The sequence below is a fragment of the Eschrichtius robustus genome, chromosome 3 (assembly GCF_028021215.1).
Source record: "Eschrichtius robustus isolate mEscRob2 chromosome 3, mEscRob2.pri, whole genome shotgun sequence".
NCBI lineage: Eukaryota > Metazoa > Chordata > Mammalia > Artiodactyla > Eschrichtiidae > Eschrichtius > Eschrichtius robustus.
The window spans coordinates 39,195,960-39,250,886 of NC_090826.1; the positions used below are offsets into that span (position 1 = coordinate 39,195,960).

General features: G+C 53.4%; 2 protein-coding genes across 3 annotated transcripts; both read right to left on the reverse strand.

Moving 5' to 3' along the window:
• Positions 1-683: 683 nt before the first annotated feature.
• On the reverse strand, positions 684-7,033 carry PDZK1IP1 (PDZK1 interacting protein 1). Of its 2 annotated transcripts, none has more exons than XM_068539836.1 (5): positions 6,951-7,033; positions 6,517-6,580; positions 6,137-6,326; positions 1,692-1,787; positions 684-1,064 (listed from the first exon to the last, which is right to left on the reverse strand). In XM_068539836.1, exons 2-5 carry the CDS (start codon positions 6,546-6,548, stop codon positions 1,056-1,058), a joined length of 327 nt encoding a protein of 108 aa, XP_068395937.1. In that variant the 5' UTR covers positions 6,549-6,580; positions 6,951-7,033; the 3' UTR covers positions 684-1,055. The 2 variants fall into 2 exon arrangements, with proteins under 2 accessions (XP_068395937.1, XP_068395935.1); XM_068539834.1 differs by lacking the exon at positions 6,951-7,033 and adding an exon at positions 3,535-3,643 and having other exon boundaries at positions 6,137-6,312.
• Positions 7,034-26,335: 19,302 nt separating this feature from the next.
• TAL1 (TAL bHLH transcription factor 1, erythroid differentiation factor) lies at positions 26,336-38,206 on the reverse strand. Its single transcript, XM_068537951.1, has 5 exons — positions 38,072-38,206; positions 37,627-37,789; positions 33,757-34,194; positions 32,353-32,447; positions 26,336-28,654 (listed from the first exon to the last, which is right to left on the reverse strand). The coding sequence occupies exons 3-5, from the start codon at positions 34,191-34,193 to the stop codon at positions 28,200-28,202; spliced, it is 987 nt and encodes a 328-aa protein (XP_068394052.1). The 5' UTR covers position 34,194; positions 37,627-37,789; positions 38,072-38,206; the 3' UTR covers positions 26,336-28,199.
• Positions 38,207-54,927: the final 16,721 nt, after the last annotated feature.

Here is a 54,927-nt window from a genome sequence, read left to right on the forward strand (position 1 = left end):
CAGTCACAGAGGTGAGGGGCCTCCAGGGTCAGCCAGCCCGGCTGAGTCAAGCCTCCTGTGTCCTCTCCCTCCTGCTTCATTCCCCTGGGGGCCCAGTTCCTTGGCCCCGGCCCCCCCAGGACTGGGAGTCAGTGGCATTAGGGAGGATGATTCTACCCGAGCTGTGTGGTGGGACTGGCCAAATCCTCCACAGAGGGTTAGCAGAGCTCAGAGACGACAGTGACTCTCCAGAGTCACACAGCATGTCAGCAGAGGACCGCAGGCTCCAATCTGGCCTTCCTGAGTCCTAGCCCAAGACTCTTTCCTGGGGCTTCCTATGCCCAAAGCCCAGCCCAGAAGGGCTACGGGCAGGAGGACAGAGCTGGATGGACGAGAGATGAGTGAGCCCACTTCAGTGCCCGGCAGCATGGAGACAGGGGGTCAGGATGTTGGTGCTGCGTGAATCGCCCAGAATCGCCCAGAATTGTAGTTGTGAAAGGCAGGTCAAGAGAGGGGGCCGTGTAGGAGGGTCTCTGCCTGGAGTAAGGGGTGTGCTCCCCGGCCCCAGGGGTTCTCCCAGAGAGGGCTTCCTGGGAAATCCTCCAGAATCACCATGACAGAGGCTTTGGAAGATGATTTCGGAAAGCAAGATCAGGCCTTGCTGGTAGCCTGAGGAGCTATTTCTGAGCCCTGGGAGCCTCAGACCCAGCAGTACAAAACGTTTGTATTTCACAGAAATTAGAGCCATTTCCAGAGTTGGAGGGAGGGAGATGTGAGGCAGGATGGGAGGTGCTGAGCTGATTGTCCTTTTCAGAAGGGTCTTCTGAACTGAATTGGGTGGGAGACCCCCTAGGACCCCAGAGGCACGGCTGAGCCCCAACGTGGACATAGTCTGAGCTCCGAGCTTGGCTGGAGGGTGGGGCAGGTGTGAGGGCTGGAGGAGGCAGCCCCTTACTGCAGATTCCTGTATAGAGAAGGAGGGGCCTGGACATCGGGCACAAGGAAGCAGGGGTCACATTGGGGTGCTGCGGACCTTGCCCTCCTCCTCCGGGTTGTTCTCATAGGCATTCTCATGCTCACTGGACCTGAAAGAGGATGACAGGGGTCATTGCTCCTTCTGTCCCATCGCCTTCTCCCTGCCCCATCCTGCATTTGTGAGGGCAGTGTCTTCCAGAATAAATGTCTGAGCCCCAGAAGGGGGTTCCCCTGACCACATCTGGTCTTCGGCACCTGACACCCGAGGCCTCTCACCACCACCCCTGAACCCCATCTCTCTCTTCCACCTAGCCCCTCCCCCACTGGGCCCCCATTGAACCCACCTCCCCACTGAGCTCCCTCCCCTACAGATCCTCCCCACACACACTGAGTCCCCCAACTCATCCCTTCAGAGTCCCCTCCCCGCACTGAGCCTCTTTTCCCCACTGCACCCCTACGAGTCCCAATCCACCCCCTGAGCCCCTCCCCCGACCAAGTCCCCATCCCTTTACTGAACCCTCTCCCCAAACTGAGGCTGCATGTCCCCATGGAGCCCTGCAGTGCTCTCAAAGCCCCCATCGCTCACCATCTCCCCACACGGAACCCCCTCTCTTCACTGAGCCCTTCCCCATATGAGCCCCCATCCTCTGAGCCCTCTCCCCTTCAGAAGCACCTGGTCCTGAGGTCCCCAGGGCACCCTGGAGCACAGGGTGGTCAGCCCTATACTAGCACCTCACCTGAAACTGGCCTCCATCGAGGAGTACTTGCCATCCGTTCCTACCAGGATCCCATCTGCTTTGTTTCCAACGGTCAGGACCATGTTCACAGGCTCCCTGGGGACAGAGCTCATCATTAGGGCTCTCTGGGTCCCCTCTCCCTCTGTTCCCCCTCCTCCCTCTAGTTTTATATGCTCTAGGGCAGAAGCTCCTCTCTCCAGCAGGGCCCTGTCAGCAGCCTGATTCTGGCCATGGGGCCGCACACCTTTCTCCCTGCTCCACCGTGGGGCCCTCAGGTCCCAGCCTGAGATCTACTAAAGATGTCCCCCAGGCCTTGCACCGGCCACCTCCTAGCCTCCCTCTGCTGTTTTCCTCTGGCCTCAGCTCTGTTCCAGGGCAGACCCAGCAGGACTCAGTGTCTGCCCTAGATTTCCACAAGGTTCTCCTAGGCGGTAGGGGCAGTCACTGAAGGCAGAGCTGGGGCCAGTGGAGAAAAGAAATATTTCCGACAAAAATCTCCTCGCCTCTTACTCAAGTGTGGCCTCTGTCCCCAGCTCCCCAAACACCACTCTTATGAGGGTTACAGGGACCCTAACCACTGCTCATCTTTCCTCGGACATCCCATGGGCACCTCAGACGTAATATGTCCCAAACTGCCCCAGATCTGCCTCCTGTGGTCTGTGTCTCAGTGGGTGGTCCCATCAGAAGCCTGGATGTTATCCCTGTCCTTCCTCCCTCCTGTCCTCAGTGTCCCCCCCCCCCTCCTAGAAAGCTCTTAGACCTGTCCTCTTTCTCCATCCCCTCTGCCACCTCCACAGCTCAGACCCTCTCCTGACCTCATCCTCATGGCTCACCTCACCTGCAGACTGGCCCTACCCATAGCATCCGCCACAGGGCAGCCAGTGATTCTGCTCCGGCCGCATCTCATCCCAAGACTGGCTTACAAACTCGCACTGGATTCCTATTGCACTAAGGATGAAGCCCAAAGTTCGGGGCTTTGGTGCCCAAGGGTCTGCTTGGCCTGGGCCCTGCCCACCTCACCAACCTATCTCGAGCCTCTCCATCCATGAGCTGCTTCTCTTCCCTCAGTGGGTCCTGCAGGGCTGCTGCTGGTACCCAGGCACCAGGTCGCCTGTGTGAGAGCTGGGGGCAGATGCAGCCTTGCCCCAGAGTCAGCAGGTGCGGAGTGAGCTGGATTTCAGCCCAACCCCTTCTACCTTTGTGCTCTGCTCCGAACTCAGGACCCCCGGTGACTCTTCCCTCAACGGCAGGGCTCTCCCACCCCACTCTGTGCTGTGACTGGCTCCTGCCTGGGCTTCAGGATAAACATGCAGTAGGAAGACTTCTCTGACCACACCCTCGCCCCCCCGCTCAGGCCCACACTGCATTCTGCCTGCTCCTTTAGCCTCAGCGCTCACACTGAGATCACCCCTTCCATGTTTGCCTTCCCTTCTGGTCTGGGAGTCTGTGAGCACAAGAGTAGTGTCTGTCCCATTGCCCCTCTGCAGCCCCTGCATGTGACACAGCAGCAGACCCTGAAGAAGGGCAGAACATTCCTGTCCAGGGGTTTTCACAGCGTCCCTCACAGAAGGGCCACTGTCCCAACTATACAGATAGAAACACTGAGACTCCAAGAAGAGAAGACGGCTCCCCAAAGCGCAGCAAGTGCGCTCGCAGGGCTGGGCTCCAGCAAGCCTCAGCTCTGGTCCCTGAGACCTCGGGCCTCAGTGCCCCTTCCACACAGTGAGAAGAATGGGCTCAGGGTTTCTGCGGCCCTTCTCACTGCTACCAGAGCAGTGGCCGTGGTCCTGGGACCTCCCGGCTTGCGCCGGTCCAGCTCCCAGGGCCCCCGCACGGCACTCACTGTTCTTCCTGGCACCAGAAGTGGTTGACAGCAAAGGCGATTGCGACGAGGACCAGGAACACAGCCACAGCAATAAGGCCCTGCATCCAGGGCTGCAGTTTCCCCAGGCCTGGAAAGGGAGGAGTGGGGGGCGGGTGCTGCGGCGGGCTGGGCACAGTGGGGCTGCCAGTGCAGGTGGGGTCTCACGCCCCCCGGGGCTGGGGCCTGTTAGAGGCTACCAGCCTGCTGCCTGGACCAGTGGAGACCTTCCGGGGAACGAGGACCCATCTGACCACTGGGCTTATAAAAGGGACCGTGGTTTGGAGGACGACAGGATTGGGAAGCAGGAACGGAGCTGAGGAGGGAACAAGCCTGAGAGAGCAGCATCTGAGGTCCAGGCAGCCCAGAGCGTCCCCTCACCCCATCCCCCACCCCTCCCTCCGCCCCTTCCCCCTTCCCCACCCCCCCACCCCTCCCCCGCTGCAGTGGGTCACGAGTGCAGGGCCCCCAGGGAGTGCCTAGGCCCCAGGGACCAAAGGGCAGCCCCCTGAACAGAAGGCCTAGGCCTTTCCAGTGAGGGTGGCTCCCCTCCTCCCCACTCCCAGGCTGAGGCAGCCCAGAACTAATAGGACTAGGCTGGCATCTGGAAGATCCTGTTTTGTAACAGAGGTTTCTGTGGGGTTGGGTAGGCGTGGGAGTGCGAGGCGGACGGGGCTGCTTGGCTCAGGGTGCCAGGACTGCCCAGAGAAAGGGGTGGGACAGAACGTCTTTGGAAAGTCAAGACAGAGGGGCAAGCTCTCCTCTGGGTCTTGGGGGCCGGGAGGGGAGCTTCAGACCTGAGCCCCTTTTGCCTTCTCTGGCTCAGTGCCCCAGGGACTGGGCCAGAGACCAGTTTGAGGTCCCTTCCAGGCACCTTCTCTGCCTTTTGCCCCTTGACCCTTGACACCACCTCTAACCCTCAGGTTTCCCAGAAGTCTCTGCCCTCAGCCACTGGCAGCCCCAAAGGGCTCTCCTCTCCCCAGATATCACTGTGCTCTATGAGCCCGACGGGGCCCGGCCCCGCAGAGGACAGACACACAGTAGCAGTTAGAGGTGTCAGGAGGGGACAGAGGCCAACAGGAGACTTTGGAAGAGTCCTGCCTCCAGGCCAGAACACCTGTATCCCTAGTGCCATCCTGTATCTTGAGGGGCCCAGGCTGAACATCAAAAATCTCATTCTGCCTCACTCCCGCTCAGAAGTCCTTCCTTGAGTCTACCCGAAAGCTCTCCTGCTCAGGGAGGCCCTGCCTCTTCTCCAAGCGCTCTCTGAGACTGGCAGGTGTTGGGAAGGAGGGAGGGCTCTGGGAACTCTGTCCTGCGGCCAGGTCAGCCCTTGCTTATCTCCTTGGGTAACAGAAGATACGCAGTATGGTTACTGTAAGTTCCATACTTGCCAAAAAGCTGTATTTTGGACTCATTGTTTCCCCAAAAAACAATGGTTCAGACCCATTGTCTCCTCAGGTCAGTGGTTACTCAAGGACTGGGAGTTAGGGCTCAAGCCCTGGGAGGCTTGTCCTTGCTTCTTCCAGACCCTGCAGCCAATTCCTTCCAGACACACCAGGGACACTGCTTCTCCTTCCAGGTGGCTCTGGGATGAACATATAGCATAAGGGGCAGAGCCTGGGGCAGGAGAGAGGTTATCTGAGCCCTGTCCCTTCTTGCTCTGCTATGTGACCCACACAAGTTACTCCACCCCTCTGATCTTCGGTTCCCAAAGAGGGCTTCTAAGACCTGAGAGACAGAGTTGAAGCAGACATGCATGAGAACTCAGGGCATCTGCAAAGGAGGGGTGCATTGGGAGCATCTCTGCCAACCCGCTCTGGACCCAAATCCCACCTGCAGAGTCCCCAGACTTTGGCTGCAAATGCAGCCTCACAGCGCAGGGCTGACACCGGATGGTGGGTGTGGTGCTTTACCAATGTGAAGCCCTTTCCCACCCCTGAGTGGTAGCTGCCCAGGGAGGTGGGTGGGACAGGTTTATTGTCCTCATTTTATGGATGAGAAAACTGAGTCTCAGAGAGGGACAGTGATTTGCTCAAGGCCACACAGCAAGACAGAGGCGGAGCTGGACAAAGAGCTCAGGCACATGGTGGGGGCCACACTGGGACACTGTCTTCTGGGTAGGAAGCTGAAACAACTTAGGCCAAAGCCATGGGCAAACGCCTGACAGCACTGCCCGCCCCTGAAACAATCCTGCCTTTGAGGGGTGGCTCACACACTACTCCCACCCTCCTTATAGCCCCTGACGCTCTGTCCTCAGCAACCAGCCACCTCTAGGGCAATTCCTGCTCCTGGAACGTGGGTCTCAACTCCCCTCCCCGACCCTAGATCCTAGATCCAATATTTCCCCTGCTACCCCCATTTCTCAGTCGTGGGAAACAAGTCACAGACAGAAGCCTGTGTCTGCCTTTGGAGGTTCCTCTGGCTAAGCCTGTCCCTGCTCCCCCTTCAAAGTATAGGTGCCAAGGGTGATGAGAGGGGCCAGAAGGCCACCCCTTCCACCCCGGGGCTCCCAGCACCCAGGCCGGCCCTCTCCGTACTGCAGCCCCTCTCCCCACCCCAGTCTGGCCCAGGCCTGCGCTACCTTGTTGACCGCTGGCGGGTGGCACTGCCGTGAGCAGGCCCAGGATGACCAGGCCGAGGGCAGACATGGCTGCAGGCGGCTCCTGGGCCTTCTCTCCGGCCGCTGGAATCTGGGCTCCTGGAGCTGCCGTGGGGCCTGTCGGTGTCTGCTGAGATCAGCCTTGTCTCCGTCTGACCCTGGAGGACAGGTGCTAATAAGGAAGGAGGAGAGGGAGGACGGAGGAGGGAAGGTGGAGGGAACCTGCCCTCCCTCCCATGGTAATGTGCCAGGCCTGGCCTCCCCTGGCTGGATCCCAGCCCACTCAGGCTGGCTCTTGAGGTCATCTTCCAGAGACCATGGGTCTGAGGTCCTGGGAGATGTGGGGAGAATCGGGGCCTCACCTCCAAGCCTCAGGCCTCCTGGAGTCTTGCATCAGCTCCCCCTTCCTGGCAGTGGGGCTGGGCTCTGGGGAAAGGATTGACACATTCTTGCTCCTGCCTTGAATGAGCCCAGTGGGCGGGGCCTCTGGGAAGGCTGAAGGTGGGATTAATAAATTTGCTGGCTGGCTCAGGGACACGGGGAAAATCCCGGAGGCTAGGGAAAGGTCAAAGCTGCCCCCTCCCCGAGAGCCTCGCCTATTTCCTGTCCTTCCCCTCACCTGCCCCCACTCAGCCAAGCCAGACCCTGGAGCCCCAGTCCTGGGGCACAGCCCTGGCTTCTGTCCCTGCACTCCCTGCCCAGCTCAGTAACTCTCTAAATACATCCTCTCCCATGGGGATCACAACAGAGGGCCTGAGGGTCCCAGTCCCAGGCTTCCCCACCCAGCCCAGCTGACCTGACCCAGTTCAGCTCCTCCTCTTGGCCCCAGAGGTGGTCCCTGGAAGCTGGGACAGGATCTGGGCTTGGTCAGAGGCCTCTGCACACACCTTCTGATCCCTCTCCACCCATCGCAGGGAAAGAAGTAAGTGAATACAGCACTGCTCTAGAGGACAAAAGAACAACACCCCAGGTGGAAGGTCCAAGTCTGGGGCCCTGAACCCCTGGGCCCTCAACTCCCAAGATCCCATGGAGCCCATGAGACCCTCCAGCTCAGGAACTGAGAATGACCCAAGTACCTGTTGAGACCCCGGGGCCAAGGGCCATACTGGGTTTCCTTTCTCCCCACCCCCTACTCTCCCCCAGGAGTACAGGAAGCCAGGGATGCTGGAGTTTGGCTCCACAGATGTCAAGAAAGAAGGAGCCAGAAGACTGGGGCAAAGTCTCAGAGGTGGAGGGTCCCCAGAAGCCAGGGCGTGAGCTGGAAGCCCCTCCACAGCGTCCCCGCCCAGAAGCCACCAGACGGCTGCTCACAAGACCTCCTGGGAGGCCCTTTCGATTGCCAGTGGTAGCACCCAGACATCACGCCTCGTCCCTGCTTCCTGTGTGTGTATGTGTGTGCCCACTACCATGGGTGGCACACACAGCCGTGCAACGATGGGGTCTCAAGATGATGTAGGGGAACGTGGCTTGGAGGTGAGTGATGCCTCCTATACCTAGACAGTTGTTGTCTGTCCTACCCCAACTTGGTGTCTTCAGAGTGTGCTGGCACAAAGTTTGGCTAGAGTAGGCACCCTGTGTGTTAATGAACAGCCAGGGAATCACTGATTAGAATGCAGGGAACTGGGCTGAATGTAACAAACAACCACTGACGCCTTCTTCTAAGCAGGGGAGTCACAGGGTCAGATTTGCATTCAAGAAAACACCTCTGGACAGCGTGGAGAATGAAAGGGGAGCACAAAGACCGGAGAAAGGGAGGTCACGGGGAAGCTGCTGTAACAGCTGGGGACGCGGGATGCAGCAGGGCAGGGCACAGGGAATGGGCTTGAGCCATATTTAGGAGGATTAAATGGACGGGACATGGTCACTAGAACACTGACTGGCTGGGCGTGGGGAGTGAGGGACAGGGAGGAGCTGAGGGTCACTCCCAGTTGCAGGCTTGGTGGTGCCTCCGGAGGGGCCAGACCAAGTTTCAGGAGGTAGGGCGGGATGATGAGCTACAGGTTTCGATGTACTGTGCTTGTGGACGCCCCAGAGGGAAACATCCAGAAGGCAGTGGGATCCCTGGGTCTGGAGTAGAGAGGCGCATTTTGGGAGACGCCTGCATGGGGTTGGTAGCTGAGGCAGGGCGCACATGGTCTCCCCAGGGGGTGTCTGTGTGGGTGTGTGCACGTGCACGTGGCAAGGAGAGAGCCAGGGCAAGGAGGGAAGCAGTGAGGGACCGGGACACAGCCGAACGCATAGGGTCTTTCAAAGGAAGAGGAGTCAGTGTGGAGCGGGAGGGGAAACTCCAAGAGAGTGGGTGTCCCACAAAGTGTGGAAGGTGAGATCCAAGAAGAGACGACAGGCAGGGACCCCCCTCCAGCCAGTGCCCCCCAGAGCAGCCCAGCGTCTCCCATCAGTCCCCAAGTCCCAGCGCCTGCCTCTCTCATCCAAGCACCACCCCCTTCCCTATAGAACCTGGGGAAGGACAGGAACTCCCTGGGCCATGCTTTGGGGACCCTGCGTGAGGGGGGTGAGCAGGAAGGACATCAGGTGACCAAGAGGAGGAAAACACACCTCCCAGGTCAAAGTCCCAAGCTTTAGAGCAAAACAAGTTGTTCCGGAAAAGGGGGGGTGTGGGTGGACACTTGGCTTTGAGGCTGGTCCCTTCTCTCTAGGTGTCCTCATCCAGCTGAGGGGGGCGGTCATCTCCCCAGCTATATGGACACAGCCCTGGGTCCCCATGGTAACAAGTTGGAGCCCCTGCTGGTCTGGCTTGGGTCCAAGATCTGGACTCAGGCCTCAGCAGCCCCACAGGGCTGGACCCTGTGTCCTCATCTCTGAACCACTGTTCCATCAACGCTCAGTTCCTCCCTCCTGTTCCCAGCCCAGCTCTGCCACCCCGTGTCATCAGGCCCCCTTAGGCCCTCCACACAGCTAGGTCTTGTGTGATTACCCTTCAGAAAAGCCAAAGCGGCCCTCACTGCTTCTAGGAGTCCCCTTTCTCCGCGCCCCATCCAGCCTGCCATTCCACTCGCTGCCAGCAGGTGGCAGAGTCTAGCCCCGATCCCCGACTAGTTGGGGGAGGGCATAGAGGGGAGCCAGTTTGCAGCTGAAGGTTCTGCAACTTCCTCTCTCCAGCCCCCCACTTCCGACCCCTTCCAGGGGTAGTTTGAAGGAAGGGAGGGTGGACGCTGACAAATAAACAGTCAGTGATGCTGTGAACAGCGCACCTGGCATGCTCAGGGCTATGCTCTAGGGAAGCACTAACAGCTAACTCGTTAGGGATGGCGTCCTGGCAGGGCTGATGCTAGGAAAAGTTTAGCTGAATTGTTGGACCTAGCAGAGAGACAGCTTGGGGGAAGGCATCCAGGCAGAGAGCTCAGCCTGAGGAAAAGCACAGAGGCACATTCTCGTTGGGGCTCAGAGCACAGAAGTAAAATGTTTGTTAACTCATTCTTATATTTCATCTTGCTAATGTCTTTGCTGCAAGCCTGAGAGCTCCTGGAGACTTCGTTTTATTCATTCAAACAGATCCTACTTACATCCCTTCAGGGCTGCCAGTTACTCTTCAGATAATACGCAGACTTCTTAGCATCGGCTTGAAGACCCCACCACCCGCCCTTACCCTCCTCTCCAGCTTCATCTGGCCCCAGGGCCTTTGTCACTTCCTAACAGCAGCCAAGCTCTCTCCTGCATCAGGGCCTCCACCACGCTTGCTCTTCCCCTCTGTTTGCCTGGCGGATTCTAACCAATCCTCCAAGTCTTGCATCAGGTGTCACTTTCTCCAAAGGGCTTTCTTTGATCTCCCTTCTCCCCCATCTGAAGTCACTCCTTCCGTGAGTCCCCTGCTCATCTCTTCACAGCCGTTATCACAAATTGCAATGACATGTTGATATGTGTGTTTACTCATTAGTGTCTGTCTCCCTGGAGAGAAGGCATCGTGTCCATCTCAGCCCCAGCACACTAGTACTGAGCACACGTGCAACAAATGTAAGTCTCAGCGTATCCAGCGCCTGCCTCTGGCCTGGCAGAGAGCAGCTCAGAGAATGATTGTTGAATGAGTAAGGTATTTTAGCTCTAGTCAGGGCCTTATCTTTCTTTGTCCTCTAGCTGTGGGCGCAGAGCGTGGATCTGCTTCATCTCTGGGTGAGAGGAGACAGGGTCACGGCTGTTCAGAGAAGCTGGACCTGGCCAGCTCGGGATGAGCATGAGTTCCCATCCCTAGAGGTGCACAAGCCAAGGCTGGGAACCAGGTCCCTCAGTGAGGGCAACTACAGAAGGGGTTCTGGCCCTTCCATCTCTGGAAGCCTGTCATTCTGTGACTCCGTTAAAAGACTATGGTAGATTTTTGTATTTTAATCAGGTTCTGAGGAAGTGGGCTGGTTAGGGGTGAGTCTCTCTCCTCTCAGACTCAGCATTTGGTTCACCCAGCTCACTTCACTTAGCAATCCCTCCACAAGAGCCCATGGGCAGTACTTGGGTTCATGAACTTGCATGGGAAAAACATTACATCTGTATCTCACTAACCTCTAACTGAAATTCACCATATTCTGCCATTAGGAATGAAGGCATCAAACCACAGTCCCTCTGTGACCTTTACCTGTCACCATACAATTGTTGCAGATATCTGGATGGATTATTTCTGCTCATCACTATGGAAATATAACAGTCATTGGGACTAGATTTCCACTAGATCTTATCATAAAGTACATATAGTTACTATATTGCAAACTTGTATTTTTAATATTTTAATAACTGTATTTCAATGTAATTGGTTTCCTTGCAATGCCACGCATTTTATTTTATGCATTTAAAAACATTACTGGGCTCCCCTGGTTGCTCAGTGGTTAAGAATCCACCTGCCAGGGACTTCCCTGGTGGCGCAGTGGTTAAGAATCCGCCTGCCAATGCAAGGGACACAGGTTCAAGCCCTGGTCCGGGAAGATCCCATATGCCTCGGAGCAACTAAGCCCGTGTGCCACAGCTACTGAAGCCCTCATGCCTAGAGCCCGTGCTCCGCAACAAGAGAAGCCACGGAAATGAGAAGCCCGTGCACCGCAACGAAGTGTAGCCCCTGCTCTCCGCAACAAGAGAAAAGCCTGCGCGCAGCAACAAAGACCCAACGCAGCCAAAAATAAATAAATAAATAAATAAATTAATTAATTAAAAAAAAAAAAAGAGTCCGCCTGCCAATGCAGGGGACACAGGTTCGAGCCCTGGTCCGGGAGGATCCCACATGCCACGGAGCAACTAGGCCCATGCACCACAACTACTGAGCCTGAGTGCCACAACTACTGAGCCCACACGCCTGGAGCCTGTGCTGCACAAGAGAGGCCACCGTAGTGAGAGGCCCACGCACCGCAACGAGGAGTGGACCCTGCTCGCCACAGCTAGAGAAAGCCCGCATGCAGCAACAAAGACCCAACGCAACCAAAAATTAATTAATTAATTAAAAAAAAAAAAAAAAGAATCCGCCTGCCAATGCAGGGGACACGGGTTCGAGCCCTGGGAAGATTCCACATGCCGCAGAGCAACTAAGCCCGTGCGCCACAACTACTGAAGCCCGCTCACCGAGAGCCTGTGCTCCACAACAAGAGAAGCCATTGCAAAGAGAAGCCCGTGCACCACAACGAAGTGTAGCCCACGCTCACCGCAACTAGAGAAAGCCCGTGCACAGCAACGAAGACCCAACGCAGGCAAAAATAAATAAATAAGTAAAATCTATTCAAAACTAAATAAATGAATAAATAAAAGCATTACTCTGAGAAGGGGTCCATAGACTGCCCAAGGTTTCCATGGCACAAAGAGTTAGGAAGCCCTGACACAGGGAGCCTGGGGCAGGTCTGCTCAAAGCAAAGCCACGTGATCTCAAGGTCAGACCTGGAGAAAGATTGGCACTCTCTGGACAGAGGCTTTCTGGGGCTCAGAGCAGGGGGCTACGGTCAGATTGCCCATTGAGGGCCCCAGTGCCCGGGGGGCTGCAAGGAGCAGAAAGCAGAAAGGAATGTACTGGCTGGACTCCTGGGTCCTAGGGGACCCCACTGGGCTGGTGAGATTTATGGCCAGGACTCCCCAGTGGGGGAAGATCAATCACCTCCTGCTGCCCACTCACTCTGCCAAGAAACTAAAGGGCTGGCCCTGGGCCAAGAACCCAGCCTGCCAGCAGAGGTCCCAAGACCTAATTTTTGCCCAGTGGTTCCAGCACAGCCCTGCTCCCCTGCCCCAGGCTGTAGGTCAGCAGTGGAATCCCATGGTGGGTGCTGGTTTCTAGAATCACGGTCTCTCCTGGCCTAAAGGCTCATCCTGAGTAGTGTGATCTTGTGCCTCATTTTTCAGCTGGGGAAATTGTGACCCAGAAAGAGACAGTCACTAACTGGAGGTCACACTGTAAGTTATCAATAGTAGGCAAGATAGGGCTAAACCCCAAGCATTCCTATGTCTAGCCCAGTCCCGCTGTGAAGCACCTACCTGTTGGTCAGTTTCCCAAACAGCAATCGGCTTGCTTTCATTCATTCACTCAGCACACATGTACTGTCTCCCATGGGACTGGAGACACAGGAGTGAACAAGGTAGAGCTTACGTTATACTATTATCTAATTACCATTGCACCAAATATTTCAAAGGAGATGGACGGTCACGAAGAGTATATACATGGGTATACCCTCTAGTTTACGAAATCAAGAAAAGGTAGTATTAAGTCTAAAATTCACTTCTTCATTCATTCTGCAAATGTTTATTGAATGCCTTCTGTGGACCAGGCACTCTTCGAGATGCCAGGGATACAGCAGTGAACAAAACAAAGTTCCTGCCCTCACAGAGCTTATATTCTAGAAAGGTTAGCCAGGAAGCAAACAAATAAACAGATAAAATAGGTCACATGGCAGTAGGGGAAAGACCAGATAGGATCAGGAAGATCAGGAAGATGCGGTCCTGGCAGGGAGGGCTGTGCTGTTTTACACAGACACTTCAGGGAAGGCTCCTCTAGAGGTGACATTTGAGGAGAGCTGAAAGTGGGGAAACAAGATATTCAGCTGTCAGAGGGGAGAGGATTGCAGGCAAGGAAAGCAAATAGCACATACAAAGGCCCTGGGAAGGAGCACGGAGGGAGGTGTCACTGTGGCTGAGGGAAGTGAGTGCAGGGAGAGGGCAGGAGAGGAGGTTTGAAAGGCTGCAAGGGGCCACTCCTCTGGGGCCTGTGGGCGCCATAAGGACTTCGGCTTTTAGTCAGACTGAGACAAGAAGCTCTTCGAGGACTCTGAGGACAGAAGGCGTGATCTGGCTGCTGTGTTGAGAAAAGGCCACAGGGAGCAAGAGGACCAGAAGCAGGGAGGCCAGTTAGGAGGCTACTGAACACTCCAGGCAAGAGATGTCAGTGGGGCTTCCCTGGTGGCGCAGTGGTTGAGAGTCTGCCTGCCAATGCAGGGGACACGGGTTCGAGCCCTGGTCTGGGAAGATCCCACATGCCGCGGAGCAACTAGGCCCGTGAGCCACAACTACTGAGCCTGCGCGTCTGGAGCCTGTGCTCCACAACAAGAGAGGCCACGACAGTGAGAGGCCCACGCACCGCGATGAAGAGTGGCCCCCACTCGCCGCAACTAGAGAAAGCCCTCGCACAGAAACGAAGACCCAACACAGCCAAAAATGAATAAAATAAAAATTAAAAAAAAAAAAAAAAGAGATGTCAGTGGCTTAGGTCAAGGTAGCAGCCATGAACTGGGGATACTCGATCTGAATCTAGGTGTCTTTTGAGGGTAAAGTGACACGACTTGGAATGTGAGGGAAAAGGATGGCATCAAGGTTTTGAGTCTGCTCAGCGCACTAGGCTGAGGGAAGGTTCAGGAGCACCGGGCCATTCTTGCTCAGAAGGGGCAGGATTTGTGAGTTTGGTTTGGAGACGGGTACGTGAATCTGGAGTTAAGAGGCAAGGTCCAGGCTGGAGATGTACATTTGGGAGATGTGGGGCAGCGATGCAAGGCTCCCCTGGGTCCCAGGGAGAGAAGATCAGAAGTGCTGGGCTTGGGCAGTGGTAGGGAGGAGCCCTTCCAGGCTGGGTAAAAGCCTATGGGAAGGAGCCCCAGCAGGAGGAACTGATCGGAGATGGGCTTGGCCGGAGAGCAGAGGGTAGTTGGGAAAGGGGTCTTGAGGGCCTTGCAGGACCTGTTAAGAGGTTTGGTCTTTACCTTACAGAGGATACTGAGCCATTATGGGGTTTTAGGCGAGGAAGTGCCATAGGCGGTCTTGCATTTCAGCAAGATCTCTCCAACCACAGCTTGAAGAATGGGTTAGATAAGGCAGGAAGCTGTAAGCAGGCTGTGTATGGGGGTAGGGGAGTAGGGGGGTGGGAATCCAGGAGAGAGATGGTGTGGCAAGGCTTAGAGCAGTGCATGGAGAAAAGTGGGAGGATCAAAGATCAATTTAAGGGGTACAATTGGCAGGCTGCGGTGACCACATGGATGCAGGGAGGAAGGGCCTCCAAAGAGAAGAGTCAAGGCGGCACCCGTGTCCCCACCTTGGACAATGCTTGGATGTTGGTGCTGTTTTCTAAACCAGAGATTACTAGAAGAGCAGCAGTTTAGGAGTGAGGAGAGAGCATGTATTCCTTCATTTAACAAAACGTTCAAAGTGTCTGTTCTGTGCCAAACGCTGTTCTAGGCACTACAGCTACGCAGCCCTGCCCTGGGGGAACTCACATGTTAGTGGGTAAGACAAGCAATGAGCAATGAAACATATCTGGGCTTCTAGTGCAGACAGGCTGAGTTCGCAGGGCCTGGGGGACGTCTCAGGATGCAGCTAGGGGTGTCGGTCTGGCGTTCCTGAGAGAGATCTGAGCTGGACTTAGAGGCTTAGAATTTAGCAGCTCATGGGTGGTGGCTGAGGCCTTAGGCAGAGATGATACGGCCATGATAGGGAAGGATGAGACATCGGGCTGGGACCCAGCCTTAAGAAATGCCCTAATTAATATGGGGTCATGTGTATGCATATGGCTGATTCGCTTTGTTGTGCAACAGAAACTAACACGGTATTGTGAAGCAATTATACTCCAATAAAGATCTATTAAACGAACAAATTAATTAATTAATTATTTTTAAAAAAGAAATGCCCTAATTACATGGATGGAGAGTGGGTCCCCATCTGAACTGAAGGGACGATAAAGAAGCAGCACATACGGCCTTTATAACCTTACGATCTACAAGCATCAGGCATGCCTCACATTTCAGGGCCTTTGGAGTCATGTAACTGATTTTATTTCATCCTAACTGAAGCTGTTTTCTTCCCTTGTTACTAATTTTGCCATTGGTCTATTAAATATTTGGAGAAGCTGAGCTTTCAGCCTGAAAAGGAGCAGCCTCAGAGGGCTCTGTCTCCAGATCAGAGAGCGAAACTGTGCTCTGTGCCCTCTGAGCGCCGAGCTGGGGATGATGAGAGGAGACACACAGAGGCTGGGTTTGGTTCAGTGAGAGAAAGGCTTGTCTAAAAGAGCAGTCTAGTGATAGCAGAGATGACTCTGAAAGGTGCTCAGCTCCCCGTCACTAGAGGTGTGCAAGCAGGAGGTAGAGCACAGCAAGGGGCAGGGGAGGGATGAAGAGACTCAATGCCTAGTCCCTGGGGACCAGGAAGTGTGAGCTGAGGGTCAAGATGATCACCCACCAGTAGTTTTGTGATTTGAACAAGTCTCTTCATTTCTCTGAGCCTTCGTCTCCCAGTAATGCTGCACCAGATTGGTTGGAGCATAAAGCATCTGAATACCTTGTAGCTTTAGATACTTGGTAAGTGTTAGGAGCTCCCAGATCTGAACAAGGTGTCAAGTGTTTGAGCTGTACTGCCCTGTCCCAAACCGCTCCTTTTTCAGAACGGAAGCACCAGCAGGGTGGAGAGGGGTATGTTCTGCTGGCCACATGTTCACCACCTCTAACTCGGTCTAGAAGGAGCCACACCCAAACCATCGGGCCATTTCAGGCTTGGAGCTTTTATCTGAAAGGTCAGCCTTTGACCTTCAATATGAAAATAACTTTCAAAGGCTGCACGCAAAAGTTAAACAAAATGCAATTGCAATTTCACAGTTGGGAAAAGAAAAACATGGGTTTTTTTTTGCGGGGGGTGGTTTAAGGGAGGAAATACATCAAAGCATTCATTGGTGACCTGGGCTGAGTTTGTGATTTTTTTTTTTTTTTTTCTTCTCTTTCTGTTCTTTCCAGATTTTCTATAACAAGGAATGTTTGTTTGGGGTGGAGGGTAGGGGGCAGTGGGGAGAGACCTTGCAGTTTAAAAATAAAATAAAATGGGGCTTCCCTGGTGGCGCAGTGGTTGAGAATCTGCCTGCCAATGCATGGGACACGGGTTCGAGCCCTGGTCTGGGAAGATCCCACATGCCGCGGAGCAACTAAGCCCGTGAGCCACAACTACTGAGCCTGCGCGTCTGGAGCCTGTGCTCCACAACAAGAGAGGCCGCGACAGAGAGAGGCCCGCGCACCACGATGAAGAGTGGCCCCCACTTGCTGCAACTGGAGAAAGCCCTCGCACAGAAACGAAGACCCAACACAGCCAAAAATAATAAATATAAATAAATAAATAAATTAAAGAAACGTTTAAAAAAAAAAAAAATACTTTTAAAAAAAATAAAATAAAATGTGCATTAAAAAGGCAAAATCAAGTTACTTTTCCAAATTTTTACTGATGCCCTTAAATAGCCCAAAAGTTAACCCAGAGCCTTTCTTTGCCAAAGAATCCATCCCTGGCCAGGCAGCCCAGTCTGTCTATTATCTGGCTAACGGGGGGCTTCCCCCACCATAATCTTCTACAGAGGCCTCTCAGGTGCCAGGACACGCACAGCAAGCACCTGGGTCCTGCCCTCCAGCTCAGTCCATGGTGACAGAGAGGCATGTCCCAGCAGTGATGCTGCCACTTCTGGAAGGAATGCTTACTGTGGGCCAGGCACTGTACCAGGCGCCTCAGATCCATTGCTCATCTAATCCTCACGACAGTATGAGGTGAGTGCTATGTCCCTACTTTACTGACAAGAACGCTGAGGTTCAGAGAAGTTAAACTCGTTAAGTAAATGGATCCAGAACTTGAATCCACATCTATTTGATTCTAAAGCTCTTAAGTATACGTTACAATGCCTCCTCACATAAACAAAACAAAACCAAACAATACTAAAAAGCAATGAGCTCTGTGAAGGAGGTATACAGTTAGAACCCCACAGAAGGAGCCATTAAACACCCCTGGGGAAAGGAAGAATCAGGGAAGACTTCCAAGAAGAGGTGACATTTGAGTTGGGCTTTGAAAGATGAATAGGAATTTACCAGAATGACGTAGCACACAACCAGACAGAATGGATGTTCAGTAGATATTAATTTAATCAGCTAACAGAGATTTTAACTGAATTTACAGATGAAATAACATGATGTCTGGGATTTGCTTCATAATAAGCCTTTTCAAGGACAGGGAGTGTGGGGAGGGATGAAGGTATAAATGAGACAAGATTACCCATGTGGGGGCTTCCCTGGTGGCGCAGTGGTTGAGAATCTGCCTGCCAATGCAGGGGACACGGGTTCGAGCCCTGGTCTGGGAAGATCCCACATGCCACGGAGCAACTAGGCTTGTGAGCCACGACTACTGAGCCTGCGCGTCTGGAGCCTGTGCTCCGCAACGGGAGAGGCCGCGACAGTGAGAGGCCCGCGCACCGCGATGAAGAGTGGCCCCCACTTGCCGCAACTAGAGAAAGCCCTCGCACAGAAACGAAGACCCAACACAGCCAAAAATAAATAAATAAATAATAAATAAATAAATTAAAAAAAAAAAAAAGATTACCCATGTCAACAACTGTTGAAGTTGGTGATGGATTCCTGTCATTTATTATATGATCCTCTCTATTTTCATGTATATTTGAAAATGCCCACAATAAAATGACGGTAATGATCCATTTGTGCCCACTCTCCCCAAGGATCTTATGAAATAACTCAGTAAACATTTACTGAGCACCTGTGTACCCCCCCCACACACGGGGCCTGACGGAGGCACCAGTGACACACTGTCCCAGCAATGACCGGCTCACAGACAAATAGGGAGATGAGGCCAGGATTCAAACATGGGCAGATGGCAGGCAGCACCCAGATATGGTTCAAGGGGCTCTGTGAGTTCAGAAATAGGAGAGACCCCAGTCCGGGGCGGGCCGGGCGGTGGACCAGCAGATGCAGCCTCAGATAAAGTTTAACACACAGAAGTGTTACTGGTGGTGGGAGTCTACAGGGAGGGCATCTCGGGTTTATACAAAGGCTTAGGGGAGGGAAAGTAAGGATGGATGTGGAACACTTGGGGAGCTCAACAGGCCCTTAAGAGAGGTTGGAGGAGAGAGAATGGGGCCACATTTTTCGCTCGGATCTTAAACTAGCCTATTTTTTAGGATACTCCCTGGAAAACACGGGGGGGTGGGGGTGGGCACAGGACCATACTTGCTCCCTCTTCCCTCCCCGAAACTCTGTCCACACCCCCAGAGCACGGGGAGCCATCAAAGTGAGTGACGGCAGGCTAATCACGGCCACTTGGGTGTGAGGAGGGTCCCTTGTCTCTCTCTGAGGACCCCAGCATGGACAAGTGCAAGACAAAAGCGGTGCCTCCCCCTCCTCGCCTGCCACCGCCTTCATTAGCATCAGACAGAAAGCCTGCCAGCCATGATCCCCGCTCAGCCGCAGCAGCCGCAGCCGGGCAACTGGACCGGCAGCCCAGCTTTGGCGGAGCCCCAACCGAGCAGATGTGAACCCTGAAGGGGCCTGTGGCCAACCCTGGCCCCCCTCCTCAAAAAATAACCAAGCCAGGCAATCCCCACCCGGCTCTGCCCACCCCATAAGCCTCTCCTTGCATTGCCCCACGGAACCTGCTGCAGCCGCCAAAAAGCCAAAGGGAGTCCAGTAAGCGTATGATCCCTGAATGACAACTCCTAGGGCGATGGAACCTGAGGATCGTAGAGACATCAACTGCTACCCGTCATTAGACTCACGGAGTCGAATCTTAGCTCAGTTCAGGGCCATCACATCATGTCGCCCCTTGTTTGGACCGCTGCTCTAGAATGCGTCATTGCTCAACAACAGAATTGCAGCCTCAGGACCTAGAGTCTTGAGCGTGGAAGGCAGGTAGCAGGCATCATAGCTGTGAGGTCCCAGGAGGTCCTGGGAGAGATTGCCTGGGGGCTTGGGGCTGGGAGTGCCAGTGTCTGTCTGGATCCCACCTATTCAGGGGCAGTGGGGAGGGGGCGTGAGAGTGATGAGGAAGCCTGATAGCCCATTGAAGGCAGCAGCTCGCGGGGGAATGATGGAGAAGGGGCGGAGCGCCGAGAGAAGGAACTGGGGGCTGCCGGTGTGGGAACGGCCAGAGGGCAGAAGGCCTGGCCCCCGCCCCCCTCCCCCCGCCGAGATCCTGCAGAGCCTGGGACCCGGGAGCACCACAGGTCCCAGGCTGCTGGGGGTGAGCTGGGGAGGGCTGAGGACCCTGGGCTCCCGGGTCTCAGCTGGCTGGGCTGTCACCAGGCATGGGGTGGGAAAGGGTTTTCTACCCTGGTCCCGTAGCTCCACTGGGTCTCAGAAACGCAAGGGTCTTGCAGGGGGCAGGGGGTGGTGGCAGTTATGGGATAAGAAGGGGGTGGGGGCCAATTGGGGGAGGGGGTGTTATCTTCAGATCACCATCTGCAGAACTGAGACTGAGTCAGGAGAGATTGTGTCTCCCCCATAAGAGGGACTCACAAAATAACATATAATAAAACCTCCCCCCAACAATGTATGGGGGGGCAGCCCTCCTCTGATTGCTCCTCTGAGTGGTCTTACACTAACAGCCAGGGACTGGGGGGTGCCCCTCTCAGTAATCCCGGCAGTATTCAGGGGCTCATCTGTACTGGGGTGAGGGAACGGGTTCCCCAAACAGCCCGGGTCAGAATCCCAGCTGGGCTTCTCTCTCAGCCACTCGACCTTGGCCAAATCGCTTAACCTCTCTGACCTCGGAATTTCCTCATCTGGGAAATGGGAGTGACTGTCCTCTCACACCGGGTTCTTGGGAGGAGTCAGTGAGACGGCAGAGCTGAAAGCACAGCCCTTCGGTATAAACTGCAGACACTGAGCACAGGTGAGGCTAACCTTGGCGACCAACATCTTCTTCCCAAGCTCCCCAGGACTGGGGCCAGGGGACCCTTGGCCTCGCTCTACCAAAACCGGCTCTTCCCTGAGGAGATGGCAATTTAACAGGTCTACATTAAGGTTAATTCAAATTAAACAAAATTAAAAATTCAGTTATGCAGTTGCACTAGCCACATTTCAAGTGCCGGAGAGCTGCACGCTCTGATCGAGTGGCTTCCGTACTGGACAGGGCAGATAGAACATGCCCACCACCACGGAGTTCTGCTGGACCGCACTGGCCTAAGGGGGTGAGACAGCTCCAGGTTGGGGGTCAGGACAGCTGGGTTCTAGCTCCAGCTTAGCTCCTAGTTCATGCTGAGTTTAGACATTCCCTTTGCCTCTCGGAGCCTCAGTTTCCCCATATGGCAGCCTATCCCACACTCTGTGCAAGGCAGAGCAGAGTCAGTGCTTGATGAGGATCTCTTGGTTGATCCTATCGCCCTGCTGCCTTGGATCAGGCCCACGTGGAAACAGGCGGTGGGTGAAGCCCTGCTCATGTGGATGCTGAGGGAACCACCTGCCCACCCACAGGCTCTGGTGACTCCAGAAAACATCATCCTGGAGTCCCGAGCTTGTCAGGCCAGTCTCCCTGAGTCTCAGCGTCTCAGACAGTTGTCTCCCGGCCAGCAAAGCCAGAGCCAGGAGGCAGGCCATGCAGAGGGCCAGTGTGTATGTGTAAGCTCTCCGTGGGCTTACACAGGCCTGAGTCAAGCCTGAAGACCCCAAACTCATCCCTCCCAATGCAGAGAGAGGCCCAGGCAGGCAGGGCCTTGGACAGGAGGCGGCCTCAGGGGCTGGTCCAAAGGGGAGGGGAGGGGAGGCACGGAGAGCGGAGAGTCAGAACCTCGCTATCAGCACTGCCCGTCCTCCCCACTTCCTCTCTTCGAACGGATCACATCCTGTTATTGTGTGGACAGAGAAGGCCAGGAGCTGGGGAGGGAGGCAGGGCTTGGACCAAGCGAATGGGGAGAGAAAGGAGGAGCCAGAGGGAATATCCTGGTGGGCATGGGTAGCTCCAGCAGCCCAGCCCTGCCCCAGGTGGCCTGGACAAGAGCAGGGCCTCCAGGACGGAGGACCAGCATCCCTGGAGCAGCTTGCAACTGCCATTGAGAGAAGATGCTGGGGCTCGGGACAGGCTGTGCAAACCTGCAAAGGCACCTAGAAGGATGGAAATGACACCGTCTCTAGGAAGCCTTCCCCAGCCTCCTCCCAGGCTCCTTCAATTCAGCAAACATTTACTCTGGGCCTCCACTGCCAGAGCCAGGTCTCCCACACCCACTGGGCCTCTCTCTCACAGCACTTGCCTCCAGGGTTGTCATGCTCTGGATCTCTTCCCCTACATCCCACTTCCACCCAGCCTGCAAGGCCCCTGAGGACAGGGACAAGGAAGATCCCTTGCTGGCTCCCCAGCATTGCCCAGCATGGGGCAGGTCCAGAGGAATTCCTGCTGCTGTGAATGATTAATGTTCCCACTTCCCCTCTGCCCTCTTTCTCTCTTCTGCCATTCCAAATACAGCCCTATCCCAAACCCATTTCCAGCAATAGTAATAGTTCTTTCTACAAAACACAAGCACTTACATATATTATTGAAGTCCCATGACAGTCCTGTAAGATACGTGTTAATAACTTCATCTAACAGATGAGGAAACTGAGACTAAGAGAGATTAAGTGATTTACCCTAAGTCACACAGCAGGCACAAGAAGCGGCAGCCCTGGAACTTAACCCCAAAGGCCAGGCTCTTTCTGTGGCCCTGCTGCCTTTCCTGCTCAGTCCCATTCATGTCCTGGCCTCTCCCTCCCTGAGCTGACACCACATCAACTGTCCTCACTGCCCGCGAGCCTGTCCTCAAGCCGAGCGTGTAGCTATCGGCAAGCTCTCCAGCACCCACACTGATTGCTCATGGTCCTGGGCAGATTGCTGGACAAACCGAGCTGCTATCTGCCCCGAGCCTGGCACAGGCCCACCTGCTCTAAGAGCACCAACTACCTATTGGCTATTTCTTCTTCCTCTCCTGAGGGGCCCTGAGCACTGGCTCTGGATCAGACCTGAATTCAAATCCTGTGTAACCTTGGTGAAGCCCATACCCTCTCTGGGCCTCACTTCCTCCTCTGGACGATAGAGAGGGTGCCTGGGTGATCTTGACTGACTCCTGTCCTTACAGTCATGATGGCTGCGCCTCTACTGCTGGACACTGTGCCCAGCACCATGGCCCGTCCCCAGCAGTCTGGTCACACAGCCAGAGGGGGAGAGCTGGTCGCTGGGGAACAGTTAGTTGTTTTGCAAGCTGGGGAAAGGGGAGTGGGCAGCATGGGGAGGTAAGGCTGCTATGAGCGGACCAGATCATCAGCCTCCTGATCTTCATTATTCCTACCGTCACCCCAACCCGGATCCAGTACGAGAACCAGGCTAGGGGGGCCCAACCCAAGAAAACACATACCCCACCTCCCTATCCAACAACCAAAGCAGCCCAAGGTCCTCTGCCAGCCCAAGGGGGCAGAGCTGTCCGTCTGCCCCTGATCAGCCCATGACCATGGTTTTAGGCAGAGGGCATCTTTGCAGGAATGACCCAGTCTCCCACCCATCCATCCCTCTACCCTTTCATTCCACACTGGCCTCAACACCGAGCTGAGAGATTCCATGCAGGGGAACCTCTTCATTCAGCAAATGTTGAAAGGGCCCCATACCGGGTCTGACGCAGGGCGCTGGAGGCGAGGAGACAAATCAGGCACGGCCTCACCTTCAAGGAGCTCGTGTTTTAGTGGGAAAGCAGATAAGTGGACAAGCAGACAGAGAGTGAAGGAAGGCCTGTGGGGACACAAAGGAGGCAGCTGACCCCAGTGAGTCAGGACAGTCTCCTGATGCTGAAAACAACTTAACTAGATGAAAGGAGGGTGTGAACAGAGGATGGATAGAAACCAAAAGTGCAAAAACTGGACAGTTAAAAAAAATTGTAGCAGGAGCAGAAAGGCTAGTGCAATAGGAGCAGAGAGAACGAAGGGTGGGGTGGTGAGAAATGAGGCCGGAGAGACCATTTGGGAGAGGCCCTGTGGCCGCCCTTCCCCCTCACAGGCACAGCCTGTCCTGGGGGGGCAGGAGGCCCGGCCCTGCCCTGCCTGCCACTGTCCATGGGATGTGTGGCCCTGGGAAGATCCCTCTCCTCTCTGGCCTCAGTCTCCCCATCTGGAGATGGGGCACCAGCCAGCCTGGGCAGTTGATAGCCTCGTAGTCTCTGCCTGGTGGCCACAGAGCTGACGGGCTCTTCCTGAGCTCTCTGGACATGGACTGCCTCGTTCTCTCCTGAGAAAGGTCCTTCTGGAAATGGGTGCTCCTTCCTTCCGATTCTGTGTCCACGACAGTCAGACTGTTGCCTCCGCCCCTCCCCTGCTGCTGTTCTCACCAATGCCACCAGCGACTTCCACGTTGCCAAATCCAGTCAGCACTCTCAGACCTTTTCTTGCTTGCCCTCTCGGCTGCCTTGGGCTTGGCTAACCACTTCCCCAAACACCCTTTGGCCTTAGCCTCTGACACACCACACTCACACTCCCAGGAGTTCTCCTACTCCTCTGACTGCCCTGCCCTGTCTCTCATGTCCCTTCACCATGCTGCTCCCACCACCAGCGCCAAGACCTGCAGCCCACTCCCACTGGTCTCCCCATCCCATGACTGAGTTTCACCATCTCTCTGCCCAGGGACCTCCTTGCTCTGGGCTGGCGAGAGGCACACTTGGCGTCTTTCAAAAGCCGAGGAGCTTCCCTACAGGCCAGAGCAGTATCCCCATGCCCTGTTGTGCCTTTGCCCTCCTAGCAACGGTTGGAAGCACCCCCGGAACAGGGGTGGCCAAGATCAGAGCCTGGCAGGATGAGCAAGGCTCACCCCAAAAGAGCCAAAGTTATCTGTGGGCCCCTTGAGCTCCCCCCTTGGCACATCTTTTTCCCTTAATACTAACCACCTTCTAACCTACTATACAATCAACATATTCATATGGCCGTGTGTGTCTGTGGGTTACCGTCTCCCTCCTAGAATTTGAGCGACACAAAAACAGGGATCTTGGTTTTCTTCACTGCTAGATCCTAGTACCTAGAACAATACCTGGCCCAATAGGGGCTCAATAAATATTTGCTAAATGAACGAAAGAAAGAAGGATTGGTACTTCGTTGGAAGCGCCTACCTGACCTACTGAGGTTCCCGAAGATCCAACAGTCTGCATGCAGAGGCCTCACCGGCATCCAGAGTCCCTGCCTCTGAACGGCGGCTCTCTGCCTGAGCCTCCACTCACTGCTCCCAAAGCCTCAGCCTCTGTCGCTGAGCCCCACGTAAGACCCGCACCCCCAATCCTCAAGAGCAGCCTCCACTGAGTCACTGGGGAGCCTGGGACCATCCTCTGGTGAGAACTTAATCTGTCCTGAACCTATAATAAAAGCCACTGCCCCAGCCACGGAGCTGAACCCGACACGCAGAGAAGACTCTCTGGCCTGAGGCCCCGTGCCCAAAGTGTGCGTGCACAGCACTGAGAAGAGGCCCCCTTCCGTGAGGCCTGGCAGAGGGAAAAGAACGGAAACCCTAAGCGGGGAGCCTCAGGGTAGAAGGTGGGAGCCCACCCCGGGAGAACCCATTATCACGGGAGACAGGTTCGTGCCATGCCTTTCCTTTAAAGTCCCAACTCTCAGTCCTAGGGGTGCAACATGCAAGCACAGAGTCTAGGCCCCTTTGTAAAATTTTTATTTAGAAATCTTCCCAATATATCCTTATATATATACACACATCATCACCACATTGGTTTTGTCGTTAAAGAGTCACACGCCCACAGTGTTGGCCTCTGGGCTGTACAAAGGTCAAGGTACCTGGAGCGGTTACTCCTCTTCTGCAGAAAAATGCAGAGACCAACGCAATGCATCACGTACAGTACAACATTGACGGAAAGTGCTGGGCCCGCCCGCAGGAACGATGCGCTATGTACATGGGCTGGGGGGCAAGCCTTCGGCGGGGGCCACGTACCATTGACATCACAAGTACGACACGACCACCCCCAAAGGCCAAGACAGGTGTCGGCTGACTACCGATGCTGTGCCCTTTGTTTTGCTTTCGGAAAAGGATAAAGGTTGTACCATCTTGTCGTTTGCCACTACAAATAAAAGAATACGAATTTGTCTTAAAAGACGTGATTCCCTCCAGTCATTAACAATCATCTTTGTCCTCCTCCTGTTTTTTTACCTTTACATTTTTTCCTTTTTGTACAGATATTATTCTTGGATGGAGAATGTTCATGGGTGAAGAGGAGGCAGAGGAAGGAGAACAGTATGGTGGGGGGAGGTGCTGGAAAGGAAAGTGAAAATTATGGATCTTTTCTAGTTCTTAACAAAGACACGAAGCTTTGCCCACCCCTACCCAAGCCTGTCTTGGGTAGCTGTTGTAGTTTTTACATATTCTGCCTCTGTTCCCATCTCTTTTCTAGTCTCCCTCCTGTGCCTTGCTTTGGAATGAGACTGAAATGAGGTCAATCTGGAGAGATAAGGATAACCTAGATAACTCAGGCTAAAGTGGTTTAGAACCTAAATTACCCAAATGCTATGGAGACAGGCAGATTGGCCCACTGCCTAGGTCCCAGACTCAGGGTGGGAAACCCCACTGCAGGAATGATAGTGAGGGGGACAGAGTTCCGTACAGCCTCAAAATGCTTCTACTTTCATGATTCCATTCAGTCCACACCACTGCCCTAGGACACAGGCCAAGCCAGGGTATTTACGAGAAATTGACCTTCAGAGAGAGAACTTTTCCAGGTCACACTGCAAGTCTGAGAGAAGAGGAAGCCAGAAGCTGGAGTTCCTCATAGAATGTGTGATCCATCTCCTAAAACCCATCCACCTATGCTCACTGTCGCCACTTTTCACTCCCAGGTCAAATTAATCCACCGGAAGCAAACACAGCCTTAGGACCTAGAATAGGTGCTCCATCTTTAGACAGATGGGATTTTTCACAGGAGCTTCCAAGTATCAGAAAGGAATGAATCCTAATGTTCATCAAAATATGACTGGGGGGGGGGCGGCGCTGAAATGGGACAGAGAGAGTGCTACAAGGGTTAACCATGTTGCTCCCACCCCCACAAACTGGACCTCTCACAACTTAAAAGGAAGGGGAGGAGAGCAGGGATCATTCCCCATGGGCATGTGGCTGTCCCCAAGGTCCTGCCATGGTGAGGGTGAGCCCCCAGGCTGGAGCCCATAATGTGTGAGGGTCTTTCCCGACAGCGGCAGCGCTGGTTCTTCCACATTGCTATGGACAGGGCAAAGTCAGAGCATTGTTTTCCCTCTGACCTCAAAGGCAGAGCCTGGTCAGAGCCGGCTGGGGTGACGTGAGGGCACAATGACAGGTATGTAGGACTTGTGTGCAGTTTGTTCCAGGGGCTTGGGATGTGGGTCACAGGCAGGCCTCGCCTTAAGAAAACCATGTCCCACCATCTGGATTGACACGGGAGGTCAATGAGGGGGCAGCAGTCCACTCTACAAAAGGATTCTCCACTTTACCAAGGGACTTGTGGCAGTATTTCTTTAAAAGGTGAAGATAAGGATTTGATTTACAAAAACGTCATGTACAACTTTTGGCGGGGAGCACTCCTACTGCGTCACGCCAGCCTCCCATACACACCCTTAAGGACCAAAATTTGTGCACTCAGGGATGCCGAAGGTTCTGCTAAGTGAACGTCAATGTGTTTGGGTCTCTGCCAGGGCCTGGTCTCTCACTGGGCTCCCCGGGCCCTAGAAGTGGGGCTAGATCCTGGGTCATATCAAGACCTAGAGATCCCACAAATACCTGAAGTCAAGCAAAATCCCACATGCCAGGAATTCATAGGACAGAGTTTGTTGTCGATTCAGTTTCAGGACACAGACCAGACCGTCAGCAAACAGACATCCTGCAGCAGGGAGGCCCCTCTGAGGAGCTAGGAGAACGCAAGACGGGGCCGCACGTCTACTCTCAGCACCCACACACACCGATCAGCACACTGGCATCTGCTCCCTGCATGAACCGCGACGTGTCGCTGAGGACGCAGGCAGGTAGCTCTGAGACACCACCACGATTTGAAGCCCACGTGCCCCAAATAGCTCTTGCTCAATTTCACTCTCATCATTTCTCCTTTGTCTGCCTTCGAACAAAGCTCACAGGGCACGCCCACAGCCGCAGACTCAGTCCCCACAGCCACAAGGATGAGGAAGGCAAGTCTCAGTGGGGAGAAAGCAGAGCTTCGATCCCCAGGGCAAGAAGTAAGGGCTTCTGGGTTTCTGACCCTCTGGCCCAGCTAGTCGAGAGCAGGCTGTCCACTGGCTGTCTTCTTCAACCAGGCCCTGAAGAAGGCACCTCGAGGCTTGTGACTCTCTGCAGCACTGGCAAGCTGGATGGACCAACAGGGGCCTGGGTGAAGATGGGGCTCAAGAAATGGGCAGCTATTGGGTACCTATATATTTGGACAGTGTGGCCACAAAAGCCACCCCAGCCAGCTTGGGAGGGGCTAAAGGCAAGGCAGAGGCTGCCGGACGCCTCAGGAGAGAGCTGACGACCCCAGGTCTCAGCCAAGACAGGGCTCCCATGCGCCAGGCCAAAAGCAATGCCACTCCAGCCTCTTACTTGAGAAGTCTTAGGGATTTGGAAACGGGGGAAGACCGTGCCATCTTCATAAAAAGTACCTACCACTTTGCTCCATTTTTCTGTTCTCCTACTGAGGCAGGAAACAGGAAAGCCAGCCCCAGAGGCAGCTGGGACTTCCCACAGTTCAGACATCAAGGAAAGCTCATCAAAAGTCTATGCCCTGCTTCAGAGCTGCCCAGTCCTCACCCCACCTGCCCTAAAGCCCATGGTGCCCGTGGCCTGAGGGCACACTCCTGGCTGGTCCTGGGTGGCCCCAGACCCATCACCGAGGGCCGGCTCCATCCGCGGCGGGCAGCACGGCAGGATGGAGGCTGCGGGCCGTGTGCTTGGGTGCCGGCTCTTCCGTGTAGCTGTCCGGGCTGGCTGCCCCGTCCAGGGAGCTGCCACAGCTGGAGTTCGGGGACAGCACGTCCTGCAGGAGGTCATCTGGAGGTGCAGCGCCCCCTCCGCCACCACCCCCTCCACCAGCCCCCATCGCAGGGTCCTTGCCAGGTTTGGCCCGCTGGCTGCCCTCCTCCTCCTGGTCACTGAGCAGCTTGGCCAGGAAGTTGATGTACTTCATGGCCAGGCGGAGGATCTCATTCTTGCTGAGCTTCTTGTCTGGGGGATGCGTGGGGATCAGCTTGCGGAGCTCAGCGAAGGCCCCGTTCACATTCTGCTGCCGCCATCGCTCCCGGCTGTTGGTGAAGATGCGCCGCACGACTTTGGTGTGGGGACCTGGAGGTAGGAGGACAAGGGTTAGGACAGTGGGTCGGGGATCCCCTAGGGCGTCTTCTCCTGTGGGGAAGCAGAGAAGCCATCCACCTGGAAATTTGGAAAACCCAGAATGCCCTCTTTCCTTTTACTCGGAAAACTCTTTACTTGTCCTTCAAAACCCTGTTTATCTGTTTCCTCCTCTCTGAGAACTTCCCTCAACCCCTCCAGACAGATCTAACCAACCACCATGGCCCTATAATCCTGTAATCTCCATCACTCTTGATCATCACTGTATGTTTCCATGTTTGTCCCCCTCTCTGAGCTGTGAGACATTTGAGGACAGGAACCATATATTATTCATTCATTCATTCATTCACTTGTGCTAAGAGGCCATATGGCACTAGTTAGAAAGATTAAACTCTGGAGCCAGACTTTCTGGGTTCAATTCCTGACTATTACTCCCTAGATAGTAACTCTGGGCAAATTACCTGAACTCTCTGTGCCTTAGCTTCATCACCTGTAAAATGGAGATAATACTAGTAACTCAAGTCATAAGATTGTCTTGTGGATCTAACAACTAATACAGTTAAAGTACTTAAGATAATACCTGGCTCTGATGAAACATTCAATAAATGTTAGCTATTATTATCCATTCATCAATTATTTACTGACAACCGGCACTGTGCTAGGCATTAAGGAATAAGGGTACACAGAGTCCCTGCCCTCGTGGAGCTTACATGTTAATGGGGATGACAGATGATGAACAATCAGCAAACAAATAACAAACAAACAGGAAGCTGAATGTAAATGAAAGATGGAAAGGAGCTGCCATGTTTACCTGAGGTGGTTGGGGACAGCCTTTCGGAGGAGGTGACATCTATAAGGGAAGAACTTAAGGCTAAAGAAGAGCCAGCCAGACACAGGAAGGGAAGTTGGAAGGGCATGTGCACATGCCCTGAGCTGGAAAATGGCTGAAGCCAGCCCGGCTAGATTAGTGTGGGTAAGATCAGAGTAGGCTGAGTCCAGATCCCATAGGGCCCTGCGGTAAGATGTGGGGATTTTATTCTAAGGGTGATGGAAGCACAGAGTAGGTAGGAGCTTAATAAATATTTGCTGACTAACTGATCATGCTGGCAGGTACGGAATGGAGGAGAGAGCAGAGAGTGGTGGGGAAATGACCTACCCTGCGGGCTCTCTCCCCCAGGAGAGGAGTGGAGAGACAGCCACGCACAGGCATGGCCTGAGGCTCTAGGCAGGCGTCTGAGGGCTGCCTCCGTCTCCCCGTGTCTACAGTGCACTGATCACAGACTAGAACAGTATTCACTAGCGCTCGTGTACTAAGACTTGCAGAGCAGGGGCAGAAACCAGCGTGCATGTATCGAGCACCTACAGTATACAAAGCACTGCACTAAATGTCCAAGCGTGACCTGGGATTCCCAAAGCCAGGAAAGGCAGAGGAGCGCCTCGCTAGCGCTCCCAGGCTCCTGGGCTGAGGCGGCCGCTTCCTTCCGCAACCCTGAGGCACAGAGCCAGCTCCTGGCAGTCCTCAGGAAGCTCTGAGCACTGAAGGAACTGCCAGTACTGGGATGGTTGCTTGCCCTCTTCTGATGACCCTGGAACTGGATCTCAGAACGTGGAAAGCTGGGTAGGAGAGAAGACATCACCTAAGACCCATTGCTCATTTCACAGCTAGGGAGACCGCGGCCAGGACGGAGGCAGACCTTGCCTCTGCAACCCAGCTCATCTATGCCGACACTTCCCACTTGATCATCTCTGTCTTACACATACACACACCAGTCTTACACACACATACACACACACCACGTTTCCCCCAGGGAGAATCACTCATCCTCTGCCCACAGTGCCTCAGAGCTATCTTTCCAAACCCCAGCAGGCCCCAGCCCAGCTGACTCTTTGCCAAAGGCCAGACCCAGGCTGGGAAAAACACAGCACACCTGCTGGGCAGTCCTACCCTGGGCGCCTCAGAGGAAAGAACTTGCTGTTCTCCGGCCTCCAGGACAGACAGAGGGGAGTCCCTCAGCTGTGCCATCAGGAGGACCACTGCTCTGTGGCTGAAGCTGGCTGATCTTGAGGGAGCTCCTAGGTGGGGAGAGAGGCATTATGGCTGCTGTCACAGCTAGAGCTACACAGACTCCAGAAGCCGTGCCTACCCCAAGCCAGGCCCTAAAACCACTTTACCCCACTGTGCTCCTTCAACAACCTGTGAGGAAGCTATTATTCTCCCTACGTTACAAATGAGAAAACCGAGGCCCAGAAAAGTTCAGCAACAGGAATGCACATCGAGTCCTGGCTTTAGACCTTGTGTTAGCTCCACTTTTATGGACTCCTTTCGGTTAAATCTCTGATTTCAAAATCCTGTGGACATATCCTGCACACCTCCACCCTTCCCTTCACCTCCATTTCTGTCTATTCCTCTCTGGTCTTTTCCAGAGAACCACCCACCTCTCCACACCTTCCTCTTTCCTGAGTCTGTACCTCCCTCCAGGTCCTCTGTCTCATGCTGGCAGGGCACAGAGTAGGTGCTTGGTAAATATTGGCATCATTTATGGGTAATCGCCTCTCTACACTCCTGCACTCCCCCCAAACCCTCACCCCTTGCCCCTTCCTCTGTGCCTGATTTCTGTTGTCTCTGACCTTTGTAGAAAATGCCTCTTCCCTGGGGAACTTCAGGGCTGGTCTTGCCTACTTCCTGTTTGGTACACCCACCTCCTGCCTCTAACCTAGCAGCACTGACACTCCAACACCCTTCCCTCCTGGCCCTACACCCCTGTGCCCCAGGCTGGCTGGGTCTTTTGAGATCTGTTCCTTGTCCAGATGCTAGCTTGCCTCCTCTCCAGAACACCACAGAGGGATCCCCTCCAGAAGCCCCAGCTCAATACACATCCCTCCCACCAGCAACTTGCAGAAATCCCAGTCTGGCTCCAAGGCCTCCGGTGTGCACCAGGAGCTCCAGGAAGTCCCTCAGCTCTGAAGAGCCGCTCTCCTGCCCCCTGGTGCTGGGCCCCATCTACTACATCTAGTCAACCTTGGGAAGAGGGAGGGGGTCCTCCAAATTTCCCACTCATCCAACTCCTTCCCCCAAGTTCGGGGCCAAAGACTACTCAGGTAGTTCACATTAAAAGTGCTGAGGCCTTTGGGGTTGGGGGGGGGAGGGAGGGAGCAGGGTAGAATCTATGATGTCAGGAAGGGAACCCCGAGTCTGAGCTCAGAGTGTGGAAAAGGGGACAAGAGGGCCCCACTTTGCAGGGACCTGGGACAAGACCCTAAAAGGTGCAATTCCAGGCAGGGAGAAGACTTCAGACTCCAAAGAGGACTTGGGAGGAGATACAGAGAATCCCTGGAGGCTGGTGCTTAGAAACACTGTGTGTTTCTGCCCTCCAGGGGGATCCTTACCAACTGTAGGAATGGAGCTAGAGTGGGGACTACAATTGACGTGGAGGTTTGGGCTAAGCGCCACAGCGTGTCCTCACTCCCATGCACTCTCTTCCCAGGACTATGAGTGTGGCAACCCCCAGCCCCACCCTTGACCTCCTCTAGTCCCAGGTTAATAGGGAGAGGACTTCGACAGCTTCTCTTGGCTCCAAGAGAGCTGCCCATCTATGTGAGACACCTAGGGAGTAGTCCCCGATGATCCCTCCTTCAGGGTTCTAACAGCTTGAGGGAGTGAGTACACAAGTGGGGCGGGGGGGTAGACTCACCATCAGTAATCTCCATCTCATAAGGGGAGGGTCTCCTCTTCACTCGGTTGTTGGTGGCAAACATAGGGAAGGCATCTGGCTCCCCAAAGAACCCACTGTGGGAGGGAGCAGGCAGATCGCAAGATCACATGTGGGTGGAGGGGAGAGAGAGGCTCCATACAGATCCTCCCCACATGTTCTTGAGCCCCCGCCCCAAAAAACAAGGGCAACCCTGGTCCCTTCACATCGGAACTGGGGATAGAAGGAGCATGAAACACACACACAACACCCACAGCCTCTCTCTGTGGTGAGACAAACAAGGGGAGGGTGGCCACACACCCCTACACACACACACTCAGACACACACAAACACACACACACAGAATTAATGGTGAACACAGGGAGCAAACACAAAAATGAACATACACCCCCCACATACAAGTGCACAATCCATAGACACCTCCGCTCCCAAACAGGTGCTCACACAGGCAGACACGGCCTTCACACCTGGGAGTGTGCAATTCCTGCACCACATAAGGGCACCCTGTCCCTTACCCCCAACTTCACCCCACCTTCACTCCAGCCCCATGGGGCCCATGGACAGACAACAGACAGGAAACCCTGACTCAGCCCCACTGACATGCCCCCCCATCACCCACTCGACTCTCCGTAGCTTCTTCCTCCAGTGTCCCACAGACTCACCGACTGCCCCCCACTGTCTCTCCCTGCCTCATCTTCCTGTCCCCACCCCAACCGTGCCTCCTGCTCTCCACCACCTCAGTGGCCCCAGCAGGGAAATGGATACCCTCACACCAAAGGGAGCACAGGTCCTGGCCAGAGATCGCAGCTAGGGGCAGAGGAGCTCCGGAGAGGAGGGAGGGATCCATTCCCCAGGCGGGCCCTGGCGGGGAGATTCAGAGGAGGCAGCCCTCTTGCAAGCACCCTCAGATGCACATCTCTTACCTGTCCACCGAGGGCTGCAGCTTCCAGAAGAATTTCACAGCGGAGCGCATTCAGACACACTCCTTCCTGGTACTCACACTCAGACTCCTCCTGTCCACCCCACCACCACCACCACCACCACCAGGCAGCGCCCCGCGCTTCTGCTCACAGCCAGCCGCGTGCCGGTACTCCCCCTCTTCGGCTTCCAAGCTCCCAGCACGCCGCGTTAACAAGGCACCTGCACATTGCCCCCCGCGTGCGCACACATACACACACACACTAGCAGAGGGCTCGTTCCTCACTTGCACGGGGGCTCCAGCCAGACTTTTCCGACCCCGGGTGTAAAACGTCCCCCTCTCCCCCTCTCTCCGCGCGCTCAGCCGCACCGCCCCGCCGGGAGGAGGGCAGCCGGCTCCCGACGTGCGGAAGAGGAGCCCCGGCGCCCATGCCTCCTGCCCACCCGCCCCTCCCGCCGGCCCTGACCTGCCGAGAGAAGCCAGCGGCTGGCTGAGGCTGTAGAGCAGCGCGCGGCCGGGGGCGACGGGGGCCGCCAGCGCGGGCGGGCTCAACTGCACCATGCGGCCGTCACCGGGCAGCTCTGCGGGGGCCGAGGCGGGCGCGGGCCCAGGAGGTCTGCACAGCTCGGTGGTGGGTACCCGATGGCGCGCTTCGGCAGCCGCCGCGTCGCGGCCCTTTAAGTCTCGCGCGGCGCCGCCCCCACCGGCGGGGCCGCCCCCCGGGCCGCCGCCGCGCGCGCCCAGCTCGATGACCGGGGGCTCCGCCGGGGCCGCGCGGCTCGTCTCCTTGGCGACGCCGTTCAGCAGGACCAGGTGCGGGGGGGCCATGCGGGCCTCGGCCGCGTCCCGTCCCTCTAGCGCGGGGTCACTGCGTGCCGCCTCGCTCGGCGGCCGCTCCGTCATCCTGCGGGCAGACAGACAAGCGGACACCTGCTCTGACCACCGCCCCCAGCCCATCCACGTGGGGTGGGATCGGAGCGGGGGGTGGGGGAGGGGGTGAAAGGCAGAGAGAAACTCACGCACCGAAACGTGAGAGGAAGCGGACAAACTTAGCGCCACGTGGACACACACCCGCCCGCAGTGTGGGGCGGGAGGGAAAGGGGGCCTCTGGTTTGGGAGAAGAGAGGAGGGTGCCCGGGAGACAGAGACTGAGGGCCAAAAGGACAGAGGTGGAGAAGGACGACAAAGACATTGGATGAAAAGGAATACAGCCAGCGAAAGAAAAACAGAGGGGGGAAAAGGAGGAAGGAAATGTAGAAAGAGGCGAGAAAGAAATATCACCCCGTGCCCCTTCTCAGGCCGCAAGGGAAGAGGAGGGAACAAATCCCCGACCGTGTTCTTCCCGCCCCCCTTTTGGTTTTGGCGGGGAACCTGTCGCGCGGAGGTGGGGTGCTTTTCGAACCTCCCTTGCCTTTCAGCAATACCTGCCCCCAGCCTACTGCCACAAACATACACCCAGAAACCTGGTGCGGGGTGGGGGGGTGCAAGAGGGATCAGAGCTGGCAGAGAATTATCCGGAGGAGCCAGCTCTCCCTTTCAACACATATTCACCCCTGCGGGGGCGTCCGCCTACACTCAGCGAATCCACCTGTATTCTGTGTAGCCGCCGGAAACCCCAGTGGCCCTTTACTTTTACTCCTCCCGGGACTGGAGATGGGACATAAGGAAGGGAAGACGATGATCCCGGCCATACCGTCTCGCACACTATACCCCCCTTCTGCTCAGCTGGACTCAAAAGTGAGGTGGGGGCTAGAAGGGAAGCCTGCCTGAGGCAGTGTGAAGCCCCGACGTTCAAAGGGTGCTCCTGAGGCCACTGGGGTCTGGGCTCCCATCCAGGAGTGTGGGGCGAAGGGGTGTCATGATGGCTGCTGAACTCCTCCAGCACTCCCCCATCCCCCTCTCCTACCTCGGTGTTGTCCTCTGGGAAATGGGAGGAGTACCTCATATATGCATTTAAAAGCACTGTGCAAATGCTCAAGTAAACATTATGGACTGGGAGACTGGGCCCGCAAGGAGACTACCTTGCCCAAGGTCACACTCGCCTGTTTGCCACTGAGCAGGACTAGCACTCCAGTCTCGCTCTGTCTTTGTTATCCTCCCATATACACCCTCTCATATATCCTGCCCCCCCCACCAGCCAAGGACAGTCCTCTCCTCCTCAACCATACTCCTGGGTGACCGCAGGCCGAGGCTCCACTTCCCACTACCGCTCCCTCCAGTTCTTCCATAACCCGCCACACACACACACCCCACCCCCGCAAGAATGAAAACAGAAAAACTATGAGACTCTGGGTCCAGAGTGTGGAAATGCTTGTGAGTTTTAATACAACAATAAAAATATAACCAACTCAACAGGCTTCATAAGATGTTCAAAATAAGGTTTCTGCTGTCGGAATTATATAATTGGGGTATTTTGTAGCAGAAAACAAATACACAAAAATCCAACTCAGCATCAAGCAGAGTCCATCTGATCATTCCTGGCAGCCATTCTGCCACTGCACCACTCTGGACTGGAGTCAGCCTGGGAACCATCCTCCCACCCCAGAAGAGAGACCAGACCTTCTGAAACCTCCTCAGGAGCTCAGCTCAATTGCCACCGGACACACAGCTGATGGAGAATCACCATTCAGATTAAGCTACGGCCCTAGCTCTGCCAGCCCCATGGGCAGGGCCCCAAAACGACAAAATTCCCCCAGACCTGGTGTACCCTGGCTGCAAAGGCAGTAGGTCCGCAACACTTCACTGGAAACGAGTTTATGATCATGGTGGAAACAATAGGTCTGTATCCACAGAACGGGACCGACCGTCAAGACACTGCAGCCACTAGAAATGCACCAGAGGTATACCATTGGAGACTTCCTGGCTCCCCTGCAACAGTGAAATGCATTAGAAATATACTGTCCTCTGGCAAAACATACAAGCCCCAGGGAGCTGGCTCCCTACCTTACTGTCCCCAGGCACCGTTGTGCGCCCAGTGACACGTGCTTAAGTCCCAGCTTCTAACCGAGTGACAAACGGTTCACTCAGCAATTGCCAGAATGAGCTCAAGCTCTCCATATGACACATTTGTACCTTCTGATTAATTCCGAGACTCTGAGTAGGAGCAGATCCCAGAGGGGCAAGGGGAGCACGTATTTCAGATGAGTTGACTCTGGCCCCAAATGCCCTCTCCAGACGCCTATAAATATCTATATCTCTGAGCCCCCCCCCAAAACCTATGATTGGCCCCCAGGGGTCTGTGGTCAGCCTCTCCCCGCCCCTCCCAGGACCTCAGGAAAACCCTGCCAGTTCCTCTGCAACCAGGATCACCCAGGCCAGAGGTCCAGGCTCTCGAGGAAGCTGCCAGAGAACTCACAAGCACTTTCGGTGGTCGGTGACTAAACCCCATCACTTGGCTTTGGTTAAGATTATTAAAAGGAAAGCCTGAGTGACGTTTATTTGTTTTTATTAGGGAAAATGAAGAAGGAGGTGAGAAGATTTCAGATTTCGAACCGAACAGCACTAGACTATTGGACCATTACAACTCCTCTTTGTGCAACCAAGACCCAGCTCGAAGCCCCCTACACCGGCTCATCTCCTGTTGCCAGACAGCCAGCCCGATCACTTCCATGTGTGTCTGAACAAGACAGGGGAACCCGAGAGCTCCTGGGGGGGCAGGCACCTGGTCTCCCGCAGCTCCCAATTCCCAGCAAGGAAAATTTCTTATGTGAAAACAGCCTCCGCCATGCCCCGGCTAGAGCCACCGCCTTAAACACAGCCTCTGGCCCCTGATACTACATCCACACCCGCATGACCCCCTGGGGGAGCCCCAAGCCTGCACGCAAACCAAAATCGCCCATGAACAGAACCACTTTCCCGCTGCTACTGGAGTGGAGGGGTGTTTGAACGCGGCCCCACCCTAGGCCTTAGGCCCCAGCCTGGGCCCACCCAAGTTGGGACTGCGTTAGCCAGGATGGCTGCGGCCTTCTTCCTGCCAGAGCCCCGGGCGCACACAGCTTGCGCTATCCGGATATAGCCGTCCCAAAGTTATGAGCCTTGTGAAACGTCCACAGAACCAGGACAGAGGGGGACTTTGGGGTCGGGGTGGGGGGACTAAGTCCAACTAGCTGTTTTCACCCAGGGTCAGGAAAGGACCCTGCTGGAAGCCACAGTGGCACAGAGGCCACAGTCAATGGCAGAGTCAGATCCCGGATTCCCAGCTCTGGGTTCGTCCTCCCCTACTCCTCCCCAATCTGAAACTGGACTGTCCTCTGTCCCAAGCTTTCCCCACCTCAGGCCAGATTCCCAAGGCCTTCCTGGTGACTGTTTCCACCAGTACTATTCCCCAAAAACTCACCTGGGGCATATTTAGAGAGAGCGGCCCCTCTGAATAGGATCTCCACTCCTCCTCCGGCGAGAGAGGGGCGGGAGCCGAGGTCCAGGTTGTGGAAAGGGGTCTTTGCTTTCCCCCTCTCTCACTGAGAGACCAGCAGTTAGGCCGCGGTGTGGTCCTGGGCGGTCTGCCGCGCCCAAAGCGAGTTTCCAGGAAAGATGGGGGTGGAGAGAAAGAGGGAGGGCGAGAGGGAGGGAGAGAGAGAAATGGGGGTCAATGGCTGGGAATTACCTCATGTCCTCGCCAACCCGCCCCGGGAATCGCCAGCAGCTTTCCGCCCCCAACCTGCAGGTGTTTGAAGCCTCCCCCGCACCCCCATAAAAAAGAACCCTACACCTGACCAATCAGGAATAACTATCTAGTCCAACAACAACAACCCCGCCGCAGACTGCCCGGAACGTTATCGGACCCTCCAACCGGGATGTCTGGTTCAGTGTGGCCGTTTGTTTTCTAAGCAGACTCGTCTACGCCGTTGGCTCGGGAACCGAAGTCAGGCCGGAGCTGTGGCCACAGCGCGGAGTCGTCCGCAGCCTGGCATGGGTGGGTAGCGGGGTGTGTGTCCGGAAAGGGGGATCCAATCTTCAGACCCTGGTCGGTGGGACAGAACCTCTGAGGACCCCATTCTCTTCATGACTCTCACCTGCCCACCTCCAACCCAAAGCGAAACCAGAACCCAATTCCAAAGGCTACTTTCCCGAAGGGATACAGTCTGAACGGCGCAGATCTGAGAGAAAGGGGTGGGTTGGGGGATATCTGATGTATCCCGGTCCCTTTTTTTCTTCCTATAGATTAAGGGGGGAAAAAAAAGAAGAGGGAGAGGAGGAAAAGAAAGAAAAGAAAGAAAGAAAGGAAAAGAAAAGAAAGGGAAAAAGAAAGAAAGGCCCTCGCCTTTCCCTCAGCGATCCCTACACAAGATTTTCGATTTATCGGTATTCAGATCGTCAGAGAAGGGGAGAATTTTAGTAATTCTCTTCAGCAATAAACAAGGAAAGGAGGGAGGGTAAAAATAAATCCAGTACTGCTTCCCAGGGTGTAGCGGTAGTGAAATTTAGTTCACCTTTTTTCCCCTCCCTCCGGAAGGTTTGTTTAATTTGTTTTGCCTAAATTGTCCAGTTTATGGTCACACATTGAAGTCTTGGATTAATTGCTAAGGCCACCTCCTTTTTGCCCCGGCTTTAGTGGAAATACAGTAATAATTATTCTCTGCGGTTTCAGTTCAATGCGGGAGATTTTCTTTCTCCTCTTCTAATCCAAATGAGGGGGGAGGTGTGGGAACAAGGAGGAATCCAGTCATGCCCGGTGTCTGAGGTCGGGGTTAATTTTTGCTTTAGGACGGAGTCTCTGTGTTTGTCCCTCTCTCCATTTTCTCTCCCTACCACAAACCCAGCAATTTAAAAAACAGCGCTGGTGGGAGGAAACCCGCGCTGCTTTGTTATCGCCCCGAAGAAGCTAAAAGGGACAAGCCGCTTCGCTCCTGGACGATTATTTTAATTAAAATATGATGATGATGATGATGGTGGTGATGGTGGTGGTGGTAGTGGTGGTGGTGGTGGTGATGATGATGACATTAGCAACCACAATAACTGGCAAAACAAAATCCTTTCTTTCGGAGCTAGGGCAGCACTGACCCCGTCCCTCCATGAAGCCCGGTCCCGGTCATCGATGTGACGGGTACCTGACCCACGCGGGAATGTCGCTCACCCGGGGAGGGGGTAGAAAAATGTTCCTTGGAGATGATCCCGAAGGTCCCCACCCGAGGCGCGAGGCCTGGAGAATGCGCCCATTGTCTTTTCCGGGCCTCTCCCGCAGACCCCGGCGGCCGTACCCGCGAAACTGACCAGAAATGGACGAAGCCTGAATGCGGCGGGAACCGAAGCCGGCGGCTACCGGCCTGAAGGCGCTGGCCTCCGCGAGCGCTGCTCAGCTTCCAGCCTGGAAGAGCCTCCCACTCACTAACAACCCCTCCAACACCGAGGCACAGAGTGGCCTCCGGACAGAACAGCCGCTGATCGGGCTGCTCATCCAAGCCAACACTGGCTTCCGAATACATCATAATTTGGAATAAAACGTGAAATCCCTCTCCCCGCCCCCATGCCGCCTCCTCAACTTGCGCATCCATCGCTCGCTCGCTCGCCCTCCCCTCCACCCCCCAGCGATTTACAAACGCACTTCCAAAGGACACAAGCACACAGGCACACAACCCGGTGCGGACAGGGCCACACGCGGTCCAGCCCCATAGAAGGGAAGCAAAGTAAGCACAACCCAACACTGCCCCACAAGCCGACTCGGTCAGGCCCAAACATTGTCCAGCACGACACAACGAAATCGATCAAACGCAATCGCTCAGGGACGCACAACCCAACGTACTCAGGATCACACACGCCCGACACAACAACGAGACCATCCAAACACAATCGCAAAGGACAAGCAACCCAACACACATGTCGAGAAGGCAAACGAGCATAATTATATACAACGATGAAAACGCAGAAGGGCCTCGGAGAACTCAAATCTACACCCCAAAGAGGGCAAACACCATCACACTTGGACACACAACCTATCGCCTAGAAGACCACACTCAGAAGAAGTCAACACTGCCCACAGTTCACACACTCACTCTCACAATCCCACCGCATGCACACAACCACCAAGGAGAAATGAAAACCAACCACCGCCTCGCGCATTTCTGTATATTGCGTAAGGAAAAGGGGAAGGAAGGAAGAGAGTCTCCGAGGCGGGAGGGGCGGCGGCGGCGGCGAGCTCAAGGGCGTCGGTGGAAAATGCCCCCCATCGAAAGAAACCGAGGGAAAAGGAGCGAAACCTCTTCTGCGAGCGGGCAAAAGAGGGAGGAACTGGATGGGGGATTCCGTGGGAGGTTGTAGGTTGCCTGCCCCTAGAAAAAGTCCAGAATGCTCACGTTTTGCCGCTAAGGGGGTACGCGTGTGGCCATTTTGAGGCCTGGTCCTTAGTGCCGAGCCCTCCCCCAGCTCCCCCCAGCGCCCCCCTCCAGTCTCCCCCTTCCGCGCCGCGGCGCGCCCGGCTCCTCCACCGCCGCGCTCTAATCCCGCTCACGTTCTAGGCCTCGTTAGCATGGGCCGAGGCGCGCGGGGGCCGTGTGTGCCGCGGAGATAAGGCACTGCCGCGGGTCCGCTCGCCCCCGATAAGCGCCTCGGCCATTACGGGCCAAATGATTCATTTTAATTTGGCAATTTCACCGGAGGGAGTGGGGACTGGTTGCGCGGCTCTGGGACCGTCTTCGTAATGCGCCACGAAGAGAGTTGGGCGGGCACTCTGTCTAGGACCCGATGGGTCCAGCCTCATTACTGATCCCGAGGCCTCTCGGGAACCCGGGCTCCCCACAACCTCAGTCCCTCGGCCTTCCAGACACATTCCTCCAACGACTCGCACCCCAGCAAGACCACAACACCAAAATGATCACATCCAACCCTTCCTTCCCTGACATTCATTCATACCAGTGTCCTGGATACCCGGATTTCAATGGGCAGTTCCTCTTATCCCAGAAAGCTCCCCAGCTCCCCCCGACTCTCACCCTCTTCAACCCTGGCTCTTTTCTGTTCTAAAATGGAGCCTGCTTGCCTGAATGTTGGGACTGAGGTCACACCCAAGAGGCTCTATGGAGGCAGAACTGGTGTCAACGAAGAGTTTAAAATACCCATTCTACTGAGTTTCAGGCTGAGCCCAGAGCTGGGAAACATCCCTCCCCTCATAATTTAACATTTTAATCTCGCTACTGAAGCAGTCTTCTGAGCACTGTACAAATATTAACTCATTTAGTTCTCATAAACAATCCTAAGAGGTTGGTGCAATTATTCAGTTTACAGATGAGGAAACTGAGGCAGAGTGAAAGTAACTTCCCCAGTGTCACGTATCTAGTGAGCGGTAGAACCTGGGTTTGAAGCAAATCTGGCACCAGAGTCCTCTCGAGCCCAGCTAGAGCCTAGGCTTGGAGGAGGGATCTGGGCTCAACTCACTGCAGGAGCTGAGATCTGTACTGTGTCCTAGAAATCTGGCTTCAGTGAGGGGTAGGCAATGGGCTCAGCCCATGGAGGGTATCTGGGTTCATTCTTTTAGGGTGGAGTCCCAAAGTCACTTAGGGACTTCCCTGGTGGCACAGTGGTTAAGAATCCGCCTGCCAATGCAGAGGACATGGGTTCAATCCCTGGTCTGGGAAGATCCCACATGCCACGGAGCAACTAAGCCCGTGCGCCACAACTACTGAGCCTGTGCTCTAGAGCCGGCAAGCCACAACTACTGAAGCCCACGTGCCTAGAGCCCATGCTCCGCAACAAGACAAGCCACCGCGAGAAGCCCGTGCTGCTCGCCACAGCTAGAGAAAGCCCCCGTGCAGCAACAAAGACCCAACGCAGCCAAAAATAAATAAATAAATAAATAGAAGTCACTTAGTTCCAAACCTCAGTTTCACCTCAGAGAGCTGTTATGAGGATTATATAAGATATATCTCTAAAAGGTGGTGAGGGCAATAACATGTGGAAACTTACCAGCCTGGAACCCAGCATGACATCATGTGCACTTGCACACGGGAGTTCTGGTCTATCCTTATAGAGAAGGAAATTAGGTCATGAGGAGATGTGACTTGACCAAAGCTTACAGTGACCTAGAGGAAAAGCCAAGACCCAAACTCAGTTATCCAGTTCCCAGTCCACAACTCTACCCACCATGCCAGGCTGCTTTGTCCTTCTAGCATCTCTGGTTTTGAGCTCCTTTTGGCGCCTGAGAATTCACAGACTGAGTCCCAGTCGAGGACTGAGCCCAGAGTGTGGCTGCAGTCTGAGTCTGGCCCCTCCTTGGCCATCAGGCAACTCTCCGTGAAGATACAGTTAATCCAGTGCAGCCTGTTCCCTCTGTTCCTTTCGCGCTCTCTGGTGGAAGTCAGGATGCCATGTGGATACAGGTAACTTTTACAGAATCCCATGGGAGAAGGGCTACCCATGTCCTGAGGAAAAGAGTCTAATTCCTGGACTTGCCACAAGGCCTCCCCTGGCCCAGCCACACCAACTGCTCAGCAGGGACTCAGGGGACCGACCTCTGTGGTTTGCTCAGCCCCATCTCACACTTTCTCCCCGCGGCTCTAGCCACACATCACCCACTGCTATCAAATTCAACTCACCCTCCATTATGTGTCAGCCTCTGCTTTACCGCACCCTCTCCTCTCACATCCATCCTTCAAGACTCAGTCTTTCTGCTCCTTCCTTCTTGAAGCCTCTCTGCAACGGGGGTTGGTTTTCATCTCTCCCTCATCTGGTCCCTGTTGTCTTTGCTTGGTTGCATCACTAAATATAATTCTGAGTTCAAAGCCCAGCGCTGCCACCCTTGGGCTGTGGCACCACTGGGCCAGTCATTTCACATCTCTGAGCCCCTCCAAAAAAGGAGAGCCCAGCCAGGGAATGCTTCTCTGAGAACTGATGCCTGGACTGAGATCGGAAAGTGGGTTCTGAGGGTAGGTAGAGGAGTGAGCATCGAGAACCTTCCAGGTAAGGCAAGGGCTGCAACCGAAGGGCTTGAGGTTCATGAAAGGCATAGAGAAGAGTCCAGTACTGGCTGGAGCAAGGCTGTGGACAATTCAAAGAATTGGGGGGGGGCACCATTTTGTTCATTTGGTTAGAGGGGGTGCGTAACGTCCTATAAAAGATCAGATTTGCATTTCTAGAAAGCTCTTTGGCTGCACGGTGGAGAAGGGGTATGTGGGGGTGGAATGATGTGGGGATTCCAGTTCCGAGGCCGATGCAGTGGTCCAAATAAGGGGGATTGGAGCATGGACTAGGGTGTTGCCAGGAGAGATGGCAAGAGGCAGGTGCAGATGACATGTATTTAGGATACAAAATCGGCTTTATAAGAATTGGGTTTGAGGGATGAGGGGGAAGAAGAAATCCAGGAACCCTCTGGGTTTCTGGCTGTATTTGCCTAGATGGGAGTGTTATTCCAGGTGATGGGGGCTTGGAAGCCAAGGGAAACAGAGAGGGATTCTGCATTTGGTTTTAAATTTCTTGAGTTTAGGTGCCTTAGAGGCACCTACAGGCTGTTGGACAGGCAAGGCTTTTGTCAGCCCTGCCGAGCGGGGAGAGAGAGACGCGAGGGGAGGTGATGTTCCCCATCCCCCTCTATTCTCGAAGCTCCAGATTATGACAGTCTGGCAGCCATCCCGACCTGTCCCCCAACTCCCCGCCTGGGGCTGGGGGCTCGTGACGTCTACACCCTCCCCCCCCTTCCCCATTTCCGATGGTCGATGGAAAAACGGAAACTGCGCGTTGAGCCGAGAGCCGCCCGAAATAGCGTCTGGTGCCTGTCGATCAGCGCGCTGTCCGAGTGTCCGGGAGCGAGTGACGCTGCCCACGGCCCCGCCAGGAAATGCCACCCCTCCTCCGCCCGCCCCAAGCAGGGGCCTCGGACGGGCAGGAAACCCGGAGCTCCTGGGCTGGGGATGTCGAGGGGGAGGGGACGTGGCGACTTGTGCGTCTGGAGTCTGGTCCTGGAGGGAGCAGCCTGGAGAGAACAGCCTAGCCTGGCTTTGGGGCTTTGGGCCTGAGGGCGTCGTCGCCACTCTCCGACCTGTCCCTTACCCCCACCAAAGGCCGGATTCTCCCCCAGATTCGAGGCTTTAAATTTTTTTCAAGTGTTTCTGCCTACCCTGTCTCTGCGTCCTAGGCAGTCTCTGAGCTTTCTCCCCAGAGCTTGTCCCCTGGAGGGATGCAGTGTGTGTGCACTCTTGTGTTCAGCCAGGTTTGTTTTCAGTACACGTATATGGTGGTACTATGTGCCAGGTGCTGTCCTGAACACCTCATAAATATTAATTTCAGTTAGTCCTCACAACAACCCAGTGACTAGGGACTACCATTACCTCCATTATTGTAGGTAGCCAGTTGAGGCACAGAGAGGTTGAGCAACTTGCAGAGAACACCCAGCTGGTAGGTGGTGGAGTCAGATTGCACACCTAGGGCGGCAGAATGAGTACAATAGTCAGGCAGTCCTGAGTTCCCACCCTGCTCCCCAACTTGCCTGCTGTATGTTTCCAGGAAAGTTACTTAATCTCTGAGTTTCACTTTCCTCATCTGTAGAAGGGAGATGATAATTGTCTATACATCATACTGTTCTTAGGATTATTTTTAACAGTAAAAACTCCGGTTTGAGATGTCATTGTTTCCCCCTTCTACCTCCATATGACCATTGTCTCCATTCCTTGCCCTGGAAGAACCTTGCCCCCTCAGTAAGCACATCTGAGCCCAGAATTCCAAGCTTGAGATGTGGGGAGACTCATCTCTGCTGCCAAACCCAGCGCTGCCATCACAATGCTCAGGGATGGAAAGGACTTCACTCTAATTCAGTTGTTCTCAAAGGGGACCATCACCATCACCTGGGAACTTGTTAGAAAAGCAAATTCTCAGGCCTCACCGCAAGCCTGCTAAATCAGAAACTCTGGGAGTGAGGCCCAGAAATCTGTGTTCTAACAGGACAACCAGGTGATTTCTGATGAGCACAAAATCGTGAGAACTACTGCTCTGGTTTACAGCCCTCGTGTCACGAAGACCAATGTAAAAGAATTGAATGTATTTAGAAAGCACTGTGCTTCCCAATGTTTTGAAGCCATTTCCCTTTCCCTAACCCATGCTTTGTACAGGAGCATCCAGAAGACCAGAGCTGCTCCCCAGACTTATAGAGCCAGTAGTACCTAAGTGGGTCTGTCCTCACAAGGCAAGAACCCCACACAGCTCTGCCATCAATGACTTTGCTCCCAGAACTGTCAGAAAAGGACAGAAGAACATGTATGCAGACACCAGCCCTCTGGCCAGCAAATAGTTGTTACTGGTCACCCAGGTGGGGCCCTGGCCCTTGTGTAATGTAAATACTTGTGGGTGGGATCCTTGGATCGATGAGGGGGACTATATGTGCTGAGCACCTGCTGTGTGTGCCTGCATTGCTCCTCGCTTCTGCCTCTGTTGGTTACTTCATCCTCCACAATAACCCTGCTGGGCTGTTAATGTGACCCCAACTTAAGAGGTGAGGAAACATCTTACCCAAGGCGATTCAGCCAGTCGCACCCATGTCAGCTTGGACCCAATGTCCTTTCCATTCCTGCTGGCTGTAAGGAAATATTTGCTACATTGGGAGAACTACTTAAAACTACTTAAAAATCTTGTGGTATGTCCTGGTTTAAATCCCTTGTGACCCTAAAGAAGATAAACAAATAGCCAAAATGTCATGGGAAGATGCGCAAACTTGCATTTGGGAAATGCAAATTAAAACTACAATGAGATACCGTGATACATTCACTAAAATGGTTAAAATTTAAAAGGCTGACAATCCCAAGTACTGGTGAGGATGTGGAGCAACTGGAATTCTCATACATTGTTGAAGGGAGTGCAGAAATGACTCAACCACTTTGGTTGATCTTTAGCAGTTCCTTATAAACATGCAGTTTATAAACATACACTGACTTGGGAGAATTGAAAAATATATATCCACAGGACCTCTTGTACATAAATCTTCACAGCAGCCTTATGCATAATAGCTAAAATCTGGAAACAATCCAAATGCCCAGCAACAGGTGAATGGATAAACTGTGGTACATTCATGCAATAGAATACCACACAGCAATAAAAAAAGAACCAAACTACGATACATGCAAGAATATGGAATCTCAAAAACATTATGCTCGGTGAAAGAGGCCAGACACAAAAGAGCATATTAGTGTCTGATTCCACTTATAGGGAACTCTGGAAAAGGCAAAGCTAATCTATAATATGACAGAGTTCAGATCAGGGTGGTGGGAGAGGGAAGATGACAGCAAAATGCACAAGGGAACTTTCTGGGTAATGAAAATATTCTATATCTTGCTTGTGGTGGTGATTATATGAGTGTATGCATGTCAAAACTCAAGAAACTGTACACTCAAACTGGATGTGTTTTATTGTACATAAATCATGCCTCAATAAAGTCGTTTATAAACCTTTTTTTGTGGCCCAGTTTCAATCGTATCTTGTCCAGAGAGCTTTCCCTGGTCAATCCTGCGTGGATATTTCCTCTCACCTCTTGCTCTTCTGATGAGCATGCCCCCGAACCCTCCACTACAGTCCAACGCGTGCTGCTCAGGGTCAGCAAAGGAGGCATTCGTACGTATCTGGGGACACGAGAGGAACTAAATGAATGGTGTTTAGAAAAGTGACAGAGACATCTGCCAGGAAGTAGTGTCATTTCTTCTGACCCTCAGTTTCCCCATCTGTAATGGGGAATGTAATGGGGTGAGAGGACCACAGGATCCCTCTCTCCCTTTTATCTCTTATCATTTCTTTCACTCTGCCTCTCATCTCTGCCACCTCTATCTCAAGCTTGCGCTCTCTGTCTCTGTCTCTGTTTCTCTCCCTGGGTCTGCTCTTTTTCCTGCCTCTGGTCCTCACTCTCTGTCTCTGTCTTAATCTACTTCTCATCTTTGCCTCCTTCCTCTTTTTTGGTCTCTGCTCTGGCTCTCACTGAGAACTCCAGTTCCCCCACAGGTACCCGTACCAACAAACATCTCGGTTCCCTTGTCATATTTCTAACAAGTCAGACCTGATAGAGAGTTATAAGCTGGTCTGTCAGCTGTTCTGGGCCAGGGTGAGGGGGTGGGTGATGGAAAGGAAGGTGGAAAGGGAAGGGGAGAGTTTATAAAGTCACCATTTAAAGACACACACGGGCCTACTGGACTCTGTCACCAGCTCTGAGTCACCAGGAAAACACTGTGGCAGGAGCCCTCTTGTCCACATGGCCTGGGTCCTGTGCGTCTAGCCTGGAACCCTCCCACAGGACAGAGCCTAATGGTGTGGTTAAGCATATGTTACTGATTGTTAGGCCAACCTAGGCTAGAGTTCCTCCTTGGCTACTCAGTAGGTGGTGTCCCTATGCAAGTTACATCACTTTTCTGTGACTCGGTTTCCTCATCTCTAAAGTGGGGGTAAAAATAACATATGATTCACAGGATTGTTGGAAAGATTATGAGACATATAGAAAGAACTTAGCACAGAGCCTAGCACCATCTGATACATAGAAGCTCTTATTTTTTATGAGAAGCCTCTACTTTGCACCAGCTCTGTGTTTAGGCCTAGGGATCCTAAGATGGAGGAGACAGACACACAAGCAAAGAATTATAGTGCAGCTTAATCAGTATGCAACTAGGGCGGAGTGTGCAAAGTGTGCTGGGAACCCAGGAGAGACTGTGTGTGTGTGTGCGCGTGTGTGTATGTTTATTCTGCCAAGAAGGATCAGACTAGACTTTCTAGACTTTACAGAACTGGTGTCATCTGTCTTGCACTGTGAGGAACAGGGGCAGATGACAGGGAAGAGTAATAGCAAGTACAAAAAGGCCCAGTGGTGGGAAGTGAAGGGCACGGATGGGGACAGCAAGCAGCTCAGTGTGACCGTGGCTCAAGTGATCCACAGGAACTCCGTGGTAGATGCAGCGAGAATGGGGGGCCAGGGCTCTCCACATCGCATGCCACCCAGCTCCATTCGTTCATTTTATTCCACATTTGCTAAGCATCTGGTTCGTGCCAGACAACATCTTAGGCGCCTGGGTGACAGAGACAAATAAGACATGCTCCCCTTTCTTGGACAGCATGCCCTGCACCAGGGTAAGAAACCTGGGCTCCTTCTCATTCTGTTACTAAAAGCCGTGGTGGGGGAGCAATCTCCTGTCCCGTCTGGAATTCAGTTTCCTCATCTGCACGGTGGGCACAGCCCCTGCTTGTTTGTCCATTTTAAGCAAACACTTTTGGAGCGGTAGTTCTGGACCCCGCGCTGGCTGCGGGGGATGGGAGAGGACGCAGAGCCCAGCTGGGCTGCCCTCAAGGAGCCAAGGCTCACCTTTAGGAGAACGGAGAGGAGTGGAATGAAATCATGTCCATGATCTAGGGCCTTTGGCAGCACACAGTTGGGTACCTTGCTTCTCCTGGATTAGTCCCATCACTGTCTTGTTTTCCCAGGACTGTGCGCTGGGGCCCTGCTGCAAAGGGGTGGCAGGAGGAGGCGGGGACAAGGGTGAACACCAAGTGAATCTCCTGGAGGAAGACAGAGGGAGCCAGGGACTCTGGTTGGCCTGGGACTTCCAGCAGAGCAGAAGTTCCTGCCTCCAGCTCCTTCTCCTGTGGCCCTTAAACCTCCCTCCATTGTGGTGCCGACCACACGTGATGGGCTTCTGTGTACCCCAATGGGGGCCTCGGAGACAGGGCCCGTGTCTGGTTTGTCCGCGCCCCAGCCTATCACAGAGACAGAGCAGGAGCACCACAAATGTATGTTGAAGAAATAAGAGCGACAGAGACAGAACTGGAGAAAGAAACTGAGGGAGAGCGACACCACCCAGCAGGAACCTGGGCCATGAACTTAGAGGAAACAGAACTGGTCAGCCCTCCGGTTTCTAGAAAACAGCCCCAGAGAACGTGCAAGTGCGTCCTGTATGGCCCTTGTAGGAGAGAGAAATGGTTCTGCGATTACAGAGGCTGTGAGTTGCAGTCCCTTCCTGGGTGGCCCCGGGAATGCAGGCCTTGATGGGGGTGGGGCGCTGGACTCTCCCTGGCTCGTTGGTACTCTCCGTGCTGGGGGTGGGGGAGGGGAAGGAGGGGAGAGTCACAGCGCACCCCCTGGGGGTGATTCTGGGAGTTTGGAGCAAGTTACTCACCAGGAGTGACTCAGCTGTGGTGCAGCCAGCATCTATGACCTGGTATCACCTTATCAAGGTAGGAACAGGATCTTTAGGGAACGGAAACACATGCTTCCCTCAACCCTCTGCTCTGAGGGAGGAGGAGAAAAAGGAGATGAAAAGCCAGACAGACCTATATTCAAATCCTGGCTTCCACCGTATGCCCCTTGGGCACAGCACTTTAGCACTGAGGGTCCATTTCTTCTCAGGGATAGTCCCGATAGAATGCTCGAGTGAAGAGCGAGGGCTCTGGAGCGAGATTGCCAGGGTTTGAAACCTGGTTCTTCACATTGGCTGTGTGACCTTGGGGAAAATTACTTAACCCCCCTGTTCCTATTTCCTACTCCCTAAAATGGGGGATAATAAGAGTATCTACCTCATACTGTTGTTGTGAGGAATAAGCTAACAATGTAAAGGGTTTAGTACATAGCAGATATAGTCAGTAAATGTTAACTATTGTTCTTAAGTCACTGAGTTGTTATGGTGATTAGATGAGAAAACAAATGTAATCGTGCTTTCCTCTGTGACCTGAATGATCCGCAAGGCAATAAGCAAACTGTACTGACTCTGTAACAGGCAGTTTCTGATCTTCAGAAAGATCTCTAAGAATAATCTCGTCTTCCTTTCCCCCATCACATGCTCCTACCACAGCCCTGAACCCGGATCTTGTCTCTCGCTGCAGGTCTTTTCCTCTGCTTTTGTCCCGGTTTTCTGTGGTCGTGAGTACCTCTGTGACTGCATGAGAAACTACACATTTGCTGCTGTTACCTCGCAGGGCTGGGTGAGGTCTAACGAGACTGAGTAGGACTAAGATAAATGTTCGATGAGTGGGATTCTGCACATATGTCCGTGCGTGCATAGATGCATCTTTACAGTGGCAGGGTCTACCAGAAACCTTCTCTTTCTTGGTTTTGCTCCCAAGGGTCTAGCACAAGGTCCCAGACATAGTGGGGACATTCAACAGACCTTGTCCCTGTGACTCTTCATTGGACAAGGCGATCATACATGGTCCCTGCCCTCAAGAAGCTCCCAGCCGTGGGTACTTACAAACCAACATACAAGCTGGCTATAATCATCTGGAAGAGGACAAAAAGAGCACCAGAGAGAGGGTAATGAGAAGTCAAGAGAGGAAAAAACTCAATTTCGTTTCTTTTTATGGTTGAGTAATATTCCATTGTATATATGTGCCACATCTTCTTTATCCATTCATCTGTTGATGGACACTTAGGTTGCTTCCATGTCCTGGCTATTGTAAATAGAGCTGCAATGAACATTTTGGTACAGGACTCTTTTTGAATTATGGTTTTCTCAGGGTATATGCCCAGTAGTGGGATTGGCACAGGGAGATCAGCTCGGTGCTTTGTGACCACCTAGAGGGGTGGGATGGGGAGGGTGGGAGGGAGGGAGACGCAAGAGGGAAGAGATATGGGAACATATGTATATGTATAACTGATTCACTTTGTTATAAAGCAGAAACTAACACACCATTGTAAAGCAATTATACTCCAATAAAGATGTTAAAAAAAAAAAAAGAGAGGAAAAAAATCATTCTCACAAGAAGATTCTGGGAAGGTTTCCTGCAGGGTGGGGAGGAGTCGTGGAGCGGGGGAGCATCTAAGCTGCGTTTTGAAGAGTTAATAGGGCTTTGAGCCCATGGAGGGTGTGGAGGCAAAGGGAGCAATTGGTGTGTGTGTGTGTGTGTGTGTGTGTGTGTGTGTGTACACGTGCCCACGTGCACAGCCTTTTCATTCCTTTACGGTAGAAAGGGAAATGGGGGGCGGGGGAGGCGAGGCTAGGTTTGATGCTTGGTACCTGATTTACTGACTCAAATACCACGGCATATGACAGCATGCTCTGGGAGGCTGGAGTCCTGAGTTCCAGCCTGAGCTCTGTGCTTACTGAGCTGTGTGAATTTGAGCAAGTCCCTTTTCTTGGGGCCCCGATGTCCTCATTTGTACAATGAGGACCAAGTGATTTCTGAGGGCCCTGCAGCTCTGAATACCTGACATCGCCTTTTCCATTGTGTTTTTAATTAGTTCCTCTTGTCCTCCTGGTCCCAGACCTCCCGTGAAGAGGCAGGACACAGGGCTCTCCCCAAATCCGTCCTTTTCCTGGAGTTCAGCCTCTTACCAGGAGGTGGGAAAGCAGGATTTCCTGTGAGGATGTTTTCTGTGATCCAAACAGTTCCCGTTTGGGGAGCGGAGAGGAGATAGGGAACATCACCCAGGCCTCCAAACCCTTAAGCCCCTTTCTGTGGGTTTGATGTTTTCTTCCACACTGGAGTTTGAGCTCCTTGAAGTCAGGGAATGTATTAATTCAGAACTGGAGAAAGACATGTTGGTACCTCTTCGAACAGATATTATTACTCAACAATTTTGGTGGTGAAAACGGAATTCTTTTTCTTTTTAAAGTGTTAAATAATTAGGTATTATTAAAAGTAAGGAAATCTCCTTTTCCTCACCGATGACTGTGGAAATCCTTCAAAATGCTTCAAGGCCCAATTCCAATGCTATCTCTTGCAGAAGCCTTTCCCTCCTCTGGACTTATAAACCACTCCTCACAGCCTATTTCTGCATTAACATTTCATACAATCACAGAATGTTAGAGATACATGGCTAACCCCTTCACCTAAAAAATTGGGAAACTAAACCTAGTGATATGAGGTGACTTGCCCAATGTTATGGAATTTTGAGCAGAGGGACAAGAGGAGCCCAAATGTTGCTGACTCCTAACTCAGTGTTCTTTCTAGATGTATATTTTTTCCCTTCCCATCTTTGGTTTCCTGCCCCCAACCCCCTCCTCCAATGCTATACCTATTCAGATCTCCATGCTTTCCAACAAGCTGTTCCCTCTATCAGAAATATCACATCTTCCCCTTCTCTTCCATATTGCTCCTGTAAGATTTTGGAAACACCTGGAGCATTCTCAAAATAACCGTCCTCTTAATATATCCTCATGTCATATAGTTTTATTATAAGCCCTGACCTCACTGTATTGCTAGTGTTTGCATGTGTCTCCCCCATTAGATCGAGATCCTACAGGACAAGTTGTCTTGCTCATCACGGTATGCTCAGCACCCCAGCAGAATCAACATTAGACACCTGCTGATTGACTAGGGGTATAAAAGGTGCCGGTGGGGAGAGGAAGAATGGAGGGAATGGCTGCTGCTGGGCTGGATGCTATGAAGGACTAGGTTGTTAACTATAAATGTGTGACCTTGGCCCACTTATACCTTATTTGTGTCTGTCTCATCATCTGTAGAAAGAGGTTGATGATGTCTGCCATACATACTTCAGTTGGGTTTTGGTTGTGAGGATTATATGAGGAAATGTGTGGGAAAGCACTTTGAAGAGTGTGAAGCAGTCTGCAAATCTAAGACATTATCATTAAATTTATTTTGCAGGCATAAAGGTCTCTGTTAATCTAGGAGCTAGGAAAGGTTCTGCCCTCAAGAGTAATGTCTAGGGGGCTTCCCTGGTGGCGCAGTGGTTGAGAATCTGCCTGCTAATGCAGGGGACACGGGTTCGAGCCCTGGTCTGGGAGGATCCCACATGCCGCGGAGCAGCTAGGCCCGTGAGCCACAATTACTGAGCCTGCGCGTCTGGAGCCTGTGCTCCGCAACAGGAGAGGCCGCGATAATGAGAGGCCCGCGCACCGCGATGAAGAGTGGCCCCCACTTGCCACAACTAGAGAAAGCCCTCGCACAGAAACAAAGACCCAACACAGCCATAAATAAATAAATAAAATAAAATTAAAAAAAAAAAGAGTAATGTCTAGGGGCTTCCCTGGTGGTGCAGTGGTTAAGAATCCGCCTGCCAATGCAGTGGACACGGGTTCGAGCCCTGGTCCGGGAAGATCCCACATGCCGCGGAGCAACTAAGCACGTGCGCCACAACTACTGAGCCTGCGCTCTAGAGCCCGCGAGCCACAACTACTGAAGCCTGTGCGCCTAGAGCCTGTACTCCACAAGAGAAGCCACCGCAATGAGAAGCCCGCGCACCACAACGAAGAGTAGCCCCTGCTCACCGCAACTAGAGAAAGCCTGCTCACAGCAACGAAGACCCAAGGGAGCCAGTAAATAAATAAAATAAATCTAAAAAAAAAAAAGAAGAGTAATGTCTAGAAAACAAGGGCACAGAAAACTTTTGCTCCTCTAATTTCCTGGAGCCGTTACAGTACTCAATAGAGGTTACCACGATGTAAAATCATTGACGTGAACTCATTAATATTAACAGAGCTGGGGTTCCCTTCTTCAGGACTGTTGACTAAAAAACCAGTAGTTTCTGGTCTTGGCTAAAGGGCAGGGGGACTTCTTGGCAGAAAATAAGGCCGGCAGCTTGGAGGACAGCACATACCTGAAATAGCACCGACTGTAGTATTCAAAATCACTCATTCAGCTCAAGATCTGTGTCTCGTAGGAAGCTCTTCCTGAATTCCTCAGGCCTCAGATAAGTTGCATTTCTCAGTGGCTTAACAGGAGCTTGAGCTTGAATCTCTGGTAACAACTTATTTGTGTAAGTTACTTCCCTAAGGTCAGTCCCTCAACTATGAGGATGACAATCACCAGCTGGGGTCAGCCAGGAGGCTTAAATGAACTAAGGCATGTGAAGTGCTCTGCACAGTGCCCTGTGAGCATGCAGTTAAGTCTTAAAAGATGGAAGCTATCATGATTACACTGTTGTGGCTCCTCATAGTCTGAATCACTCGTTTTGGCTTTTCATCATACACTGTCTCATACTGTTGTGCCACTGTTTCCAGTGTGTATCTGTTTTCCCTAGAGCCTTTACAGCTGGCAAAAGCAAGACTTATGTCTAACATGTCTACATCCACTTCTCTGGAGCTTATTTAGCACAGGCAGGGAAAGGCAGAAGACAAGTGAGCATAGAGTAATTAACCATCAAGGGGCTCAGAGGTTGAGTGAAGGGACATTTGATGAAGGGGGTGGAGGTGCCGACTGGCCAGGACCTAGACTAATAGGTTTCTTTCCCAGGTAATAGAAGCTCCATCATTTCCTTATTCCATTTGACGTAGCGCCCACATATCTATAAACAGTATTCTGTGGGACTGGATGGAAGAAAGAAATTCAGACAAATGTCACTTGAGAGGCAATCATCTCCAAAGTCTTTTAATCCAACTTTTCCCTTATTAATGCTTTATCCAAAGATGCCGAAAAGCTATCGTAGATACTAATTTGTCAAATAACTTCCAGAGTGAGTTCTCTTCTTAGAGAACTTCTAGAGAGGCTTCAGTGATGGTCCCTCTTCTCTGGATGTTAGTAGGAGACATGTTTTGTTGAATTAATCTACAGTCTAAACTCAGTCTCCAAAACTGCTTAAGTGTCTTATCAGAGGCCTTGAATTAGATGTGCTAACAGCAGTGATGGAATTAGATTCTGCCTAAAAAGCCTCGGGTTCAGTTTTCATTGCTCAGATAGAGAGCTTCTTGTTTGGTGTGAAAATTACAGGATTCCCAGAGATAATGGTATAGTTAATGAGGCTTTCAGTGAATCAGCATTCTCTCAGTTTTTTAAATAATATGCAATATAAATTGTACTTACACTC

What these genes read in the sequence shown, in the direction of transcription:
- TAL1 (XM_068537951.1), bottom strand. Translation starts at nt 34,193, where the DNA reads ATGACGGAGCGGCCGCCGAGCGAGGCGGCACGCAGTGACCCCGCGCTA. An exon ending in CCGCTGGCTTCTCTCGGCAG is followed by an intron (nt 32,448 to 33,756) that starts GTCAGGGCCGGC and finishes TCCCTCCCACAG; the next exon opens with TGGGTTCTTTGGGGAGCCAG. An exon ending in TGAGATGGAGATTACTGATG is followed by an intron (nt 28,655 to 32,352) that starts GTGAGTCTACCC and finishes TCCTACCTCCAG; the next exon opens with GTCCCCACACCAAAGTCGTG.
- PDZK1IP1 (XM_068539834.1), bottom strand. Translation starts at nt 6,203, where the DNA reads ATGTCTGCCCTCGGCCTGGTCATCCTGGGCCTGCTCACGGCAGTGCCA. An exon ending in ACCCGCCAGCGGTCAACAAG is followed by an intron (nt 3,644 to 6,136) that starts GTAGCGCAGGCC and finishes CTCCCTTTCCAG; the next exon opens with GCCTGGGGAAACTGCAGCCC. An exon ending in TCGATGGAGGCCAGTTTCAG is followed by an intron (nt 1,065 to 1,691) that starts GTGAGGTGCTAG and finishes ATCCTCTTTCAG; the next exon opens with GTCCAGTGAGCATGAGAATG.